A 72,089-nucleotide genomic window follows, 5' to 3' on the forward strand; every position below is an offset into this window, starting at 1 on the left:
CTCGAAGCTACCATCCATTTCTAGTATTTTCACTGCAAACTCTCTAGGAGAAGCATTTCCTGAAATAAATCACCAAAAGTTTAACACTCCTAAATTTCCTTCTGTCATGAAATCATGCTACAGATGTTACATCTCGAACTTATAACAGGTAATTATAAGTTAACATTTGATTTCTGATACAGAACATGAACAAGTGTCACAAAAACCTTTTCATAATACACATTTGGAATTGAACGAAAATTTGTAGGGAAACACCTTTTTATAATACACAATTTGCAAATAAATAAATACCAATGATTTTAAACCTAATCTAGTTACACCCAATCTACCCCAATTAAAACTCATATAAGCACTTTAGAACCTTAAAACTTGATGTTTGTTATTTAATCCCTAAAATATTAACAGGTAATGGCAAGATTAGTTTGGGAATTTTTCATACAAATAAGGTGAACTTTTCTAACTCGATACCATAAATGATTCATAAAACATCCCAATGTTGTTAATGTAACCCCAAATTGAGAACCCTAATACCAAAGCTGTATAAAATATCCCCAAATTAAAACCCTAAGTTCAAATTGAAAAGTGAAAATTATAACTGCAAATTATTGTATTCTTCATTGCAGAGAAAAGAAAATTAAACTTGTCAGAACAACCTTCACAGTAAAATAGTAAATAATGTAGTTTCCAGGTAATTTGTACTATGTAATATATTTTTACAATCAATCTAAGAACCTTTTCTTTCTCATAATCATCAGACTTTAAATCAATCAACAATAACATTAATTTCATACATTTCCCACCAAAAAACATACATTAAAATGTTACAAAAATTAACAAGAAATACTTACCAAACATGAAATTGAGTTGAGAAGAGCCAAGAATATGAAAAAGGGTGACAGTATCATTATCAGAAGCATCAACTAGATTATCGAGAATACAATTCAAGTTAATCATCTTGTTGATCATAGCATCTTTGAGCTCAAAGTTGATCAAACCAGAGGACTTGAACCAAAGATGTCCTACAACCTCGATTTCCGTGTTCCGAACCGTGATCTCCAAACCATTCTCTTTAACTTCGATCAACCCCAACCCATTTGGATTAAAACTGGCCTCGGTTAGAGATTCCAATGCCTGCTTCAGTTTACTTGCTGGGTTTACTTGGAAACAAAAACTCGAAATTGGCGTTTCTTGGAAAGTGTCAATTTGATCATCTTTTGTAGGTTCTTGAATTGGGGTTTCGACATTTACATTCATGGCGGGAAGAGTGAAGACAGAGGAAAGAGATGAACAGAATTTCAAAGGGTTTATGATTTCAGTTGTTAATGTCACTCTAGTTAAACTTTCTGGTATTGGTGATCTGCAAAAATGGGAAATTAAAGAGAAGAAATTGTTTTGAAAAAAAGAAATAATAAAGGGTTTGAATTAGGATGAAATGAAATTACTTTGGATAGTCTTGAGTATGTAGGATGTTGCAACAGATTCCCGCCATGTATTTCTACAGATTGTGTTTTAAATGACTTCCCAACTTTTGATTATTGGAGGTTTAGAGTTGTGTTTCGACCTTTGACCCATTTTTAATTTTCGTTGACTTCAGGGGTTCAAGCAAAATCCACGGAGGACTTTAGAGTCAATATAGCCTAATATTGAAAATTGCGATTTTAATTACTAATTCGTTTGACATCGTTGTGATATTCTGTTTTTATATTTTTAAAAATCACTAGTCGCCCTCTCGCGCGCGATAGTTCTGCCTTTTTTTGCTTTGGTTGTGTTATAAAACGAATAGTTATAGGTAATTATTGAACTATATTGTATAGTTTTTTAATTTTATAAATAAAGGTAATAAAAATTGGGATTACAAGCTAATAGATGCACGGAATTTGTGTGTGTGAATATAAACTATTTGTTTGTAATAAGCTTCATTTTTTTGTTTTTGGAATTTTTTGTAAAATTTTTTAAGACTTTTCTTTTTTAGAAAAATGGTTACAATGTTGGTGGTATTTTGGAAAATTTTAATTTTAAATTCAGATTTACTTTTGTTTTTATACATAAGGTATAAATTTTTTATTTTTAAGAAAATGCTTAAGTAATTGTATATTTTTTGTTTTTGTAAAATTTGTTTTTTTTTTTTTAATTGAGGTAAAATATTAAAGTAGTTGAATACATTGAAATAAACGGTATAATTTAATGAAGTAAAATTGTTACCCCTTGTTTTAATCAATATTGTAAGTTAGTTGTTTTGTTTACTTTATCCCATCTTTGTTTCACTCTGTTTGGGGGTTTTCTAATAGCCTAGGGTTTTGTTTTTTTTTTTTTAGGGTTAGCTATGGCTGATGAAAGTACTGATTTGACGATTAAGGATGATGGGGAGAATGCGTATCAGAGGTTGAAGAGCTACTGGTCGTGTGTGCGGCGTCAGTTGAAGGTGTTTGCAAGAGAGCTGGAGGCGAAAAGTAAGGAAGCTTTGAAAGAACTGGAGGAAGAAGATTCGGCGGCTATCAAAGGTCTGAAAAGGAAGGCGTGGCCTGGAATTTCTCCCATGTGTGCTGGAACTTCCAATGCGAAAAAGCCAAGGTTTGGAGCTTAGTAGGTTGCTTAGTACTTTGATTTTAATTGTTTTTATTGTGTTAATTTCTGACTATTTAAGTTTGTAATATAAAATTTATGGAAGAAGATGATTTGACTGGATCAGAATGTATGGTTAAGCTATGGATATTAGTAGATAATTTGTGTGTGTTTGTGTTATTTATAATTTATGGTTATTTAATTTGTGTTTTAGTATGATAATTGAATTGATTTTTTAGCAGATTGAGTAATATAATATGTGTTTTAGCATGGGAATATGAATTTCGGGACACAATAATTATCAAGTATGAAGGGTGGTTAATAATTGATTTGTTATAGTAACTTAGAGTAGTGTACAAATGTCATGGGAATCTTCAATAGTGTAAGGTTTTTGTTTGCTGGTAGAGATATTTTAAAGATGTGGTGCAATTTTTTCTGAGCAAGGTCTACATAGATCTTCTGGGGGATTCTATGTTTGGAATCTATGGGAGCATGCTTAAATTTAACTTTAGGTAAAGTGTTATGTAGTTAGAGGTGAAGTTGTCTGTGTGTACCATGGATTGTAAATGTTGGGTTAGTAATATGGTCAGGAATGGGAGGTAAATAAAAGGATGCATGTGTGATTATGCTTAAAAGTGGTATGTCTATACTCGTTGTGTTTGGGGTTGTAATATGTTTCTGTAGTTTTTGGATAAAAGTGTGGTAATGTTGAGTGAGATCTTATTTCTGTTTGATTAGAAAGTATGATTCTTAATGGAGTGATTTAAGTATATGTTGCTTTATTACTTTTCAAAATTATTATCATTAATTGTATATATGATATTTTGTATAGTAATGTGTGAATGGGAGGGATTTGATATTACTTAAGTAATTTGTGAATGGGAGTAATCTGTGTATGATCTGCTCTTTGTTCATATTACTCATTACTTGCAAAATTGTGAGGGTGCTCAACATGTCTAGATTAGTGAATAATATTGATCTTTCATTGATTATAGACTCATTTCACTATTCCTTTCATGTTGAACAACTTTTCTTTTTTTAAAGGGTGAGGTAATAGAAATATAATCCACCAGGGTATTGCACACTAAACCAGCCACTGTAACTGATGATATATCCCCTTAATGCCTAATCAAGCACTTAACCATTTCTAACCTCTACTAATTGTAAACTAAATTAACCAAACACTAATTAACAAAATGGGAATCAGTCACTAAACCAACCATCACAGAAGCACAATCAGATAAGTGTAGAATACATGTAATACTGAATTCTTCACTGTTTCTATGAATGAACAAAATTTGATGATATTACAGAAATAAAAGAAGGTATTGATACATTAGGATTTAAATTGTTTGAAATAATTGAAGTGTAGCAATTGATAAATATAAATGTATAAAACTTGATGACATTACAGAGATTACTTGTTTACTCCTTCAAAATAATTCTTTTTGCCTTCATTCTTCCCTAAAAGGCACTTCTATCTCCTTAGATATTTTTCTCAGTTTTTTCTCCCTTTTTTTCCCTCATATGTTTACAGAGATCAAGTAGCATAGTATTAATTTTAGGATTTTTAATCTTTTTGTGTCATCTCTTTTCTTGGTTTTAAGCTAATTCATTTATTCATGGATGATTCCAAAAAAAAAAAAATAGTTATCTCTTTCCTCTTGCTTAGTTGGTGGATAATTTGCACCTGCTATTTCATCCGCCACGGGCTGCATTACCTTGGCAGGTGTAGCTGGTGACTAATTGCCATCGGCAATTTCATCTGCCATGGGCTTAAGTCCTTGGCAGACAAAGCTGGTGAGTAACTGCCACCAGCGATTTCATCTGCCATGGGCTTAAGTCCTCTGACAGAGAGGACTTTTTCTAATTTTCCCAAGTTCTTTGGTGGAGTGCGGTGTTATTTGTAGAGGATGGCCATTTCTTTCATGTAAACACCGACTCTGCTGCATTGATTATTGAACTTGGGTGTTATTTAGGTGTATAAATGTCAACAATTATATTTTAATTTTAGTTGACATTGCACCTAATTTTAGGAATACGTTAGCAAAAACTTTACTATCGATTCCATGTATTATATTAGCAATAACTTTGCTACTGAATGTATAGGGTTTAATTGTTGGTAATGGAATATGGAAATAAGCAGGTATCGTTCGCTGGTTGATAAGAGGGAGGCAAGAAGTATTATTGGGTAGAGTTGATTTCTGTGACATGTTGGAAGTTAGGTAACGAGAAGGAGATGTGTGTGTGAATTTACTATATTTAGAGAGGTTTATTTTATTTTTTATTTTTTTTTTTTTTTCTGATTGGTTATGGTTAGTGCATAATTGAGACATGAGGTGGTGTATTTATAGCAAGGATGTGGTTACAATTATTGATTGAAAAAAGTAAAAATAATGTTGTTGATTTCCCCTTTTTTTTAATACTGTCAGTAATAGTGTATTTTTGATGGAGCAGGGCTGTGACATATGGCCATAGTGGGTCTGTGGGATTTTAAGTTTTTGGCTTGTAGTCTTTGTTCAACATATATATTGTAGATCAGTCTGAGTACCACTGTGAATATAAATTTTTTTTTGATTTTGTTGGGGAGTTTAAAATTGTGAGGAGTTTCAATTTTGCTAATCTAGTTATTAGTGTGTCCTAATCTGGTTTACTTGGGGAGTATAGATAATTGGGTTACTCGGGGAGTATAGATAAAATGTAGACTCATTTAAAATTCATTAAAGATGCTTTGATCTATTTTGAGTTCATTAAAGTTCTTTTCAGAGTAATGATCAAAGATCCATAGTCACTTGGGTAGATCTTATTAAGTTGTAGAAATTAGTTATAATGATATCAACACTTGGGTAGATCTTATTAAGCACAGAATTTAATTATAATGATATCAGTTAATTATCAATGATTGATGATTATTTAATGATTTTACTGATTAATTAATGACTATTTTAATTATAATTGTTATTACTATCTTAATTAATAATAATGATTATCAACCAATAGATAATCAATAAATGGTTATTACTATCTTAATTAATAATAATGATTATTATCTTAATTAATAGCATTATCATTAATAATTTATTATCTGCAGTGATTGACTTTATCTATTATTATCTTAATTTATAATTTATTATCTGTAGTGATTGACTTAATTTATTATTATCATTATTATTAAGATGATAGTTAATAATTGATAGTATGCATAGGAATTAATAAATTATTATTAATTATCTGCATTGACTCAATTAATATTAATAGATTGACTTAATAAATTATTGATTATTAGTAACAGCAGATAAATGCATAATACTCATTTGTTCAGGTTATCAGGTGTTTAGATTTTCAAAATTGATGCATAAAATAAAATAATTAAAGTAATGATCAAAGATCCATAGTCACTTGGGTAGATCAAATAATAATAATGCAAAGTAACAGAACAAGAGGCCGAAACATCAATAATCTATTTTGAATTCATAAAACTACTTTTAACAGTTGTCCCTTAATTTGAGTTAGAAGCGATCATAATGAATTTTTTAGAGGGAAAGAAAATTTTAAGGTTAAAGCATTCAACAATTATAAACTAAAACCTGTCTCTAGCACAGGTTAGTTATGTTACATCAAAAGATTTTTAAATTCCTTACAAATACTTAGGATAGGTTTGTTAGGTTTAGCAAAAGTTGTAAGGTATAATGTTCTCTATCCTGCATTATACTTAAGCTAGTAAATGGGTTGTGGCATAATGATCTTAGAGTAGTTTGCTTCTGTTTAATGTTGGCAGGTGTGATTTCCAATTAGGCTGCTGCTACATACAAACCAAACAAAAGGACTGGTGCATTTCATGGGACTAGCTGATTTCACAAAAGCAGAAGCATAAATATTGCTGGGTACTTAAGTCCAACTGACATCCTTGAGAACCCATGACAGAACTTGCTTCTTTGTCAACATGTATGACGAACCAACTGCAACATAAAAGTCATTCGAGCTGAGGTCTCGAGAAATAGAGCCAAAGTCAAGCGTTCCCTGTAGGTGATAACAAGAAATGGTAAGTATTCAGTTGCTTAAATTATTTTAAATTATAGAATTGGTTTGGCAATGCTTACTTTATTTGTTTGCTCAAATATTTCTATTATTGGTAGCTTAAATAATTTTTCACAATCCTCTACAAACGCTGTTAGACTTAGTATTCCAGTCTTATCTACTGCATCAAACTTGAATGTAGCTCAGGGAATCAAGCAATATATGTAGATTTAGTATAAGGCTTTTTAAAAATAAATCTAGCAATTGATTATGTAACAGTATGTGAAAGAGTATATTAACCTAGGAACACTCGTGCAATCTAGTTTAAAGCATTTTGGACAAGTCATTGATGTATTCAGTGGTAGATCAACCTTTTTGCCACATTTGTTACATCCTTCGTACGCAATCAGCCTAGTCTGGTCTGGCTCGAGGATTTTAACCTTGATCTAATGGATTTCTTGCTGAATTGTTTGGGAAGACTAATAATGTATAGAAATCCCAATGATTACTATTGTAAAAGCAGATTGAAATTACTAATGTAAAAGAAATAAGCAGAGTATAGGTTATATGACCTTTTTATCCAGAACTTGTTCAATTGTTAGAATGCTTTTCTCTGCAGCTGGATTTTTGGTATTTAGCAACTGTGTCATCTTGTTTGCAAGCTCAGTTTTATTTGCCATCACCCTTCAAACCATTATTATGTATAGAATATTAGTAGTAGTGTATGGCCAATTGAATAAGTATGTATATAGAAGTATATTGTTGTCTTCTAGAAATAATTTACCAGTCATCGAAAGCTACAAATTCTTCTCCAGTAGGGTTAGTATCAATAGTTGTGGAGAGGCTGCTTGAGAGAATGAATCCTGTATAATTTTAAAGTTATTTTGTTGCTGAGTGTAAGTGCATAGTAGTATATGATTAGGTATACCTCTGTTTGTTATCACTCTTAATCCTAGAAAGGCAGCTATAACTGGTTTAGTGTCCCATGAAAGCAGTCTAGGATCTTTAATATATGTGAGATCATCCCATATAGTGATAGTCATTGGCACAGTAGTACTGCAAAAGTAAATGAAGAATTGTTAGCTGAAAATGTTAGTGAAGTACTTGATATAGCATTAGAAATTGTACTTTGCTTATAGGAGGATTTGCACTGACCTGTGGTCTATCACGCTGACGTCTCGAATAGGATGTTCAATACCTAAATCAGTTGTTATTGTTCTTATATCACTGATGAAGAGCACCAGACCTAGGATATCTGTTTATCATGGTTATTTGTTTGATTATTAAGACATTTTATAAACTTATTATAGAAATCAAAGACTAAGTAGTGTATAGAATACCATAACGATCATCTGGGCCACTATCATATGAGATTGAGGCAGGAGGGATATATTGTACTTTGTTTGGGGTAACTTCAGTGGCAATAGGTTGGACCATTGTTTGTCCACCAAATCTAAGTGAGCAGTCACCATCCCGGTCTTTATATTTTGGGTGTACAGGTTCCAATGGTGCATTAGAAATCTGATAAACATTATCTTTCTAAAAGATGTCTCCATACTCGTTGATCTGATTCTCAAATAGAGTTCCTTTCATTTTGGTTCCCTAGTAGAGATAACATTAAGTCATATTTTAGCTATTTAGTGAGAATCATCTATAACATGTATTGTATATATATTTTTAAAAGCCAAGATCAGAGGATACCTCATCATCTTCGAATGTGACAACTACAAATTTGGTTTTTTTCTGTGGAGAAATAAGAACCCGAGATTTTTCAACAACTTGCACCTTAACTTTATAGTTTCTTGAATTAGGCTTGAGATCTTTTAAGAAAGCCTGATTAGATGATTGGCCTTTTTCCTGTTTCATAGTGTTTTCCTAGAGTATGTAAGTAGAAATAGGTTTAGTATCATGTAAAAGTTAAGGTAAGTGAGATTAGTACAAGTATGTATAAAACTCAAAGTTAAGCTTAAGTAATCAGTGGCATAGGAGTAAACCTTGACCAGTTAAGTGACTCTAACTAATTCGTATTGAGGTCAAAATATATATAGTTACACGTGATTCTAAGGAGATAATCATAGGTATATAGTTACAAAAGTTTAATTAGCAAGATCATAACATAGTACACTGTAATCTAGAATAATTATGAGTTATGTAAGAAAGTGATTATACTATTTTTTCATGATTATTATGAGTTATGAAAGTTAAGTAAGTTCATTACATATGGATATTATGAGTTAAGTAAGAAAGTGATTATGCATATCATGAGTTAAGTAAGTCAGAGATTATGCATATTATGAGTTAAGTAAGTTAATTATTATGAGTTATGTAAGAAAGTGATTATAATATTATTTTTTTAATGATTATTATACAAGGAAACAGAACTAATATTGCTGGATTTATAAATTTTATGTAAATATACATCATCTATATGTTGCATGATAGATGTTATGTAAGATCTTGTTTTCATTAATTGCATACAACAAAAGAGTAGATGTATAATGTTTTATGCTCTTATTAATGGCAACTAATAGGAAAAGTTCTCATTGAATGCAATAGCTGATGGTGTAGTATTCTTTTTCTTGATATTAATGAGGAATAATCTGTTGTGTATTAATGGTAATTATAATGCATGAAAATCAAGAACAATGAATGGAGAATAACTAACTTTAAATTATTTTGCAGGGAAGAATTATTTACCTTATGCACAGCAAATTGAATCAGAGTATGTCGTTTCCTATGAAAGTAGTTAGTGTGAGTTCTAGAAATGGGAGTTGATAATGAGAAGACTATTTATAAGCTGAAACAAGCTGTCTAGCTGCACTCATTAGAGTTAAGAGTGTAACAGTTGGTTTGATAAATAAGGCCACTCTCTGAATAGATTTGGTTTGAATTGGATAAACAATTGTTTTATTTCACAAGAAAAGATTTTGTCCTTGTCAATTAGATATGGTTTGAGAAACAACAGTGTTTTCATTAAATGCAAAGTTTAAAAGTTGGTATGTATTTTTAGGCTTCCTTTTTTTAAGGGAGGATGTGATATAAGATAAGAAGCTGTTCAGCATACTTGTTTTCATTTTTTTCGTTTTTTGTTATATCAGTAATTTCATAGGGAGTACTTTATACATGGCTATTATGATAGATTTGTAGTTTTTTTCGTTTAGTAATGATAAATGCTTATATATTCTTTTTTTTTAAAGTCTATATTAGATTAAAAGAACTTATAACTGAGTAAATGTTTAAGTTATATATCAAATTATCTTATACACAAGGAAATCTTATATATACAAATAATATATATCTTAGGATTTTAGTGTATATATGAAAATAAATCTTATATAACAAAGCAAATTTCACAAAAAAATATAACCAAAAGCAAAAAAATGTAGAATTAAAGATGTATATATTTTATTTAGTATATATGACAGAATAATAAGATTGAGTTATCAATAGCATAACTAAAGAGAAAGCGAACGTTAATTGTGTATACGTTAGTTACATAGGAATTAAATTGATTGCTTTATTTCTAGAATAATTAGGCTATGCAAAGATTATAATATTTAAGTGATTTAAAAATTAGAAATGAGTAGATGAAAGGATGTGAAAATACTGGTAATTAAGATTTGTATTGTGGAATTTCAGCTATTTTTTTGATCAATCACCAAATATCAATTCTATAATAGAGTTCATTCTTAATTGAATTCAGTATCATTTTAGGGAAGAAATCAAATTAAGGGTTCATTCCTCTTTCCCGGTCTAGGTTGCTTTGCCATGCCCCTGCCCCGCTCATTTTTCCTCCAACAAATGGCGGCAGCTTCAGGCCGGAGTTCTTGCGGCGGTGGTAGTTTTGACGGTTGTGGTGGTCCAGCTTTAGTATATAGTACGTCATTGATGATTTTCGGCAGAAATTTGAAAAGTATATGAAGATTAAATACCTATGTCCAAATTTATATTTGATAAACATTAAAAATTACATTATTTCTATACAATTGGTTCACATTAATATTTGTCCAATGTATTTATACTTAAAATTATATATTTATAATATGTGTGTAAATTTTAGTATCTAATTTCACTTACTAATTTGTTATTATACCAAGTTTAATAAGCATAATCTAATTTATAAATTTTAATTCTTAAAATTTACATTAAACAATAATGTCTAAAATGCATAGCATAAGCATTTAATGCAATGATGAAATCTTGTTTTTTATAGACTCATAACAATGCACTATTCTAATTGTAGAATTTACTTTCTTCAAATCCCCTTTTTATGAGGATTCTTGTTTATTGACCATGTATTTAAAGTAATTCAATTCTTTTTTTTCAAAAAAAAAAAAAAAAATTATCATTTTATGTAAAGGTCTAGATAATGGATAGATTTACCTAATATAATTTAGTTGTTCATTATGCATGGTTTATGATGGGTTGTTCTTTAATGTAATCTATTTACAAATGTGAATTCCAACGTGTTGCTTATATTGCAATTAATAATTTATTAGATATTAAATAATATATTAAATAATAATTGAGATATTTAAAATCTAAACTTGCAACTTAGGATTATAACACAAGTTTAATTTTATATGCTTTCCATCCATGGTACATAGTACAATGTTATAAGCTTTTAGGTCAAAAAATATGGTAGGATTGTATAGGACAAGCATTTAATGCAAAGTGAGTGCATGAATCTACAATGTTAGAATCCCCCTATTTTAAGGATATTTGTTTTTCCATATGTTTATGCATGGCTATTATGATATATTTCTTTTGGGGCTATTTTATATGAGTAAGAGGTTAAAATTGAATTCTAATCATTTTACTGACTCAATTTTATTACTTCAATACTCCAATAATCAAATATTCAAAAAATTTGCTATAATGTTCAATAATCAAATATTCAATACCATCGCGCGCAAATCATTATGCATGGCTATTGTGATAAATTTTTGTTAATCTGGTAGCAAGTCTGTAAATATATTTGTTTTTCTATATCTTTATGCATGGCTATTGTGATAAATTTATTTTTGTGCTAGTCTATATGAGTAAGAGGTTAAGATTGAATTGTAATCATTTTAATTATTCAATTTTAAATCATTGTCTAGGATTATAATATAGGTTAAATTTCAATGTTTCATATTCATGGTACATATAATGCTATATTCTTTGATATAGGAGTACAATAATAGGTTAAGCTTGTGTACTACAAGCATTAAATGCAAAGTGAGTAGGTTATATTTAAAATGTTTAAATCCCCCTATTATAAGGATTTTGTTTTTCCTTATGATTTATGTTTGTATGACTATTATCATACTTTTTCCTTGTGCTATTCTATATATATAAGTAAATGGTTGAGAATGAATTCTAATCAATTTTTTTTTTCATTTTTAAACCATACTTTAGTATATGTTACATTTTAATGTCCTATATTCATGTTACAAATGATGTTATAATATTTTATGTGAAAGAATAGTAAAATAAACTTAGATTGTGTAGTTCAAGCATTTAATGCAAAGTGAGAAAGTTACATCTACAATGTTAAAATCACCCTACTTTAAGGATTCTTGTTTCTTATATTATGTATGCATGTGAAAGGATCAATTTCAATGATTTTATATACATACCTATTGGTAGCACAAAAATAAGAGAAAAAAAAAACATACATATAAATTAGGGTTATTAAATTGGTCTTGTTGTGTGGGATTGGAATCATATTCTTGTGAATGTTAAGCGAGTTGGAAAATAATCCTAGCAATGAAGCAATGAAGATCGTGGGCCAAATAAGCGTATCGAAAATCCTTAAGCCAAATCAACGGTTTGAAAATCCTAAGGCCAAAATAACAGGTTGAAAATCCTTAAGCCTAATTCGTTTAAACGGATCAAATATCATAAACAGAACAAATGCGCATTTATATGATTGGGTTATGTGTGTTAATTTTGACAGGGAAATTTCAACCTAAATATGTCGTGTCTACTTTTTGGTTGTGCTCGTGTCAACTGAAGTTATAAATGAATCAAAAAATCTTAATTTTGACACGTACACTATAAAAAAATTGAGAATAGGCAACACTTAAGATTGCAACACTTACATAAATGTTACTCTTAATAATCTAACGCAACAATATTTATTTGTTACCTTGAACTAAAGTAACAGAAAAAAAAGGTATTGCTCTAGACTATATAAGGCAACAGTCGCTTAAAGTGTTACCTTTTTCTTGTCTGAGACAACAAACATAATAATTGTTGCATGAAAAGATAACAATAACAAAACTATTGTTTGAAAATGTAACATTAATATCTATGTTGCCATCTATGGCAACATTTATATTAAAAAGACAACATAATTTAAGATGTTGCTTTTATGGCGAGTGTGTTGTGTGTGTGTGTGTGTGTGTGTGTGTTTATATATGTGTGTGTGTGTTTATATATATATATATGTGTGTGTGTGTGCGCGCGTTTATATATATATATATATGTGTGTGTGTGTGTGTGTGTGTGTGTTTATATATATGTGTGTGTGTGTGTGTGTGTGCGCGCGTTTATATATATGTGTGTGTGTATGTGTGTGTGTGTTTATATACATATATATATATATATAAAACAAGCAAGTTTGGTGGAGTTGGTGGGGAACTTACCTTGTGACTTTGAGGTCACAAGTTCGAGCCCTACCGACTACTAAATGGTTAGGAGTGGCAATATTTAGAAACATTTTTTAATTGTCTCCTTAGATGGCAACATTTTTCATTTGTTGTCTTTGTAAAAGTGTTGCCTTATGTATCATTTTACCTTAGCTTACAAAATTGTTGCCTTTGAATAAAAATGTGTTGCCTTATGAATAGACAACGGGGGCATATACTACGCCTCATATGTGTTGCCTTAGCTACAAGGCAACACTTTTTTTATATTAGGCAATGGTTTTGCATTGTTACCTTTGCTTTATTTTGTTATAGTGGTATATTTTGTGTCGGGATTGTATCGGGTTATTGTGTTTTGCCAACTTTAGACAACCCTATTTGAAATGATCAAGTGCAATTGTCTATAGAATCAATTTTAATTATTAAAATGTGAGACTTTAATAAATATTATTTAGTAAGTACTGATAAGTATATTCTTGTTTCTTAAAACTATGGGTGATTTTACCTTCAGATTAATAAATTTTCATACGATATTTGTGTGAAAGGAAAAAATATTTACGTTTAACATTGGATTTTATTTTTGTTTTAAATTAATAATTAATTGTATGATAAAAAATCGTCCGTGATCTACATATTTCTTTATTTTAATAATTTAAATATATGCATGTACGTGTCGTGACTATTATATAGCCTATAGTCTGAACACGAAAATGCATGTTAGCTATTCGTGTTCTTTGCATTACTACAGTAGAAGTAGAATTTCAAGAGTTTTCTTCAGATTAGACTTATTTAAACTCCACTTTCCCTACATTTCTTCACATTCTTCATCACTATCTATGAACCCTTTATCATTCTAGAGATTTTATTTTTAACTCTTAAATAGATTCAATGGCAAAAGGTTTCTCATCTAATTGTAAAGAAGAAAGTGGAGATGATCGTAGGCTCAGGGCTGTAGTGAGCTTTCGTTTTCATATGATTAAGATACTTGTTTTGTGGCTAAAATCAGAAGATGGGTATAGGCAAATGGTCAAAAATTGCCTAGACATTAAGAAGAGGTTGCAAGACACCAAAAATGATAAAGCAAGGAGAAGGGAATTGCTGGAAGAATGTGAATGGTATATACAGTACCTTCACCAAGTGCGAATTGGAATGGAGCAAACGCTGAAGGAGCTCATGAGTCACAAGGATGACCTTGATCAAGTGCTCAGGGAAGAAGAGGCAAGGGAGAAGATGGTTGAAAGAGTAAGATAAAGGGAGGAAGAAGAAAGAAAGAGAAAGCAAAGAGCAAAGGAAAAGCAAATTTTAGAGAGGAGGAAGGAGAAAGCTAGGAGAATTAAGATATAGTATGAGCCCGACTCTCCAATTCAATACTGTGAAGAATCAAACTATGATTCTGACAATGATAACCACTCTACCGATCATTTAGAGAGAATTTATGATACTAATATATAGGTTTAATTATGTTTCAAGTTGATTTTGTACATGGTGGATGGCTTGTTTTGAATGTTGTGCATTTTACCCATCTTTAGAACATATAATAGCTTCTCTTTTATGTGGAATACAACTTTTGTAATATGTATAGTAAATGTATTCCATATACTATGTAATCATCGTACCTTCGGTACCGTTTAAGGTTTCTGTGTATGCTGATTTTGAAGTGGAATGAAATTGAAATTGACAACTAATTGAATTATATTAGTGTTTTACATGTATATATTGATATTTTAATAGCATATTGTGTCAAATTTTAGGTGCATATGCATTTCTAACAATTAGTATAGAATCATTAAATTTAGTACTATATTTAAAATGAATAGGCAATACAATACTCTTTTCCATTAATTCCATTGGAAATATTATAACAAAGAGTTTACATCAGTTGTTGTATCAAAAGATGATTGCTATAAATATACTAACTCTTCATTTGTAGAGAATGTGTTATGTTATAAATAGGCTACTCCATAATAAGGCATTATGAAATGTCTATTATTTTAACACAGGAGCTTGATATAGTCTTGTTATACAAAGTGATTCTATGTTTTATATGGAATCCAAATGCCCTGTGTTGCCAATTCTTGTTGTTTTAGTCATAGTCTTTGCGAGAATCTTACTCCAAGAAAAACCTTGGGAGAATTTGCTGCATGATGATGCATTAATAGCTCCATTTTGCTTTAGCACTAATTCGTGTTTGCAATGTGATTAAACTTTTATCTGCAAATAGTATAGTTCGATACATATATTAAACTCAGCAAGAATATATCACAGTTTGAACTATTAATAGTAATAGTATTGACAAATACCTGCTTACCAAATGGACAACCTTTATTTAGCAAAGATTTTCTTCAATTTGATTCAACAATTAAAAGTCTTCCAAATAACAAAACTATGTGATATTTTGATATTTGCATAGCATTCTGAACCTGCAAACAAAATGTGTATAGCTATTTAGCTTCAAAATTTTAATACTAATCATGTATAAGCCTTAATTTAAGGAATGAGCAAGTATTAGGGATGTCCTGTGCTGCTAATCAGTTAGGAATGAGCAAAATACTTAGAAATTAGAGGTTATACATAATTTCAAGAAGTATAATAGCAGAGTTGATAATGAAATGAAGCAAACTGTTAATCATTCATCATTTTTATCCCACACTATCCTTGGAATAATGCTGATGGCTTGGCTTCTAACAGAATTTTTATCACTAAGTCATTTTACTGTACTGTAGACATGTCTTAAAGACAAGTCTTACTTGGTAATCATCGTGTGCCGAAATTCAGATTTCACTTGAGGAACACATGATAAGGATAATATCCACTACAACATTAGCTGTAAATAGTATAGTTTGATAAATATGTTAAATTCATTAAGAAAATAATATAGTTTAGGCTATAAATAGTAGGAGCATTCATAAGTATATGCTTACCAACATGGATAAGGTATATGCAGGAAACATTTTGTTTTATCTGTGCCAAAAAATTCAAGCCAAAATACAGAATCTTTCAAAATATCCAAGCCAAAATTCTGAATCTTCCAAAATATCCAAGTCAAATTTCAGAATCTTCCAAAATATGCAGCCTAACATTTCTTTTTTATCAACCATTTTTTGCAACCTACCTAAAAAATTAAAGAATAGGGTCATTAGATCTGAAATTTGAATATCAACCAACATGGTCAAACAAGTGTAAAGGAGGAAGTGAGGGTATAATATGCCTGTGTGCAGGTTGTCCCTAGATGATGCCTGCATTTTTCAAGAATGCTAAATGCTACAACATTTCCGACCGTTGTTGTTGAAACCTGATCTGTTGTAGGCTTAGATAAAACTTTAAGTTGAGCTGATGTCCGAGCCCTGGATAGACCTACATAGAGCTGCCCATGTGAGAAACAAGGGTTGTTTAGATAGAGGCCAACTTGTGACGATAGAGTCTATCCTTGAGCCTTGTTGATGGTCATAGCAAAACTAAGCTTAATTGGAAGTTGTTTTCTTTGAAACTTGAATGGATATTGAAGTGTCTCAGATGGCCGTAGGTTTATTCGTGGAATGAAAACATGCTCTCCTGCATGATGGCCAGTTATTATGGCACACTCAATTATATTAGGGTAAAATTGCTTACATAGCATACGAGTGCCATTGTGGAGACATGATGCAGGAGCAAGGTTTCTTAGTAAAATAACAGGATAATTTTGCTTTAGCACTAATTCGTGTGGACTCATACCACCAGGAGAAAGAGTATTTAAGAACTCTGTTGGATAAATACTTCCTGTATCATCAAGCAATAAGTCGTAGCTTTTATAAGTAACATATTCTCCGAGGAACTGATCAATTAGGCTGGAGTTTATGTCATCTACAGCAGCATTGAGAGGAGTCAAGATTGCTCTATCAACAAACATGACTTCATTGCAGTTTTCCATTTTTGTTTCTAGGAAAACAAAATCAATAAGATCATCTACAGCATCCTTAGATTCATCGAAGGGCACTATTATATGCGTAGGCACCTGAATTTGTTCAATTTCTGCAGTTTGCAGCTGACCATTGCCCATGGCAAGCAAAAAATCAGCAAATTGGCCATCTGTTCTTGCTCTCATATTGTCAGTGAGCTCTGAAACTGGTTCCAAAGAGAGGAAGAAACTAAACTTGCTTCAATAGCCTCACTTTGTGATTTCCTTGGCACAACAGGCAATACTTGCCTAAAATCTCCTCCGAAAACAATAACTTTCCCACCAAAAGGTATAGACGGTGAACATAGATCACGCAAAAGAACATCCACAGCTTCAATATTTTCCTTCTTTGCCATTGAAGCTTTATCCCAAATTATTAAAGATGTTTCTTTTAGCAAAGCAGCTAAACTACTTTTCTTAGGAACAGAACAAGAGGCTAAATTAGCAAGATTGATTGGAATCTTAAATCGAGAATGTGTTGTTCTACCAGTGACTATGTTAGATGCTGTTATGCCTGATGTAGCAATAGGCAGCACAATTTTACCCATTCCCCTTGTGACTGCATAAAGTGCACAATATAGGTAAGTTTTTCCTGTCCCCCCAGGCCTGTCAACAAAAAATGCACCAGGTTGTCCTGTCGTAACATGTTCCATAATAGAGTCAAAAGCATCTTGTTGTTTTGGATTGAGGCTTAAGCATGCTTCCTTATACATATCAGGTATTGGTGCATCTAAGGCGTCAACAATATCTCGAGTCCTTCTGATTTCATCATCTGTCTCATGGATTAGAGAATCAAGCCCAAATTCAACCAAAGTTTTTCCCATTTCTTCTAAAAACTGCTTAACAGAACGGATTGTTAACTGCTGAACTTTACCAGCATGGCTTGAAGAATTACTTGCAAAATCTTCAGAAAGCTAAGGATAGAATTTGTTCCAAAGAGCAAGTGGATTGCAAGGATTGCAAAAAATGAGTATAGTTGCAAATAAACGTCTTAAAGCCCTAGGCATATGAGTTTCAGAAGCCTCTAACATACATTTGTCCACAGCGTCATCTTCAACTATAAGACCAAGCTTGACAACAGCTTCTTGGTAAGTTGCATGAATGTAACCATCAACAGTCCTAAGATCTTCAAAAGATTTAGGGCCACGAACATTTGCAAGCAAAAGGCGTAGATAATAGCGCTCACCTTCAGATGGGGATACAAATGTCATCCTACCAATGACCTTTTTTTTTAGTCTCGCGCCTAGTCCAAGTTTTTGCAGATGTTGTCCAAACAAAATGCTCTGAGTATTCTGAATACAAATATTGTGGTCCATTTGGATTTGTAGCATTCATTGCAAAGAATTCTGTCAGAGCAGTTTTATACCTCTTGCTATCATTTACAATAGAACCTAGACTTTCACTTGGCCTGAATTGGACAGTTTGCAAATTAGGAAGATGGACTTGAAGAGGCAACACTGGTGGTAACATTTCGAATAGTCCAAAACTGAATAGACGCCCGGCATCTTCACAAGGAGAAACCCAACGTCCTGATTGGAATTGTTCTATTTCATCTCTACAGAAGAAACATTGAAAGAAATACGATCATGCCCCTTGTAGACATACTTGTAGAGATATTTTACAGCCCGAATTGTAGAACACACTTCAACATTCACGTGGCAGTCAAAGAGTGCTAACAAATAGGGATTATATGGAATGACCCATCTGTTATCCATAGGTTTCTTCTGAATCATTACTGTTTCTCCAGTATCGCGCCTTCTATACATAGGATACCCATCCTCATGGCTAGTTGTCTCAGCTATACATGGTTTTGGATATCCATACTTACAGACACCCATTCAACCCTTATGTTTCATACAAGAGCATTCAGGATTTGCCTTCCCACAAGGGCCATTCATCATGTGAGAGAGCACAACTTGCCTTAAGTGAGGATTTTGTGTTGAAGGGATCTCTGCAGTTACAAACTTATCAAAAGTTGTTGCATCTTTAATTTTATAACCGGGAGCCAATATTAATAAAATATGAGCATGAGGAAGCCCGTGTTTTTGAAACTCAACAACATATATCAATGCAGCAACTTCTCTAAAAAAAATTTCCTCCATGATTTGTTTCTTAAGAGCAATTAGATTTGCATGGAAAACCCTAGCAATTAAATCTGGCCTATTTTGAGCAAGCTCTCCAGGAGCGAGTTCTTGTTTGATCTTTGGCCAGTTAGGATTACATTTAATAGTTATGAACAAATCTGGTTTTCCAAACCGCTACACCAAAGTTATTGCATTCAAGTATCTGCTCTGTAAATATCTAGGACCACCCAAAAAAGAAGGGGGCAGTGTGACATAATGACCCACATTTGCAGAATTGTTTTCTCCGCTTTCAAAACAATCAAGAATTCCTTGATAAAACTCAGCACGAATATCAGCCTGATTTCGACGGAAAAAATCCAGTCTTTTATTTTCTAGCTTTACATACATGTCAACTATATATTGCTGCAGCAATCGTGCAGAGAGCATTAAATAGTTTCCCTGCCTTATTTGCAACTTAAATGCACAATACTCTCTACAGGAAATCTTCTGCACTCTTTTGCTCTTGCCATTAGATGCACCTATATTATATACATAAAATATAAAATTCACAATCAAAATAGAATAAGCTTATTAACTAATAATCCCATGAATAAGAATTACATAAAAAGATGGTATAGCATAACACATAGCTATTTGTAATGGAATCGTCAGTAGTTGGCTGCAAAGAATATATGTACTTCATATAGTAGCATGAACGAACAAACATTGATAAGGTAAAAAAAGTAGTCCAAATAAGAAAAAAAGATGACTCACTTGCTTCTTCCTCAACCAATAAATCCTCGACACTGTCAATTGACTCTAGAGGGAAAACTTCTTGTTGCAAGTGTTTGCTACTATTAGCTGTATTTATTTTTTCTAGACCCTCGTGCCATCCACTGTCTCCATGTGGATACAAAAGAGGATATTGAAGTGGATCATAGCACCCATAGTAATGCATAATTCGATGAGGTTTATTTGTATCATTTTTACCATAAGCAACAATATGAGGAGTGTTATATTCACTGGACGATGTTTCTTCTGACCATGTCACAGCCACCTCATTTGCAGTTGGTGCATTGTAGACTCTCTGGTCAAGAACTAGACTCCGGTTTAAATGAATTTGAGTGCTTTCCACAACAGGTTTATCTCTTAGTGAACGGAAAAACTGAGCATATGGATTGCACTCCATTATCTGCATAAGGAGCTCAACTATTTCTTGTCGCACCTCTAGAAAGGTAGATGTACGATTCCTGATCTCGTGCTCTGCATCATAAAAATACATCTGCAGATACTTGGGGTGTATATCTTGAGGTAATAAGTCAGGAAGATAATGATATATCTGACCGTGCAACTTGAATACATATATTCCCTTTTCAGTATCAGCTTTAACGGATCCCCCCAATGAAGTAAATGCAAACAAATTATTATACATGCGATTGTATTTTCTAAAATGAGTACTTAATTCATACTGAGAAGTAAAAAGCCTAATCAACTGTGGTGGCCATGAATTCTCAGCCAGTTGGACACCACCATTCCGACAGCAAAAGAACAATGGCTCATAGGCGAATTTTTTTGCATATCATTTGGAATAGAATGTAGGAGCAGGCAGCTTAAGAGGTTCAGTAGGAACCTCTCTATCACATATCAAGGCAACAGCTTCAACTGATACATAAATACAATATATGAACAACAATAGTTTTAATAATTGAAACTAACCATGACTGTTAAAGGAAAGTAAAAATTATGTGAATACCTGCATTTTTCTGTTTTTCTCTTTGGCCATGTGTTTTAGGATCTTTCACAATCCTAGCAATGTTAGTCGTGGCACGGTCAAGGCCAGTCAAACTAATTTCGCCTCTTAAAGCCTTTAAAGGCTTGGTATTATACTGTGTAGAACTTGATCCAACAGAAGAAGTACCGGCATCAATAAAGGCCACAGAACGTTTTGATTTACATGTTGCTACTGGAGGCAAAGTTGGAAGGTATTGCACCACAGTTACAGATACCTTTGCAATAACAGGAGATTCTGCATCCTTGGCTTTACGCTTTACTAATTTGCGTGACTTAGTCATTGATTCTGCATTAAGTAATTTGGCATTACAAACCAAAACTATAAGGATTGATTTTCATATCTGTATGTAATGGAATATTAATATTTTTACCTATCCAAATGAACATATATTTTTCTTCAAATGTTTCTTTACTAATTGTAAACTAACACATACATATAAAGACATGAAATGCATCCATAAGCTGATTATAAAGAAGCAAGTGTAGAGGTTAGAACCCATGTTTTAGACTTGGCATTAAAGCATCTTTCAATTCATTCTCTTTGACATGTAGTATCTGATGAAATCCTGTATAAGCCCACGACTTTGTTGCATTATAATATGTAGTATCTGATGAAACCCTGTAAAAGCCCACAACCCAAAGGATTACAATTACAGTCTTAGTATGCTAATACAGGAATGGGAAATGTAAGATAACACCTTTTTCTCAGCAAAATAAAGAAACATATTCATTGATTAATTTAATAATCAGACGTTGTCATTCCAATCACAATGGCATTACAAAAGGTAGAGTTTAGCATTACATTAAAATATCCATACTACAAAATCTGAGCATAGATATACAGCACACATACTCATAATGCATAATTATACACTACAACACAAAATAGTCCTATTTTGGCTAATAAATTGAAAAGTCCTAAAAGAAATACACTGGTGCAGATAATATTCTTCAATGGTCACCATTTAGCACCAGAAGCTGGCCAAGACACATGGGACAGACTCCATCCAAAGCAAAGGTCAAAATAAAGATCCATAACCAAGTAGAGTTTGCTGAGAAAGATAAAACCACACTGCGTGCCCAAAAAGTGCTTAGATATTCAACATCCACCCATCTACCCGGTTTTCCTGCACTTGAACACAGTCTCCAGTTCCCCAAGGACACTCCGTATAACCGTTCCAGACCCAATAGCACAAGTGGAAGGAGCTTCAAATGATGGTTGTGCCCTACATTTCTTAGGAGGGCGTGGAACAGCAATTTGAGAAGGGATGCTTGCCTCTTTACCATTAAGAGTAACACACTGATCCTCAGTAACAACAGATAACACTTCACCCTGATCTGCAGTCTGTTGTTTGCACACCACCTCAGTCAATGTTTTCTCTTTTTCAAGCATGGAAAGGGCACATTTTATAGAATGGCGACCAGAGTTTGCATCAACAATATTGAAATTGTAGTTGTAAAAAAGAAAATAAGTCACTTTCTTAGCCACACTCTACTTTTCAGCATCAGGCTCAGGCTGTACATCACCAAATATGCATTCAGGTAAATCTTCACTTGGGTAGAAAGTCACCACAGTCCAAGCAAAGTGCTGCTCGCCACTAAATTCAACAGTTACAATTGGAGTCATAGCAGCACCGGTGCGCGCCAACACGATTTTTAAATATGCTTTGTAATCAATGGAAACAGTATACACAGGCAAGTGAGATCCGAAATCAGGGATAGACTCATTGCCAGCCGCAGTTCCATGTCCAGTTGTAACTCGTAGCTGGCGTCTCTTCATTCTGAATAAAGTGGCACATCTCCTGTAAGTTCGAATTCGATCAGCAGTGAAATCATCAACAGCTACATCATACAAATCCATCAGGCCATGGATTGCCTTTTCTACAGCCTTTTCAGATGATTTTTTTAAGCTTCTTGCTCCCCCACCATTGAAAACACAGGTCTGCTGACCATTTTTCAACTTAATCTTAACAGAAACCTTGTTCGAGGTAAAATCATCAATCACATAAACTGGTTTTTCAATTCCTATGCAATCAGTAATCTGTTCCAGCAATGGCTGAAGAGGAATGCCAATTATTGTTGGAGTCATTGTCGCCTCAACCTGCGTAACGCAATAAGCCATAGGCATTTGTTTATGATATTTTTTAATATCTAGTATGCACAACAATAACACTCTTTTTACCTCTACTTACTCAGTATTTCAAGACACAAACACCCTATATAAAGATGCTACAACCTCTCACAATACTGGTAATGCAGCATGTAAAACCTCCAAATTATGTTACTAAGAGTCTAGGACCATATTCTCTATCAATATCACAGACTCAATCAACTCTAATCCAATTTATTCCTATACTAATAAATATGTTCCAGAGATCATAAAAAATATTAACCCACACATGCTGCAAAGATATTCAGCATACTATAATTATCATGCCTTAAAAAATAATTCTATGTAGTAGCATACAATTGCAGAACAAAGCAAGTTCAACAAAATGAAGAGCATACTATAATCATTTCAACAACCAATATCAGCATACTATAATCATTTCAGCAACCAATATCACACTTTACTCATATATACTATAACATATAATAACAATGAATCTTAAGATAATGGCATACCAGCAGACTCATAACACGTTTGATCAGCCTGATTGCGCTCAACTATACCTTATCACAAAGCTACATGTACATAGAAAAAAAAGAATTAGAAGTTAGAAAATGGCAAAATCAAGGAACCAAGCGCTGATCATTACAATAATATATAAGATTAAACACACACGACACAACTGAAGTGAGAGACATCATGGTATTATAAGAAACGGATTCTCCAAGGAATTGGGAAAACAATAAATCAGATACGAAGGACATCACTCATATCATTATTCCTTTGATGTTGAAGAACTTTCCTCTTATAAAAGGGCTATGAATATTTGATCAGGTAAAAAAAACACACCTTACCAAATAAATCCTAACACTGATCTATGGAAAAAGCCAACACAACAATACAACCATGAAACTACTATTCCAGTGAAGCCCAAAACTTATTACTTCACAACAAAATGAAAGTATGAACAATGACCACCAGCATTTCAAGCAGATTATTATTGTCAGAGTATAATTTCAAGAGCAAGTCTAGTCTATGTAGCACATCAAATGCTATCCAGAATGGCTAGGTGAAGTCTTATTCAAGTTCAATAATCAAGTTCGTTTTTTGGAGCTGCATTACATAATAATGAACCAAAACTGACACTACTAATGAACTTTATCACCATACAACCCACCATAATCATGTTTACTAACTGGTAAATATAAATATTCTATGTGCTCTAATTTAAATCTAAAAGCTTAGAGCAGATTCATACCAAACGAAGCCAAGAACATAAAGAAAGAACAATATTATGCTTCTTAATAAAACCAAGGTATATATAGAAGAAGATGGCAAGGTACACTGCAAGGGGGTCTTCATAAAAAAATGTATTAAATCTGTACACAAACGTACTAAGGTAAGACAGGCTCGCACCAAACAAGGGAAGCCTCTCACTGTTCAGTGAACAATTGAGGTATGGGCAAGCCACCCTAGCATAAAGCAGCCACCTAAATGTGTACCCTTCACCATATGCTATAATTTAATACCCATTTTACCCACACAAATAAAATATAATCCACCAGGAAATTACACACTAAACCAGCCACTGTAACCGATGATATATCCCCTTAATGCCTAATCAAGCACTTAACCATTTCTAACCTCTACTAATTGTAAATTAAATTAGCCAAGCACTAATTAACAAAATGGGAATCAGTCACTAAACCAACCATCACAGAAGCACAATCAGATAAGTGCAAAATACATGTAATCTGTAAATTAAGAAATAATCAATCAGCCTACTTGTTTAATCAAGCACTCCCACTAATTATAAAATTTCCTAAAATTATTTATCTAATCAACAAAGAAATTCCTTAATAACCACAGGTAAAACAACTCAAACTAATTATCACAAATTGATCACTCTAAATACATGCAAGACTTTCAAACAATTGGTCATTCCAAATTTGAAGATTAATTAATCAACCCTAATTATCATCACAATATCTTAAACAACTAACAATCTAATGCAATGCATTTAATTTCTGTATTAAACTTGATCACTCCAAATTTATGTATAACGATAATGATAATGATTGATCAGTCCAAAGTCAAAATTAAATTGATCTTTCCAAATTTGAAGTTTAATTAATCAACCCTAATTATAACGAAATATAAAGCAATGCCTTAAACAAATGCGTTTAATTACTAGTATTGTAAATCCTTGATCACAATAACGTAAACAAATGCGTTTAATTTATGTATTAAACTTAAGCAATAAATAAATTACTAATAACTAATCATTGTTGTCCACATAAACAAAGAATATTCATTGCTAAACAAACAAACCAGGAAAATCGAATCCCTCAACTTGCTAGCTCAACAAGAATTTGCCAGGTCACTAAATATCACTAAATGAGAATGGAATGACACTGAAATGCAAGTTGGTCAAACTCTTGCAATTTTGCAACTTAGGAATAGTGAATTTCATTGACTTGAGACTCATATCACTATTCCTTTAATTTGGAGAAGTTCCCTCTTTTTAAAGGTTAGGGATATGATCTGATATATGTCATATAAAGAATTAAAAATTAGTCAAACTCATTAAAATGATGATAATTTTGAAAACTGAAAACAGATAAGTGAAAAACGCTTTTTTTATTGTTTCCTATTTTTGGTTTTTGGTTTTCAAAAAAACAGAAAACTGAAAACAAAAAACGATGTTAAAAGTCTAAGTGGGTTTTAATGTTTACCTTTTTTTTTTTTTTTTTGAAATTTACCCTCATTTATCTCCAACTCTTCAAAAACAAGATTATGTGTTTATTGTTCAAAGTAAGTGTGTTGACACCCAAAATTTGTATATAAGATATTATCTTTTGTTAATTACTCTACTACAGTCTATATAAAGAGGTCGTTTCTAGGGTTTAATTAGGCTCAAATGAAACAAGTCACAAAAACCCTATCTCCTCCCTACTACGAGAGTTGTAATCCACAAATTATAAATAAATCCTTATTTTGGTATATTTTTCTACCTCTTTATTTGTAGGGGTGTTCGCGGTACGATGCGATTTGATGAGATTTAGATCCCAAACCACAAAATTGTGGTTTGTATTTTTTTTCAAACTGCACCAAATCGCACTTCTAACCAAAACACACTGCAAAATGCGGTTTAGTACGGTGCGGTTTAACCATATTTCTTTTAAATTATAATTATTTTTTAAAAACAAAACTTTTATTTTATTTGAGATTATTAATTTATAGGATTTTTTAGAAAATAACACCACAAAATAACTAAAAATTTGATTATAACACCACAAAATTTCAAACTTTTATTGATTTCACCACCACTTACTAACGCCATCCAAAAAACCGTTAGTGGGCACCACACTTTACACATATCAGTTAACTATTTGATTAAAACAAAGAAAAAAAAAAAGAAAAAACCATAACTCCTAACCCCAGCCACCACCGGCGCCGGTTCTCCCAGCCTCCACCACTGTTACTCCATTCCCGGTTGTCGGCTCCCCCAGAGGACCACCCTGGACTGACGAAACCACCCCTACTCCTCTGCCGCAAGCTCAACCAGGCCTCTTCCGCCATCACCGGTGAAACATCCTCACCCGAGCCCAACCACCAAGCCCAACCAGCGCTTAAAACATCCCAGCCAGCTACGAACGAAAACGATCCACCTTGAAACACCCCGGCCTTGAAAGTTGAAATACGCCATCCCAACCACGATCGTAACGGCCGAAAGCCCGAAAACCACCCTTTTTTTCCCGTTTCAAGGGTGGGGAAAGGGGGTGGTTTTACGCAGTGGTGGCCGAGGTAGGTAGGGAAGGGAGCGCTGGCAGTTGGGCTAGGGTTGTGCGTAGTCGCATCTAGGCTAGGGTGGAGCGCCGGCGGCTGGGGTAGGAAAGGAAAGGAGTGCCGATGATTGGGGTTGGGATGCCAACAGTGGCAGTGGTGATGGTGGGGCTGGTTTTAATTTTTTATTTTTTTAACCAATAATATGGTGACATATGGTATGTGGACCCCACTTAACGATTCTATCCAAAAATCCGTTAAATGGTGTTGAAATCATTTTTTTTTGATTTTTTTGTGGTGTTATAATAAAAGTTTCAAATTTTGTGGTGTTATAATCAAAATTTTGGCTATTTTGTGGTGTTATTTTCTAAAAAATCCTAATTTATAATTCAAACAATAAATTACTTTTTTTTAACTTTTAATTAGCTAATAGTCAAAGATTAGCTCATACTTCGTATATTTTAGTTATGTTAGATTTTTTTTTTAATAAAAATATAATATAGAAACCACAAACTATATCAAAGTGCGATTAAGTCTTAATTTTTTAAAAACCGCACCAAACCGCAAAATTACGGTTTGGTACGGTCCAAACCGCACTACCAATTTATTTTTATGATTGTAGGTTGGAATTTTTATCCTTTACAAAATGTCATTCCGCATTTGCCCTCGCTAGTTGTTAATTGACATGAATACCCCTGTGTTTTTTTTTTATTTGACAAAATTTCCCAGCTTCTTTTCCTCCACCTCTCCCGAAGTCCCTCACAGCCAGTCAGCCACTCCTCTATTTCACTCTGTCGTAAGATTTTCCGACAGAGATGAAGTCTCCATTGAAGCGCCTTCTGAGCTTCCTCCTCCACAGAATAGAAGCAGCTTTTGAGGTCAGATCTCTTATTATGAATTATACAACAAAGACCCAAATATCATGATTTCACTATTTGTATTCAATTTTATGGTTGATTGTTTAATACTCAGAATACTCAAAATTAATTTCTTTTTGATTGATTTTTGTATAATTTTTTAATCATGAATTTGGATTAAAAAAATTGAGTTTGTGTTTCATATTGTTCAATTTTTATGAACTAAATTTCATGGGCCAGTTTATCATCTAAACTCTTCTGAATTATTTAGAAACAACCACAATCGAGAAAAATATATACACAAATTTGATAAATTATGTGATTAGGAATACGGCTTTGTATCTGTTGCATGCGAATTCATAGAGAGATTGTTATATACGCCTTGATACACCATACACCCATGACTATTTTGTTCTATTTTGATAATTGTTTTTCATTTAATCATATTGGTGCACCCGATTGTGTTGGAATAAAGAAAGGGAATTTAATGCGTTACTTCACACTCTTAATTTCTTGGATAATTCTCGTAACACTTTATTTAAGTGGAAGTTTAAGGTGATTAATCACCAGCGTTATACTCTTGTGTAACTCTTATAACCCCTTTTATGAGAATGTTTAAGGTGATTAATTACCACCATCATTCTGATTATTATTCACCTTTGCTGGGATTCTTCTTCTATGTTTTTCTATAAATAGAAGAAGTATTTATTATGTTTCATACACTTAAAAAAATACATATCAAACACAAGCTAAACACATACTCTATATTGGGCATAAGTTACTTGGTTCCAACCTTCCACCCAAAAGTGTCAATGAGTGAAAATGGTGTGTTAACCTTAGGGAACGTGCCGACGAATACAATTGAGCACCTCGGTTGCGTCGGAATTTCGTTTTCAAGTCAGTGAATTTGCTTACGACACACCTTACTCTTCCTACTTTTGTGAGATCAACTTTTCGATCTTGCTTGTTACATTTTATACTATTGCTTTAGATTTCTCTTTTATTTACAACATATTGTATATAACAAATTCCAGGATTCATAGGTTTGTGGTACAGTAGTAGAGTTTTGACCTGGTGTATCATCATTCATCAATTAGTACATTAGTAGCATCCTTTATTCCTTTGTCAAAATATCAGCAACTGCATTCTGAATTCTTCCTTCAAAGACCTGTGTAGTAATTCCCTGCATTATTGGGCTCCAAAAGTTAATTTAGCTGTATTGTGCTGATTATCTATTTCTGCTATTGCTCTCTTGGCTTCTTAAACTAGCATGCTTGATTTCTGGTCTTTTCCGTTAATCCAAGTAAGTGTCAAGTAGATGGCAAAGACCTCAGCTTGGAAGGGTAGATTGACCTTAATGTTGCTTAATCTGCAATGTTCCTGTTGGTAATTAACAGAGTAGCACTCTTATAAGCATTGTTCTCTAATTTTAATTGATAATTGCTTCAGTTTGGTTTTCTTCAAACTAATAATCTTAACTTGCTCAAAAATCTGAGTTGGTGTACATACTGAAAGGAAGATGTAAGAAGTGATATGCTGCTAATTAGTGATTGTTTTGGGCTGAAATTTGCAGGATGGACTTTGTTCATATGATCTATCCTGTGACCAAGTAATTGATCGATCCCCTTGCTATGTTGGCTCGACATACACCGGTTCTCTTTGGAAGCTCTTCATAGGTGGAGAGAGAGGTAAGTTGTTGGACTTGTTACCATCAGTATTTACAGCATTTTATATATCATGGAGTGTTCCAGAATTGCATATCTTGTCCTCTCTATTCAGCGATACCCTATTTGGTTCTTAAGTGCCTTTTCATATCTCAAGGTTAGTGATTTGTTTTGTGATTTATGCTAAACATAAGATGCTTCAATGGTTTGAAATCTTTGAAGTCACTTCTAAGGTCTACCATTTTTTACTTTCTCTCTTTGAATTTTTATCAATATTATTGGATTTTAGGTTGCACATTGTTCATTTTATTTTTAAAAAAAAATTCGCAGTTGTTTTAACGCGTGTATGGTTTTGAATTTATTTTTTTGCATTTTTTTTTTTGGGTTGTGGATTTTTGAACTTTTATTGTGGTTTATAATTGGAATTTGGATTATGTTATGCAATTAATTTGGTTCAATGATGTTCGCATGTTCGGCCTACTACACTACTCATCATTTTTTTTTTTTTTTTGTCAAATTTGCTTTTTCATATCTCGGACTACTACCAAGGCATGTTATCTTGTTAGACTTTTAGTCTATAGATATTTGAAGCCAAAGAATATACTCTTATACAATTAAACCTGAATTTAGAGCAATGGTCTTATAGCCTTGAAGGATTTGATCTTGATATTTACCCAGCTTTTGCCTTACTCTTATACAAATTTAAACCTGAATTTTTTTTTACTTATTACTGGTAGCTCATAGCTTAGATGGATCATTGACAAATCGTTTTACTTATTAGAATGCATATTTGATTGATTGAGGATCTTTTATGATATGGAAGTAGTGAAATTACTTATCAACTTGAATTTCCCTTTAAAAGGCCAACATGGCCGCTCCCCAGGCATATTTGTCGACGTTGTCCAAATCTTGGATAAATTGGACGTATAAAGTCGACCAATGTTGCCCGATCCTTGCGGAGCAATGAGACAAGATACAATCAATAGGCAAATAGCCTTGATTCTCGTCTCATCTTGTCTGTTAGAATCGGTGCAAATGGTTCTCAAGGTGTCTAAACTATTTTTTTTTTTTTTTCATTTCCAAAAAGAGAAAAAACACGCTGAAAGGCTGTTAGGTCTCTATTCTTCTCGGGGACAAGTGTTTTGCCCTTAATGGGCAAGTTGGTCAAAAACAGAACGTCATCGAGTGTAACATTCATGTTTTGACCGCAAATATGAAAACATAAAGAATCTAAGTAGGGTTTAACTAGAATATAGTAGCGCATAAATGTGTTTAGTAACGGGATGGGAAAATTGGTTGGTTCATTCTGGACAAGCTCTAACATCCTAAGTAAAGTGCTTCCCGCACCATTTGACCATATTATTTCGCTAATTTTTGTTTTAAAAAAAACATCGGTGTCGAAGGACCTTTTAAGTTGAAGCAATGTATCAAGTTTCGAAACTGCTTTTCCTTTAGGAGTTTCGTAGACACCAATGTTTCTCTTAAAACAAAAATTAGCGAAATAATAGGGTCAAATGGTGCGGGAAGCACTTTACTTAGGATGTTAGAGCTTGTCCCAAATGAACCAACCAATTTTCCCATCCCGTTACTGAACACATTTTTGCACTACTATATTCTAGTTAACCCCTACTTAGATTCCTTCTGTTTTCATGTTTGCGGTCAAAACATGAACGTCACACTCGAGGACGTTCTAAAGGGCAAAGCTCTTGTTCCTGAGAAGAGTAGAGACCTAACAGCCTTTCAGCGTGTTTTTTCTCTTTCTGGAAATGAAAAAAAAATTAGTTTAGACACGTTGAGAAGCATTTGCACCGATTCTAACAGACAAGATGCGACGAGAATCAAGGCTATTGATTGTATCTTGTCTCATTGCTCCGCAAGGATCAGGGCAACATTGCTTGACTTCATACGTCCAATTTATCGAATATTTGGATAACGTTGACAAATATGCTTGGGGAGCAGCCAAGTTGGCCTTTTTGTATCAAGGTTTGAAGCAGTGGAAGAAAGAAGATTTGTCAATGATCCATCTAAGCTATGAGTAGTCAAGATATATTTAAGAAAATAAAAATGTTTAAAGCATGAAGAAGAATTAGAGACTGAAGACATAAAATTAAGAGTAATAGATGTATTTTTAGAGGAAAACAAGGGCTTGTTTGGTTGCCTTTAGTTTCCATGGGCACTCAAAATTCACATGAATTTCCTTTTGGGTATGTTAATTGGTTGACATTAAAAAGCAAAAATGGGGGAAGTCACAATTCATGGGAATTTTCACTTCCCACAAAACATGGGAAGTTACTTACCCACCCCTCCCTTGGTCATTTACAATTCCCATGATTTATAAATTCCCACGTGACAACCAAATATATTTATGTAATTCCTAGGAATTTTAATAAAGGAAGTAATTTCCCACGAATTAGAATTTCCCATGGGAATTTACTTCCTACATCAACCAAACAAGCCCCAAGATGTTTAATTTTAAGAGTAATGTTCGAAAATACGCCATATATAGTTATTTTGCATTATGAAATTGGACTCATATTATAAAAATTTATTATGTCCTGACTGGTTGACTCATACATTATGATATGGAGGAACAGAGGGTAGTAGTGTGATATGTTATGTCAACATCCCCTTTATTGAGTTGTCAAAGAGGTATGCTACATTTTGTAAATATTTCTTAATCAATTGAACTCATGCAACTACTCTAATTTGTGTTCCTTTTATTTTTTTCTATTTTGTTTGCTTAGTTGTTACAAGTAATAAGTTGCTTTTTTAAATTACAATGGAAATCCCATAGTTAATTACAATAACAATATTGCTCAGCTCGCTTCTATTTCTTAGGGCCTTGCTATAATGTGTCTATGTTGCTTATCAAGTCTTTTTTATGTAAATGTATTTACTGTTATAACAAAATAAAGTAAATACCAAGAGTAACCTAAAGTACTAATAATTAATTACTTCTACTTTTTTTAAATAATGTGAATGCCTTCATCTTTTGTCCAAACCTTGGAAGTGGTACTCATGAATCAAATTTTGTCCTTTGTTCATCTTGTGCTTTAGGTTGAAGTTATGAGTCCTTTAGTTCATTACACTTTGACTAAAACGAGATTATGTGTTGATTTGCTTTATTGTTTAACCTGTACAATTAACGTGCTTTAAGATGTGTATAGTTTGAGGCAATTGGGTATTTAAAATTGCATCATAGCAATTCGTGTGTATATGAAGGATATTAGCTTAATTGGTAAAGCACTATGCTATCGCGTATAAGATGTGGGTTCAACTCCTACATAGCCTAGATAAAGATTGTTTATGATTGATGTGTCCTACAAGATAGTAATGGAGGAAGAGATGAAGAGAGCTTAGAGAATAGCGATGTAATAAAAGGAGAAGGTGAGAGGGGGATCAAGTAGGAATTGAGAAGGAAAAAAAAAAGGCATTTGAAACCGATTTTAAAGCATATTTGACAAGATATTTAGCATTTTTTTTTTGAAAAAAAAAAATAAAAAAAATTCAAAGAAAGACATTATCAGAGTATAGTTTGTTTCATGATAAAACAATGTCCCAAGCAAAAAAGCAATAGAATGTTTTATGAAATATGTAAAACTATAAAGGATGGGTGAAAAAGAGAGTGAGGGAAAGGAAAGGAATCAAATTTAAAATAGACTAATTAAAATTTGCAAAATCGGAGGAGAGGGAAAACAATATGCTAAGCAAGTAGATGAGAGATGATGCAGGGCAATAGTTAAAGGCTGAGAACAATTTTAAGAGTATCTTATAATTTAAGATATTTTAAGAATTGCACAAAAACCATCAGATACGAGTGAGTAGTCTCTGTCTCTCTGATAATGATTCAAAATATCGACCATGAACTTCAATCAATTTAAATTCCGTAAATTCTTGAACATTATCTGTACATGTAAAATCATTTAACATAAAATGATGTAACTGTATCAAATGTACGTACAATATGTATACCAGTATGCTATGGACAGACCTAGCAACAAATGTGCTACATTCATTTGTAACATTATATTCTGTAGCAAGCAGAAGCCATTTTCTGTTCAGGATTATGAACGTATATTCTAAACAATTTCAGGTTCTGAACTCGAAATATCACATTAGGGAACCGAAGCTACAACGCTAGATGTTAAAGTGAAATAGTCTGAAACAGTGGCGTCGAAACAAATATATCCTGCTTTGCTGATAAATGCCAAGTCTCCTAGCTCTCGCAGGTTGAATCGCAGCATGATATGTTCAGGTGGGTCAATAACAAGGCATAGAAGAAACCCTGTTGCTATGAACGATGCCTTCTTTAAAGACTCAAGGTGATGCATTCGGAACCAAGCACAATGCTGAGTATGTGGTAGCATTCCCCTAATTCCATTAACCTGCAATCAAAAGCCCCCAACAAAATAAGTACTGAAATTCCTTTCTTGGCTTATGTAGATATAATTGAGATCGACTGTCAGCTGTTTGAGTGTACCTCTTTGTACATCTTCCAAGTTAACTGTCCTATACAGACTGTCAAAATCTTGTCCGATATATTCATTGAAACTGGTACATGTGATTAAAAGAAAGAAAGAAACAAGTGAAGAGATCCGGCATATACTTAAATACTGAGTACTGAAGTAGTGACGACAAAAGATAGAAGATGAGAAGCTAGGCCGGACCTCTTTTAGTAGTTGACACATATGCTTGAATCATCTCCCTGAAGTGCTCGGGTTCTTTAGAAGATTGAATTGGGTTTTCGAGATCATTATTTTCGACATTTGCATTCGTGGCGGGAAGTGTGAAGACAGAGGAAAGAGATGAACAGAATTTCGAAGGTTTCTGATTTCAGTTGTTGATGTCACTCTAGTTAAATTTTCTGGTATATTGGTGACAGTGGATCAACAAATTCGTGCCATGTAATTCTACAGATTGTATTTAAATGACTTCCCATCTTCTTATTACTATGGTGCCGTACAATGTACAAATTTATAAAGTATTTACCCATCTATACTTATTTATTAAAAAGCGTTTATAAAATTGTTTATGTGCCTTGGGTTTTAAACACTAGACCTTGAGGGTACGAGGTTTAACTCTTTACCATCTTAGCTAATAAATAATTCATGTCATTTGTACAAATAAATATAACTATAAATAACACGCACCAATTAAAAAAAAACGAGATAAGCAGTTTGTAAAAAAATTAAGAGGAATAAAATCAGTATTTCTCAAACAATAGAGTATTAAAAATTGTTTTCTATACTCTTTGTTAATTAGTAACATTATGTTTAACATTTATGCATAACATACATAATAGATATAATATATTTCATAAAATAATAATTTGATCAAAGTGGTAACCCGGTGCAACGTTCGGGCCGCGTACTAGTTTATTAATAATTGTTGAAAATAAGCTAATAATCTAGAAAATTCTTGAAATATCTTGTGTAAGAAAAAATCTAGCATAAATATCTAGTAGTTAGAATTAGAAGGATCTAGATAAAAGTCTACCACCTAGTTTTATCTAGATAAAAATAGAAACATATAGAAGTAAATTGTTGAGGTAAGTCCGTGGAATTATAACCGACATTAGTGCAATAATACTCATCTTTGCAACCTATCACGTACTACTTCTACTCCCATTTCTAACATTTGGTATCAAGAGCCACAAATTCCCAAAGCCTTTGTATATTATCATACACATATTAGCCCAAACATAATATAATGGCCAATAAAAATATAAGTTTTCCTATTCCAAATTTTGGGGGAGAAAATTATGATTTTTGGAAAATCAAAATGAAGACAATGCTAACATTGTATGGATTATGGAGTTATGCCGACAAAGGCTATAACGAACCTGAAGTTGAAAGCAGCCTAAGTGATGCTCAAAGGAAGCGACTTGAGGAAGAAAGGATGAAGGGTGCAAAGGCATTATATCTCATACAAAATGCGGTGAAGGATACAATTTTTTCAAGAATTATGAGAGCTAATACAACAAAAGAGGCATGGGAGATTCTACAACAAGAGTTTCAGGGAAATAGCAAGGTGAGAAGTATTAAACTTCAATCTTTAAGAAGAGATTTTGAAAATTTAAAGATGAAAGATAATAAGTTGGTTAAAGATTATTTTTCAAAAATTATTGAGATTGTTTAATCAAATGAAATCATATGGAGAAGAAATTTCGGATGAAAAAATTGTGAAGAAAATTTTAGTATCATTAAATGACAAATTTGATAATATAGTTACAATAATTGAACAAACAAAAGATTTATCCAACATAGCTGTTGAACAACTTATGGGATCTCTGGAGTCCCATGAACAAAGAAAAAATCGTCAAAATAATGATGAAGATATGATGGAGACCGCGTTGGCAGCAAAGTTTTCCCTTAAACCGGGAGAAATCAAAAGAAATGGGTCTATGACAAAAGGCCGAGGGTGAAGATGAAGAAGATTCACCAAAATACAAAGGTATGGAGAATAAATTATTTTGTAAAATTTGTAAGAGGACTAACCATGATAGTGCAGATTGTTACTTCAAAGGGAAAGTAGAATGTTGGATATGCAAAAATTTCGGCCATGTTGAAAAGAATTACAGGTTCAAGAAAACTGATGTGGAAATTGCCAATTTTGGCAAGGAAGATAATGAAGAAAGCTTGTTCTAAAGACGAAAATAAGGAGGTTGCTAATGACAAGTGCATTAGCAGAAATATTTGGTGACATGAGCACCAAAATTAGAAGGAAAAAAAAAGGAGATCAATAGATTCGAGAAGAAAATTTTGGGAGATACCTGGTGACACGAGCATCAGTTGAAAAGATGGTAACACGGGTACCAAAATAGAACAACAAATAAAGGTTGGTAACATGAGTACCAACGCAAAGACAAGAAGAAAAGTCAAGATTAGAAGTTGTCTGTGACAAGAAGAAAAAAACAACATCAGAGGTCGTTGGTGACAAGAGCATCAACAAAAACTGAAAGAACATTTTGAGAAGACAACTTGAAGTTCAAGATTTTTCTGATTAAGGGGGAGTGTTGAAAATAAGCTAAATATCTAGTAGTTAGAACTAGAAGGATCTAGATAAAAGTCTACCACCTAGTTTTATCTAGATAAAAATAGAAACATATAGAAGTAAATTGTTGAGGTAAGTCCGTGGAATTATAACCGACATTAGTTAGTATAAATAGGAGCATACTTGCATGTATTCACTTCACTCAAGCCATGCAATAATAATCATCTTTGCAACCCATCACGTACTACTTCTACTCCCATTTCTAACAATAATACCCCGTAATAGTAAATTGAAATAGAGTTAGGGCCTCGTCTAATTGACTAAACTGAGCCGAAATAAACTAAACTGAACTGAATATTTTATGAGAGAAGGAAATCAAGATAAGAAGTGAAACTGAACTGAACTGAACTTATTGTAGCTGAACTAAAGTGAAGTTATTGGAGCTGAAATAAACTGAACTAAAGTGAAATAAACTGAACTAAACTTAAATGACTTATGTAACATTTTTTTAAAAAAATTTAAATTTATTAATATATATCCTTTAAATTCTTATGTGTTACAAATATATATAAATTAAAATTATTAAAAGAGTTTTAATTTTTTTTAATAGAATTCTTTTTTTAAAAAAAAAAAAAAAAACATTTTGGAGCGAAAAATTTTCACAAAATTATGACAAGTGTCCCTCCGGTGATTAATTTAGTATATAATATAGATAGATAGATGGTTTAGACCCATTTTAATTTTTGTTGACTTTAGGGGTACAAGCTCAATCAACGATTGGACTTTAGAGTCAATCAGTCAATGAAGCCCGATATGAGAATTGTGCGACACAAACCAAAGAAACCACAGAAGATCCCGTTATAAAAAAAATAAATAAATAAATAAAAAATAAAAATAAAAAAATACTCCCTCCGTTTTATAATGTTAGTCTCATATACAATTAATCATATAAAATAAGAAAATAAATATATTTGGAATCTAACATTAAAATATAACATAATTCATAATTAGTTTACCTTATTTAACTCTTTTTTTTATTAGGAAAGCACAAGTCATAATTGCATAATTTAAGGTAAAAATTTCTTTACTTAGAGTCATGTCATCAATTCACAATCAATTAATTCCAAAAAAAAATCAAGTTATAAATGAAATATATTCAATATAGATAAATCTTGTTAAAACGCCCAAAATAGTATATGGGACTAACATTATGAAATAGAAAGGAAGAGATTGATGAAGTCAGGCCAACGAGACAACTATTAGTATACAAGTTAGCTCTTTAAAACCTTTTAATCGCAAAAAGGAAAAAGTAAGGGTCTGTTCTGATTTACTTAACTGAAGTGAAATGGTTGGATTTGAAGTGAAATGAATTGAAACTAAGCTGCAAAGAACATGCCCTAAGTAGTAGCCGTCATTAGGGAGTGGGAAATAACTGCAATGCATAACCACCATCTAAAAATTCTATATAAGCAGTAAGAGGCATCAGTATTAAGGACATTAAACCAAACAATCATCATCGCACTTTACATGTTCCGTAGGTTTAATAGTTCTTAGTTCATTAGCATTCTAGCTTAGGCTTAGTTTAGCAATAGCGATAAAATTAGAATGAAAATGAGCATTAAATTATAGAAGGGACTTTGTCCTACCCGAGATAATTTAGAAAGGGATTGTAATCTTAAATGAACATTTTTTTTTTTTTTCAATTATTGAAGAGTGTAATTTTTATTACTAAATGGTCAGTTTTTAATGTGTTCAATTTTTATCAATAAATGTTCATATTTTTTTACCTAAATGTTCATTTTATAGATTGTGTTCCAGCTATACTAGCTACAAGGGTGCAGCATAAGCTATTTGTCATATACTTAGGAGACTTTGAGCAATATGATGGGAAAATTTGATGATTTGGCAAATAAAGGGGGGTAAAATTAAATTTTTTTAAAAAAATAAGATTATAAAGGGTAATACTCCTAGCTTTGTAATTTCCGAACCTACATGAACACTACTTTGAGAAATATTTTTTAAGTGAACACTATTTTAATAATTTATTTATTTATTAACACCAATTTGGCAAATCGTTCAATACTTACAACGAACTACTGTCAATTTTTTTTTATTTAATTTTTTTTTAAACATTAATTACTTTAATTGACATGTAAAATATTTCACCAATAATAGTGAGTACTACTGATGAACTTGAAAAGAATTGAATGACATCAATAATAAGACAATAACAACAATTACAAAATGGTATAGTAGTATCTTTAATGTATACTTCTTCAGTTACACAATTTATATTGTGTGTACATTCTCAGTGTTGTTATGTGGTTTTCATTATACTGTGTATGTGATGGTATTTGTGTAATACGATATAGACTCCAATAATGATTCGAAATAAATATTATGTGTACATTCTCTGTGTTTTTATGTGGCTTTCATTATATTGTGTATGTGATGGATGTTAGTATGGTACAGTGTTTGTGTAATACGATACAGTTACAGCCTCCAATAATGATTTGAAATAAATATCAGTACATGAAATTCAATTTTAAGCTTTTCTGAGTATTGAACATTATCTGTACAAGTAAAATCAATGAAATAATATAATTGTATCTGTACGTATAATATGCTAAGTCAGACCTAGCAGCAAATATGCCACATTCATCTGTAACATTATATTCTGTAACAAGAAGCCATTTTCTGCTTAGGATTATACACGTATATGCCAAACAATTTCAGGTTATGAACTCGTAATATCACCCATAGCTTGGGGAGCAAACAAAATCTAAAATACTTTGTTGAGCAGCTCTATACTCTGATTCAGTGGCGTTGAAACCGATATATCCTGCTTTGCTGATAAATGCCAAGTCTCCTAGCTCCCGGAGGTTGAATCGCAGCATGATCTCTTCAGGTGGGTCAGTAACAAGGCACAAAAGAAGCCCTGCTGCTATGAATGATGCCTTCTTTAAAGACTCATAATGATGCATTTGGAACCAACCACAATGCGTCGTGTTTGGAAACATTCCCCTAATTCCTCTTCCATTAACCTGCAATCAAAAGCCCCCAACAAATAAGTACTGAAATTCTTTTTTTTTTTTTTGGCTTTTGTAGATATAATTGGAATCAACTATAAGCTGTTTGAGTGTACCTTTTCGTACATCTCCCACTTCACATTGTATATTTGAAAGCGTAAAATCTTGTCTGATATAGTCACTATAACTGATGCATAATGTGAATAAAAGAAAGAAAGAAACAAGTTAAGAGATCCGGCATATACTTAACTACTGAGTACATACTGAAGTAGTGATGACAAAGATAGAAAATGAGATGCTAGCCCGGACCTACTCTTGGTTCTCTGGATTTCTCATACGCTTGAATTATATCCCTGAAGTGTTCACTTAGTATGACAGCCTCACAGGCGAAAGTAATGTTGGGAAATTTCTCGAAGCTACCATCCAGTTCGAGTAAATCCACAGCAAACTCTCTAGGAGAAGCATTTCCTGAAATATATAAATCATCAAAAGTTTGACCTACTTAAGCAAATGAACTACCAATTTCCACTTACAAGGCTTGTCACAGCATAATTTTTGTTTGTTCATATTCCAATCAAGTGTTCGACTTCAGGCAACGACCTTGTATAACTTTGAGTCCATCACAACTTCAATCGAAATTTAAGGAAAATTTGTAGGAAAACACCTTTCATAATACACATTTGCAAATAAAGGTCTTGTACAAACTAGTTTTTTTTGTAGAAAAATGGATTTCTTCAACATTTCTGTTTGTAGGCACGTCCAACAATTTACTCCCAAAACAAAACTCATTATAAGTACTCTAAGAACCTTGCTTAAACTTATTAGTTATTATTGATTATTTGTTAATTAATCCCGAAAAATACCCTGATTTGAAATTGAAGAGTAATTGCAAGAGTAGTTTGGGAAATTTTTCATACAAATAAGGTGAAATTTTCTAAATCAAAACCATGAATGATTCATAAAACATCACAATTTTGTAAATTCACACCCAAATTGAGAACCCTAATATCAAATTAAAGCTTGCTAAATTATCCCCAAATTAAAACCCTAAGTTCAAATTGAAGAGTATGAAAAAAGTTTTGCAGTAAATTATATGTAATTAATGTTTAAACTAAGCAAATTAAAACTGAAAATAATTACATTCTTCATTAAAGAAGAAAAGAAAATTAAAATACTTCGTATGTCAGAACAACCTTCACAACAAATAATGTGAATGGCACTGATAATTTCTATTTTCTCCTATATAATACATTTTCACAATCAATTTAAGAACCCTTTCTTTGTCATAATAATCAGACTTTAAATCAATCAACAATAACAATAATTTCATACATTCCCACCAAAAAACATGTATTAAATGTTACAGAAATTATAATAAAAACAGGACAATGAAATTAACAAGAAATACTTACCAAACATGAAATTGAGTTGAGAAGAGCCAAGAAAATGAAAAAGGGAGACAGTATCATTATCAGAAGCGTTAACAAGATTATCGAGAATGCATTTCAAGTTAATCATCTTGTTGATCATAGCATTTTTTAGCTCAAAGTTGATCAAACCAGAGGACTTGAACCAAAGATGTCCTACAACCTCGATTTCCGTGTTCCGAACCGTGATCTCCAAACCATTCTCTTTAACTTCGATCAACCCCAAACCATTTGGATTAAAAATGGTATCGGTTAGAGATTCCAATGCCAGTTTCAGTTTACTTGCTGGGTTTACTTCAAAGCGAAAACTCAAAATTGGCGTTTCTTGGAAAGTGTTAATTTGATCATCTTTTATAGGTTCTTGAATTGGGGTTTTGGGTTCATTAGAAGATTGAATTGGATTTTCGACATTGATGGTTTCGAGATCTTCGAGAGATTGAATTGGGTTTTGGAGATCCTTTTTTTCTGATTTCATGGCGGGAAGAATGAAGACAGAGGAAAGAGATAAACAGAATTTCAAAGGTTTCTAATTTTAGTTATTACTATCACTCTAGTTGAATTTTCTGGTATTGGAGATCTGGAAAAATGAGAAATTAAAGAGCAGAAACTTATTTAATAGTAAGCAATAATTTGTATTTATTGTTTTTAATAAAGGGTTCGAATTATGATGAAATGAAATTACTATGGATAGCAACAAATTCCCGCCATGTAATTCTACAGATTGTGTTTACTAGTAAATGACTTCCCAACTTTTTTGATTACTAGACTAGAGTAGAGCAGTGTTAGACCCATTTTGTATTGGTTGACTTTAGAGGTTCAAGTAATGTTCAATCCACTTTGGATCTTAGAGTCGATGAAGCCCAATATGAGATTGAGAATTGTGTAGCCCAAACTAAAGCCAATTGTTAACGAACATCAATTTTTAGCTTTACAGTTCTCAATCTCAATTCTGTAGCATTCTAGGCTTAGCAGTCTAGATTAGTTTAGCGATAGCCACAGCATTAGTATGATAACGAACATCAATTTTTTAAAAAAGATTATCCGACTCCAGATAATTTAAAAAGGGTTTGTAATATAAATTAAAACTGAAAATTTCATCATACACCCAGGTGTACCATGCTCATGGTACACCTGGTCAAAATACATGAGTAATAAAAATGTGGAAAGAACATTGTATACAAATACAAAGTACACGAGCAAAAAAAAAAATCAAAACGATTCTCCTCTTGATTTAAAAGATTGATTTGTTATTTTTATTCCTTGATACATTATTTACATTCCATATTACTTTTGATAAACAAAATCACATTTTTTTTTGTTAAGAGAAAGAAATTGGGTTTATAGAGAGATAAACTATGGTAAATTTTGAATTTCAAAGTGATTTAATGTTATTTCGGAGTTGATTTTATCATTTTGATGAATCATTAAATTGGAAGATTGATGTAATTGACAAATTCGTTGTTGAGAGAAAAGGTATTTTCAAATATTTTTTGTTATCAATTTTTATGTTTTGGTGTTATTTTCTAAGGTTGAAGATGGTGTTCTTCCTATTTTGATGAATGTTCTTTTTATCATTTTTTTAATTGCAATGAAATATGTTTATTAAGTCTGATCAATATGTTCTTTGAGTCTAAACTATATGTTCTTTACAATACAAACAATGTTCTTTAAGGTAATATATATTAATCATGTTCTTTGGTTATAATAATACAAAATATGGTCTTTGGGTATAATAATACAAATTATGTTCTTTTTACTTATATAATATTTTCTTATATTTTGAATTTCGAATTTTTTAAATTTAAGAAAGAAATTTTGAATTATATTTGTGTAAAATTAATTTTAGATAAAGAAATTTTTTATATCTGAATATTTTCTAATTCAAATGTAATATTTTGAAATTACTTGACATTAAATTATTGGTAAAACTCAATTCATAATTATGTTTTACCTTTTTGATAATTAGTATCTCATAATATATTGTGTTCTTTATATTTCAGTGATATGTTCTTTTATAAATTCATGATACACTTTATAATTATTTGCTATGTTCTTTCCGCTTTAATTTGGGTGTACCATGTGCATGGTACACCCGGGTGTACAAACCACAAATTGGTTGTGGGCAACCATTGTGGTTATTACTTATTTTATTAATTTCTCCATCTTCCACCTTACTTATAACCACACTTATACCCATTTAATAATCAATGTATCTCAATAGTTAACCACAACTTTTTAGTTATATATATTTTCTCTCTCATACTTTTACCCAACCCCACCACACAATCTCTCTCTTAGATCCTAGCATATACATTTGCCACATCACCAAAGACATCCATTAAAGACAAAATGTGATTATTATTTTAATCAATAATCAAAACTTGTAACTAGTTATTTTCATAACCTGGTTAGTACTTTTTTCAACAAAATTTTTTCTCTCTTCATTTTTTTACTTGTAATACTTTTTCACTTTCTCTCTCCCCTTAACCAAGTCAATTGGTTAATGGCTGGCTTTACGAAATAGAGGTTAGTGTAAGGCCGTAAGGGTCTTTCCACTCCATTACCTAGCAAATAGTAATCGCCATCCTCATTTGATTATATTTCGTTAGGGTCCATGCTCAAATGATCTTCCTAACTTAAATCTTTCCTTTCTTCATCCTCTACCTCGACATCACCATAAGAATCCTAACACACTCTCATTTTTCTATTGAAGGGCAGATTTTCATGGTTTATCATAAAAATCTTTTTTTTTTTTTTTTTTTTTTTTTTGGTGTTTAGGGAGCCATAAGGGCAAGAGGTGAGAATCGATCTTTAACTGATTCGCAAGAATGAACAACACATCTTTCAGAAAAGGTGACCAACAGTAAGGTATTCATGATGGCACTTGTGTGATTGTGTTATCCCTGTTATGTACAATATAGTGTCTAATGATGAATGAGATGGGTGCCAAGTATTGAACTATTGATCACTTAAATTTCATTTTTTTTATGCAGAACACCATGAAAACAATGACATAAAACGACTAAAAACTGTATTTGTAGGGTACGTACAAATGTACAATATGCTAGTATGAATATGCTACATTCTTCTGTAACATTCTGTAACAAGAAGCTATGTTCTGTTTAGGATTATATGTATATACGTATGCCAAGCAATTTCAGCTTCTCAACTCGAAATACTACATTAGTGAGGCAGCAGAAGCTAAAAGGTGAAGTCCAGGTGAATCATTAACGTCAAAAATGATACATTCAGCTCTGCTGATGAATACCAAATCTCCTAGCTCTCGGAGGTTGAATCGCAGCATGATCTGCTCGGATGGGTCAGTAACAAGGCACAGAAGAAGCCCTGCTGCTATGAACGATGCCTTCTTTAAAGACTCACGATGATGCAATCGTAACCAAGCCTGATGCACCATATTTGGTGCCATTCCCCTAATTCCATTAACCTGCAATCAAAATCCCCTAACAAATTAGTACTGAAATTCTTTTCTAGGCTTCTGCAGACATAATCGGAATCCACTTTTAGCTGTTTGAGTGCACCTTTCCATACATCATCTGCCAATCTCTTTTTCCTACTGAGACGGTAAAAACCTTGTCCGATATTTCCAGTGAACCTGGTACATGTGTTAAGAAAGAAAGAAACAAACAAGTTAAGAGTTCCGGCCTGTACTTAACTACTGAAGTAGTGATTCAGTAGTGATTGAGGACAAAGGAAATAAAATGAGAAGCAAGCTCGTACCTATTCTAGGTTTTTCGATATCCTGAAATGCTTGAATTATGTCCCTGAAGTGTTCACTTAGTATGACAGCCTCACAGGCGAAAGTAATGTTGGGAAATTTCTCGAAGCTAGCATCCATTTCGAGTAAATCCACAGCAAAGTGTCTAGGAGAAGCATTTCCTAAAATAAATCATCAAAAGTTCAACATACATATCTGAACTTGCTGATAGAAAAACTAACATTTGATTACTGACTTAGGGAATGAAGAGCATGAACAAATGTCAGGATATGTGTACCACAAAAGATTAGTTGTTTTTGAGTGACAATCTGCTACTAACCAAACTCCGTTTAGCTAATGAACTATCAATCTCGATTACCCCAAGCCTATCAATATCCGCCTACAATAATTTTCGCAACATCTTGTATAAATTTGAGTCTGTCACAAACTTCAATCGAAATTTAAGGAAAATTTGTAGGGAAATATCTTTCATAATTCATTTTGCAAATAAATGCCTTGTATGAACATTTTTTTTAACTCCGTATTTTTTTGGGGGGTTGCACTATAAAATGGATTTCGTCAACATTTTGTTTGTGGCCCACGTCCAACAATTTCAATTTTCAAACCTAATCAGTTACACCCAACTTACCCCAAATAAAACACAATTTAAGAACCCTAAATCAATGTTTGTTAATTTATCCCCAAATTAAACCCTAATTTGGAATTGGAGGGTAATTGCAAAATTAGTTAGTGAAAATTTCATACAAATCAGGTGAAATTTTCTAAATTGAAACCACAAATGATTCATAAAATATTCCAACTTCTTAATTTACCCCCAAATTGAGAACCCTAATACTCCGTATCAAGCTTGATTAATTATCCCCAAAGTAATACCCTAATTTCAAATTAAAGAGTAAGTGAATTTTTGCAGTAAATTACATGTAATTAGGATTTAAACTAGGCATATTAAAACGGCAAATAATTATATTCTTCATTAAAACTAAAGGATCATTAATAAACATTCAGTTTCTGATACAGATTATAGAAATTCAATAATGAAATTTTTACTGTTTTTTTTTTTAATAGCATGTAATTTTTACTGTATAATCTATTTTCACAACCATTTAAAACCCTTTTTTTCTCCTAATAATCAGACTTTAAATCAATGACCAAAAACATTAATGTCATACAATACCCACCAATAAACTTCCATTAAAATCTTACAGAAATATTAAAAAAAAAAAAAAAAAAAAAAAAGGACATCTCAATTAACAAGAACTACTTACCAAACATGAAATTGAGATGAGAACAGCCATGAAGATAAAGAAGGGTGACAATATCATTAGCAGAAGCATCAACAAGATTATGGAGAATACAATTCAAGTCAATCATCTTGTTGATCACAGCCTTTTTGAATTCAAAGTTGATCAAACCAGAGGACTTGAACCAAAGATGTCCTGCAACCCCAGTTTTCGTGTTTCGAACCGTGATCTCCAAACCATTCTCCACAACTTCAATCAATCCCAATCCCTTTGGATTAAAATTGGCATCGGTTAGAGACTCTAACGCCTGTTTCAGTTTACTTGCTGGCCGAACACCAAAGCGAAAACTCGTAACTGGTGTTTCTTGGGAAGATTGAGTTTGATCATCATGTATTGCAGGTTCTTGAATTGGGGTTGTGGGTTCTTTAGATGATTGAATTGGGTTTTCGACGTTGGCGGTTTCGAGATCATTGAGAGATTTAATGGTGGTGGAGAGGGAAAGGTTTTTGATTGAGGTTTGGTTTTTATCTAGAGTTACGGTCATGGCGGGAAGAGTGTAGAGAGAGGAAAGAGATCAACAGAATTTCAAAGGTTTCTGATTTCTGTAATTACTGTCACTGTAGTTTTACAGAGTTGTTTAAGCTTTTATAAGAAAGGTTCTTTAGCATAGAACAGCCGCAAGTTAGTCGTAAATTAGAGTATTAGGGATATATTAGGGGCACACATGATAGTTGAGTCGTAAAATTGAGGTATAAATCTTCTTTAAATGATACTCGCTCTGTCTCTAAATTAAAAGTCTATTTCTCTTTTTTATTATGTGAATAATAAATGCCAAAAGAGGCTTTGTATTAAGAGACGGAGGGAGTACGGAGTATAAATTTATTTAGAATAATTGCTTCTATAAGAATATATAGTATGAGATGAATTTGTCAAAAATCTGTTCAAAGCCTTTAAACAAAAGAAATTAAGACGAATGCTAAGATAGAATGAAAATAAGGACAATTATGTTATGTTTTGTTTTGTTTTCACTTATTTCAAAAAGGCCATTCAAATTTAATTTACATATAAAATAAGATAAGCATTCCATAGAATTTTTTATTTTTGACAAATGACACAAAGACAATGATATAGCTCATCATCCTAATATTGTACTCCATATTCCGTATTCCGTATCTATCTACAAATATACTTTATCATCGTAAATTGTGATTATGACATGAAAATTTTATGTAGCGCTTACTCCGTATTTAAGATGATCGTGTATGGAGCTCTTAATACCTTTCCTAAACAAACTCCTTCAAATGTACTCATACAATCATACTCCTCTAATCTTTTAACTGCTACACTTTTAATGAACCATTAATTTCTCTAATCCATAATAGGGGCAGAAAATCTTGCGTGAACCTGATCCACAATAATATTATTGTAGGCCTAAGTTTTATATACACATAACTGACATTATATAGAATATAGTGACCCTTAATTTTAATATAGTAACTTTATTTTTAACATAGTAATCTTTTTCTTAAAAATTGTGTAACCTTTAATGTTATTGTGTAACCTCTATTTTAATATAGTGACTTTTTTTATTAATAAAATAATCATATTGTATCTAATGTTGGTGGTCCACAATAAATTAGTGTGAACCAAATCCATTTAAAAATTTGTAGCACGCCACTATGTGTTTATATTTAACTTAACATTAGAGGAATAGAGGTGTTAAAAACTAATTTAATCGACCCCATCCTCGACCCCCAAAAAACTTTGATTCACATCTAGAAAGCAAACGGAAAAACACGTCATTTCTAAATCCAAACTCCAACCCACACTCTCCCACAAATTTCCAGCTTCCACTCATAATCTCACACTCTCACTCCATTGACTTCATCAATCTGTAAGTCTCCCACCATGGCCGATCAACCCACCACCACCCAACCTCTCAAATTCGTCACCGGCGCCGATCCCAACGGCTGCACCCTCAAAGACGCCCTCGTCTCCCACCTCCGCTCCCTCAACTACCAAGTCGAAGACCTAGGCGTCGGCCCATACTACTCCATCGGCGAGCAAATCGGCCGGAAAGTCGCCGCCGGCGGCGACACCACCCGTGGCCTCGTCGCTTGCGGCACCGGCGTTGGTGTCCAGATCTTCGCCAACAAAATCCCCGGAGTTTACGCCGCCGCTTGTCTCACCGCCGACGAAGCCAAGAACACCCGCTCCATCAACAACGCTAATGTCCTCGCTGTATCCGGCATGTCAACTCCACCCGATACCGCCATCGAAATCGTTGACACCTTCATTAACACCCCTTTTAAGTCCCCCTGCCCTGCTTCCGGCAACAAGGAATGGGACCCTGAAGTGGAGGACTTCCTCAATAAATCTGTTCAAGAGATGGCGAAGATTGGAAAGTCGGAACCCGAATCAGAAGGGGAGTGTGCCATTTGCTGCCTGGCGAAGAACGGGGAGTTTGTGCCAGTGGAGATAATGCCTGGTGGGATGATGAAGATAGTGAGGGAAAGTCCGACTGCCGCGATTATTCGGTTTAAGGCGGGGAGTGTGGAGCCTGCTCATCATCATAGCTTCGGGCATGATTTGTTTGTGATGAAAGGGAAGAAGATTGTGTGGAATTTGAGTAAGAAGGAGAAGTATGATCTGAGTGATGGAGATTATTTGTATACACCTGCTGGGGATATTCATAGGGTTAAGTATTTGGAGGATACAGAGTTTTTTCTTAAGTGGGATGGTCCTTGGGATATTGTTTTGGATGAGGATCTTGAGTCTGCTAAAGCTGCTATTGCTAAGGAGGATTCCTGATGTCGAAATTGGAAAGCGAGTAGCTGAGTAATGTGCCTGGTTGTGAGTTTGTAACACTGCATTTTCATGTATGTTGAGTTGCTGATGTTGTGGTTATGATTCTGTATCATCTTATACTTTTTTTTAAATAGAACATAGGCTTGTTATATTGTTGTTATATGTTACATTCTGGATGTTTTATGTGTCATAATGTTATGCTTGTGATATGATGATCTCCGGGATGGGGGTATCAAATTATCAATGCTCTGAACTATGCAGATGATTTGAAAGTTAACAACTAGTAGATTTACTTGAAGCAATTTCCAGATTATATTACACATTTTGAGCATACATGACTACATGTTCATCGTATAAATACATATACATGAGGGACTACCGCCAGAGTATTACAAGTATTACAATTCATGAAGGTGATAAAAAATTAAGGAGCTAAGAACTATGTGCATTAATCATACGAGACTTAACTGAGAGGGGGAAGTTATAGTAGGTTCTAGAGATTCTGTGGCAGGGAGTTTCTCCCTTAATGCAAACAGATCTTCTCCAGCGTCACATATGTAAGCAGCTGCCTGCCTGCCTGACAGAGTTGCGCCCTCCATACTATCTATGTAATCCTGTCAAAAGGGCCAGTTCCGAAGTTAAGTATTCTATCGTTTCAGGAATTTTTTTAACAGGTAATTCATGGTAGGATTTTTTGAAACAGGTAATTCCAAAGTAAAGTATTATATCCTGTCAAAATTGTTGCAACAAGTAGAAAACAGTACTCATGCATTTATGAATAAAATCAGAAAATCAACATCAATTACCTGCTTTGTGTATGACCCAGCAAGGAAGAAGTTGTTAACAGGAGTCTTTTGATCAGGTCTAAACGGATCTTTTCCGGGACCCTCGCGGTATAAAGACTGCCCAATTTTGACAACAGATGACCAAGTGACATCCAAGCCTCGAGAAGATGGAAATAATTTCAAAACCTGGCATGGCAAGCAAACAGAAGACTCTCAGGTCATGTGTTTCCATGCGTAACAAATATCAATCACTATGTAAGCAAAAAGGTCAAGTCCCGTTAAAAAAAAAAGGTCAAGTCACTAGTCAGCAGCTTAAATTTTACACTGATAGCCTCTGAAGAGTAATTACAGGCTTGTAGCTAAATAAAACAAACTTATAAGCCGGGTGTACAATAAATTTGTACATAAGTTGTGAAGTTACCCTAAAATGATTAAAAGCTACTACGTATTACCTATTATCTTTATTGATAAAGACGCTTTCTTTAAAAGTTTAGAACCAAATCCATAAAACTTATCCTTGTAAAACTTATCCCATGACTATTTACATTTAATTATATTAGGTTTGAAGCTAACCCTCAAAGCAGGTTAAAAGTTATCTAAAATTGGTTAGAAGTTACCCTAAAACTATTCAATGTACATTAATATTACACAAAAGTTACCCACAAGAATTTGCAAATGACAAAGATCATACAACTGATAGTACACTGAATTTAATTTCCCACAGCAGTCGTGATAAAGCTTATGACAAGGCAAAGATAACAGTACATTGCTGGAGTTTACTCACCTGCTCTGAAACTCTTCTTATAATTTCTTCATTTAATAATGGCATGTAAGGATCTCCTGGTGTAAGAACACACCTGCCCCCAAAACATAATTTGTGAGTATAAAGGTGCAGATCAGATCATATTTCCACAGCTATAGATAGTGTATAGCATTATTTCAAAAGAGAAGTTTCCTTGCTGGAGGAGTGACCCTTGCCCTGCAATATAGTAATCTTCTGGTGATGTCAAAGCCAGGTCTGCAAAACATGAAAAATCTGCATCCGGTGTGTACAGGAGATTGTCCAGTCCTGTTGCTTGCTTCAGTTGCCTGAAATGTCCATCATAGAAATTTTGATAATGAAATGAATCACCAATGTCATAAAGTCACGACTTTATATGAAGTATTAAACTAATTCAGAATCTGAATTTGATGTTCATTTCTCTAGTATATGTAAGGAAAGATTCTAGCATGAGATAGTTTTATTTTATTAGATGGAATACGTTACTTCTTTTCAAAACAATAACCGCCCATAACTCTCACATATATCAAATAGGTCACTTGTGTCTTATAGTACATGGGTTTCATACAAAAACCACTCATATGTGTCACGAACTCACAAGTCACATGTGATGGTTGTTGAGGTGAAGACATTACTTGTTTATTCCAGAAAAGCTCGAGTATGATTTTATGAGATTCTGGTTTCATTTATATTCTTACTGTGATTTATAAAAACTCCCCTATATTTCCAGACCCAGTTAGACCATCACCTAGATTGTTGTAGATCCCGCAATTCTGTGACCCATCCATTGTATCTAAGTTGCACAGTGACAACAGGCACTCCAACAAGCTCATAGATATTGTTGAATAATTCCATATCTCTCCACTCTGCTGGCAACAATTTTTTTATTCCAGGAACGTCACAAGCTGCCACGCAAATACAGGATTTGCATCAAAATCTAAGTCAAATCTCAAATGTAAAGCACAATGCACAGTAAAAGGGTGCAAGGGATTACCTGCAACATAAGCGTCAGCCCTCACTGTTTTCTTATTTGTGGCCTGAGATTGATGAACATGACAATTACACCTAATATTAAACAAAGGTGCAAGCAACTCTTCAAAAAGAAACAGTAATAAATTACTAGACAAAAGAACCGGTTGATTTTAAGAAGCAATAGTTTAATGCTCCCCAACAGCTAACAACATATGATACAGAACACTTTCCTCAAAACCCCATTGGAGTCAAGAATTGGAAGCTCACCTGCAGTCTGAGACAGTGAGACCCACTATCCCATCCACACCTTTCCCTTTCTCTCTCCACCCTAATACCTTTCTCTTCCCCTCCCAAGTCTCCAGGCCACAATTGAGGTCTTAATAATGACACATCTGCGTTCTAGCTAGCCTCAGTACATAGAGGATGATTCGTATATGGTGGTTAAGTAGCCAAAATTTATATGATCATGACAGTATGACACATTGACTTGCAGAGAGGACAGCATTAAATGCATAATTCAGAGCACAAGGCCGCACCTAATTGGATGCAGGAAAACAGAGTAACAGACCCAACCTACACGAGGATCCAAAACTGATGACATAATAATTATTTTTTATACGAGGAAACTAACCTTGGACATGGCCAATCCTGTCACATATGTCTCTCCATTTGGGGATCGATCATAAAGAATTTTTCTGCATCCCCACCTTAAATGAAACCTGTCATGGTGGCGATGGGAATTCAAATATGTAGTTGTTAGCAAATTCATCAAAAGACCAGAAATCAACTAATGAAATGGAACTTCACGGATACACACCTTCCTCCTTTCTCTTCAATATACTTTCTAATCGGTCCGCTCAGATAAACATCAGGAGAGCCCTTGAGCATGCGTAGCAATGAAGCCTCTGTCTTTGTGGCAAACAATGAGAATATAGTGAGCATACAACGCGCACTGATATTATCACAATCAATAAACCCTAGAGCATAGGCAACAGGATCCCACATTCTCTGAATGCTTGCACGTGTTCCACCTTTTGATAAAAACCATTCTGAGAAGCTTATCTGCATATTGGAATATAGATTGATGTTTAGATATTAAAATAACAATCAAAAGAATTTGCATTTGAGCAAAGGATAACAGACAAAAGAATTTGCTAATGGGCAAGGCACAACACCAAATAATAGGAAAAAGTATAACATCAAAATAATCTGGTATGAAAAGCTGATACGGGTCTTTGATGAAAAAAATTTGCAGCAGAAGATAACACTACATGCTTACAGAATCTAAATTCCGTATATCCTGCATTGCACCATCTGGATCCACAAGGGCACGTACAACTGGACTCAGTGCAAGAGCCAATGCATTTCTGGCTTTGTCATAAGTCTGTAAATATTTCAAGTGCATGATTAAGTCATACTCAAAACTTAGAAAGGATACAATCTGGGTGAATCGAATTATTGACCCCATCCCATAATGTTAACCATTAAGAGAACAAGGCTCTTGTAGAAAGTGAAATAGAACTAGAATTATCGTTATTGCAGTAGTTACCTGAAGCTGATTTGTTGCCAAAAATGCTCGTATTCCATGTATTGGAGCTCCAACAGGAAACCGGAAGTCAAGCTCTGTCAAATTAATCAAGTCAAACATCAAAACTTATATTGTATTTACATCTTGCTGTATCATTCTACTATTATATCCAAAGAGACCTCGGCTCCATCTGAGCCATAGGATATAATCGTGGTTGCAATCCAATAATAGTTGCAGTATGTTGCAGAAGCAGCATCTCAGGGAGTAGTATGTCACATTTCACAGGCATCATTACGTGAATAGACAAATTGGAAGATTTTCCACAATGTCTTAAGAGCAAATACTATGTATCTAAATACCATATATACATAAAGATTTAGCTTTTCACAAGTACTCATAACGTGACCCAATAGACATTTATATTATGGTTTCCCTTTAAATTCTTCATAAAATTAATGGTTACTGATTAGTAAAACCATGTGTCAAACTTGAGACGTCTCACATAAGATTTACTGATCTCATCACCAAGATAGCTGACAGTTTGTTACCATATTGAACATTACAGTATCATTTTAAAGCATGTAATTGAACTAAATTTTGATTATCTACATGTTGAAAAAGCTATAGATAAAGGCCTCTACATACAGGATCATTCTTGATTTGATTTCATTAACCTGAGCAAAATAATCTTAGAGATATGTTTATTGAATTTAAAGGGACAGAAAACAAAGTATAAAGAACACATACCACCAATTTCACCTCCTTTGTTCACAAAGGTATGAGTATGATCCTTGACCAGAAGATTTTTTTCTGCGCCTACCTAGTAGGAAATAAAAAATGAAAAACACTAAGTCAATGCTAGCAAAAGCAGCAAAGTTATAGACAACCAATTACATTTATTTCTTAGTTTTAAAGGGTGCAAGGTGAAGGCGCGCCTTTTGTAGGTGAGGCGCACTTTATTTATATAATAAGAAATTTTAATTTCGATTAAATAGGTAACAAAAATTATGAATTCTAAGAAAAAGGTGAAAGGGCCATGTGATCAATTGCTAGGGTTCTTCAAATATAATTGGGTAATATGGGGTTTGGGGTTTCTCTCTCATCTAGTATTAAAGTAAATCTGACTTATGTAAAGTCATGTGGTATTTATTTTAAATATGATCTTACACATCGACTATTGACACCTTACAACATAAGGCGCAAGCGGCCTAGAAAAAAGTGTATAGGCACACCCCTTTTGTAGGTCTTTGCGCCTCGCAGAGCTAAGGTGCTAGCTCTTGCGACTGATTGAGCCTTGCACTTAGGCACACCTTTAAAACTAAGAATTATTTTCATTTTCTGTTGGGGTTTTCGTCTCAGACATCATAAAACAGTGTCATAATGTAGCGATAACTAAATGAACCCAGTCAAGACCAAATTGTAGAAAGTTATTACTACCAAAGATAGATTTTTGTCTAGAACAAAGTGTTCTCGAAGGAGAACATTAGCCATAAAATCAGAAAGCATCTTATGTTTATTGTCATATAGAGGAATGTTTATGATTTCCAAAGGAAGAAATGTACGAACAGCTGACCAGCTATGCCAGCTCAGCAACAAGTACTCCGTAAAAAAGAATAAACAGACAAAATCAAGTATGACGATATTATAACATCAGAACAAGATGTTCACCTTTTTCAGCAATCTGAACAGGTTGTTATAGCACCCAAAGAAGACATGCAGTCCCATTTCGATGTGGTTTCCCTTTTTGTCAACAAAAGAGCCCACCTTTCCACCAATAAAAGGCCTTGATTCATATATATCCACCTATGAAGAACAAATGTACATTAAATTAAATGAGAATTGTTGAAGAGTCCACAAAGATTTCTTCACTTCCTATAGAATCTTTTGATGATAACCCTCATATAAAAGGCGCTGCTCAAGTTAATTGACTTATCTTCTTACAAATAGCCCCATATGTTCCTCATAATATAGAAGGATATGCTGATGAGAGGTATGAGTAGAGATATAAAAAGATGATCTTAGGCTCCCAATCATTAAATGTGACAAACTCCCAGTTATTAAATGATCTAAAGATCCCAATTATATAAAGGACAATGTTAAATGCAGACATAGCATTAATCACCATATTCAGTTAATAGGTGAATCTTCAAACTTTTTGTCCCCCGGAACTGGTTGGGAACTCTAGCATACAAGAAAAAAGTTGGTGCTGAATACCTCATGCCCTTGATCCAAAAGCTCAACTGCAGTGGACATGCCAGCAAGTCCTGATCCAATAATTGCCACCTTAAGCTTTGGGCCCTTGTATCGTTCAGGTTCTGGGGGAAACAACCCCTTTGGAGCTGCCAATAAGATCATTCCAAGGTAGATTTAAAAAACAATCAACTACAAAAAGTAAATAACTTTCAAACTAGCTAATCAATTCTCAATATCTAGCAAATTTTACAGAGTTGGTGATGTTTTATTGGAGTAACATGGAGGAATAGATAGTTACATACACAAACACAATAAGAATACTGAAAGGGGCATGATGATGACATGCCTGAAATATAGAGGTGGATTTAGCTTGGAGTCTAGGTATCACTCTCGATATTGTTATATTTGAAATCAGCATCTATCTCTACTTAACAGTCTAAACCACAAACCATAATTTCAAAAATCCAACATCTTCGAGCTCATGACAATCAGGTTCATTGTAAAACTACATCTAGATCACATCTTTTACTTAATTCATGTATTATTAAATTGAGAGCACAATCGATCTCATTAATGTGCTCAGAGTTTATACATCTAAAGATTATTCAAATGTCTCCCACTCAACTAAGAAAAACCAGGAAAACTTCTCCTTACGTACGATACACCTCAGACAGGAACCTAAATGAATACACAAAGCAAAAAAGTACTGCTACTCGCCTACTCCCAGTTTAGTTTTGAGACACTACATTAGAACAAGATAACCTAAATCTAAAATACATCAGATACTGTTCATTGATACAAGATAGTCTCATGAAGTTACCAAAGCTCAATCACATAATCCTTAAATCAAGTGTGTAGGTGTGCACGCGCAATACTAATTACTCGAGTAGTTGAATTTGACATCTCTTGATAAACTTAGCAAAACATTAATTTTAAAATTAAAAAATTATACTTCTAGATAACAGCATAGCCAGCTTCGACCATCTTTCTGCCTAAAATAATCTAGGAAGTAACAAAAATTCTGATACAAGGATAATTTTGGTTTTTCCAGATTTCGGTTTTTTCCAAATGCATGCTAATATCCAGAATGAAATTATAATACAGCATTCATTAAATATATCAGCTCCAAATCATTATAATACAGCATTCATTACATAAATCAAAAACTAGGCAAAGCAGATGAAATTCACTCAATCTATATCAAAATAAAACACAATTTGAAGCTAAATTCATTGAATAAATAGCACGCTAACATATCAATCATGCAAAAGATTTAACCAAATAATTCAAACAATTCGCAGTAAATAAAATACGAAATCATTTTACAAACACACAAACAACTAAGCTCAGAAATACGCAATTCGTCAATACTTGAGATAAAAGTAATCAAATCAGACCATTAGTACTCATATCGGAAACATCGGAGTCCAAGGAGCAGCGAATGCGCCAACACTGGCGAAGATTAAGCTGAGGAACCGAATTCCGTTTGCGAATTACGGCGGAATTCGCCGGAAAACAGAGAGTAGACGCCATTAGAGAAGATAGAGGAGAGAGAAATTAGTGTAAAATGGAGGTTTGTTAGGCGGAGGAATCAGCCATGAAAGAGAGTGTGTTGGGGAGGAGAGAGAAAATTAGAGTTTGGGTGTAATGGGTTTGGTTATCTCTTGAGTGGGGGAGGCGAAGTGGAGAGGAGGAATTACCTGAAATGGAAGTTTTGTCATGGTGTATCTAAATTCAATGTCATTCAGTTTAACTGAGTATGTATTTTATTACTTCTTCCGTTTTTATTTACTTGCAACACGCCAAGACAATCTTGTGACAAGTGCTTAAAATAATTTTTATACATGATACATAACCCTACTCTAATCCTTATGTTAAATTTTATTTTGATGAATCCGCTCGTTTACCTTCAATGATCATCTTCTTAAATTACGTGTCTAGAAGGTGTGTTGTAAGTAAGAAGAAGTAATGCAGTATATTAAGACAAGAGATAAAGGAAAATTAATTAAATGAACTCCATGAGATTTGATTCATATATTGAAAGAATCTAAGGTGGTGAACAAATGAACAATATTACTATTCTACTAAAGATGGGCACGGGCCGTGCCGGTACACGGGCGGCACGAGCCCGGCACGACTCCGGCACGGCACGGCGGCCTACTTGTGGGCCGTGGGCCGTGCCATGAACAAAAAATTGAAATCCGGCACGGGCACGGCGGGCGGCACGCCGTCACAACCCATGCCCAAATAAAACTTATTTAATTAAGTTTATTTATATAAACTTATTTAATTAATAAATTAAATAAGTTTATTTATATAAACTTATTAAATTAAGTTTATTTATATTAACTTATTTAATTAAGTTTATAAATAAACTTAATTAAATAAGTTACAAATTACGGGTTGGCCCGCAGCCCGGCACGGCACGGCACGATGCCCACCTTTATATTCTACACTTTAACTTACAAATTATAAGCTGAATTGAATTGGTTCATAATACTCCATTCATATTTAAATAAATGAAGTGTTTTCCTTGTGTACGTATGTTAATGCAATACTTTTATTGACAATATATGTAATTATCAATAAGTAAAATTTATAACAATTGAATTTTGATAAACTATTTATTGGGATAATTCCAACGAGTACCCACAAAATTATATATATTCTTATATATAAATTACAAATATTAGTCAAAATGAATTAGATAAATAGTGCAAAAGGTTAAAACGTTTCACTTATTTAAACACGTTGAGAGTAATTACTAACTAAGCATTTAAAAATAACGGGAAAGGATAAATGATTCACACCCTCTAATACTATAATTATGAGGATTTAGCCTTGTGACCTTAACGTTATAAGATAAATTTCTCTACAAGTAAACCAACTAATAAGAGGTGTATTATTGTTTCCACAAAAATTAATGGAGGACTTACGTGGTGGGTATAAACACAACCAACGTATGGTGGCATTGGTGCGACGGTGCGAGTGGTTATCCCACTAACAACAAGGCCAATAACTCACTAACTTAAAGCTGATAAACTGGACTGCTCTTGTAATCACACGTTTCTTTTCTTTACCAATGCTGAGATCATTCTAAAACTTTTCCCACCTTTGTTTATTGTTTCTGATTTCTGACTTGTTTGGGCCTGAGCCCATCTTATTCCTTCAACCCAAACCTTATAAAGGCCCAATTTTAAAAGAATTCTATGGGCAGGTCCAGCAATACTAGAAGTCTAGAACCCAGACCTTATTTCTAAATGGAAGAGCACCCATAACCAACTATAAACGACTGGTTCAGGAAAATATTATCATTACTGTTATAAAAATAAGAGAAAGAGAAGAAAGTAGGAGAGAGAATAGATCGATATTCTTATTCAATAATATGTGGGAGTATACATATATTTATACATGAGATATAACTAGGGTTTTGGGGAATAATAGTATCTAGAATATTCCTGAATAATCCTAGGGATATAATGGGCATCCACTAATACATATATTATATAACACTCCCACTTGGATGACCATTATCGAATAGTGTGCCTTGTTAAAACCTTACTAGGGAAAACCCGATGGGATAAAAACCTAGTGAAGGAAAAAGAGTACAACACTTTCGTAATACGCCTTGACATGCTGCCTCGTTAAAAACCTTACCAGGAAAACCCAATGTGGGACAAAACCATGGTTAAGGGAAAAAGAGTGCAGCGCGTATTTTTCTCCCCCTGATTAATGCATAACTTGAGATCTTCCAATGTAATGTATCCAATGCCTTAGTGACTTCACATTTGTAGCTGAATAACATTCTTTGATAGCCGATCCTCCCTGATCAAACTTGAATCTTCAAATCTTCACTGTTAGGCATCTTCATTTATCCATGCATACTTGTGAGAACAATACCTATGTTGTGTTTACCACTATCTTATATCACAATTTTGTTTCAAGTTGCCTGACCACAAAATTTTGCCTACTTCTGGAGGTCGTAAAGTAGCTATTGATAATCAAATATTGATAATATTTTATGGCAACTTGTGATATCTTGATATCATTATCTAAGCTTATATGAATTAGTAATAATATAACATAAGTAATTATTATATACTTTACTCATGGTTCTTCTGGACCATAAGAAGATTATTCTTACTGTAATATATCTCATTACTATTCTTCTTTAGACATTTTCATTTTAGACGAGAGTTTTCCAATGAATACAAAAATCGATTAACTCTCACTTGGTTAAATTTCAGGTTGAAAACTCAATAACTTAATCACCAATACTCTCCATGAGTTTGATAACAATATCAACATTGTCATTTTTCAAAATATAGAATTTGAAGGGCTAGATATTTGAATACATTGTATGTAAGTTCTTCGGGAACTTTTATGCATGATTCATAACATGCTATTGAATCGTCATCGTATAAACTTTCATCACAATTAATTATAAGCCCATCGAAATATATATAAATTTCTTCTTGTAAGCCTTCATCATAATTATAAACTCGTCATACCACAAACATTCACATATAACACAATTGTTGTATATAACTAAGGCGTGCAATATGAGATGTAGAATTTATGATAAAATCATGAACAAAATACATATGTGATGAGTAATGCATCAAACTACATCCTATACATACAATGAGTAATGCATAAATCTAAAACTCAAACATAAAGGACTCAAAATGTAAACACTGCACAGTGTGGATTTCAGAAATCCATTTTCAAATTGGACTACTAGTCCATGATAAACTTTTGATTTATTATCTTAGTTTCATGTCGACATCAAAATGGACATATATTTCTTATCCCTTATTCACAAGTCCATTCATTTTGCATATGCATATTATGTATCGGTTCCATCATATACCGGTATCATATAATTCCTCAAGATACAATTTAATTTGCATGCTATTTTGCAATGATATCTGAATACATTTCTCATTGGTACCATCATAACTTTCTTACATCATAGGCCATCTATTGTAATAATTCAGATATCTATACCACTTTTAGGGTATTTCATACACCAGAGTATTTATATACTATTACACTATTAGTGTTAACTGCACTATCTTGCCATATATCATATATATTAGACTTATCTTTATTTTGGAACCGATCATACAACCTACACTTCAGGTGTAGTGATTCAAGTATAATTGGCAAGATTTTATCTCAATGTATACACATAATTAATATGACCAAAATATATCTTCAACGTTATGCAACATGAGTCATAACTAAATACAAATCAAATCATAAATGTGCAACATATCTTGATAATATGTAGACAATAGTTGGCATATAACTTTTCAAACTTACATTACAGGGATCATCAAGTTTTTGATTTTGCCAACTTATGCTAACCCTTCTCCCCCTAAGTTGGTAAAATAACTCATATATAGGGGCATTAAAATTCTTGACCAACTTAGTACATAAATTTGCAAAATAATTCATTTCATTGGGAAGATTATATATAATAAAATTTATCTCTTCTGGAGAATATTATCCATTGGGGGAGAGTATATTGTGCAGTTATTCATCATTTCTTATCTTTATTCTTGTGCTGACTGATAATAGCCCCAATAATCAAGAGATTGTTATATAAGTATAAGTCACTTGTATATAATTCACTAGACAGTGATCTTCTGATCATCAAAAGACTTTAATAATGAGATATTAGTTACTCAAAAATTTAACATACAAGTAGCCTTAGTGAGCTTTCAGTCACCTAATACGGTGAGCTTCTACTCACCTGAAACTGTACAAAACATAAACTATCCTGGTGAACTTCTGGCCACCCATTACATATGCCCATACAAAGTTGTTAGAAACTTATATATATATATATTTATATATATACAATCTCTTGAAATTTTTTTTCGTCAAAATAAACTATTAAATTCACAATTTAAATGTATCTCAATCTCAATGTTATGTCTTGCCATTCAATTCATTTCATATATCTAACATTGAGAGAGCGTCAGCACATAATTTCTTTCATATCAAATGAAACTTCAGGTTCTCATAACGAGTATTTATTGAACCCGGATGGCCTATTTAATTTTCACATTCAATCACTTTTTATTTAAACTATATATGGTCAGTTTTCCAATTCTGTGATCACCTTATCAAATGTATTTTATGCATGGCCATGAATATAATGTGATATAAGAACAATAATATGCATATCTTTATTCACTTGGCAAGACAACCAACTAATACATGATCGATAATAATAACTTAATTACGCTCTGCTGGAGCATTAAGTATAATCTTGATACATGCTAATCTTGTTGGACATTTCCTACTCTTCTGGAGTCTTTTGTATGAATATGGTAAAATTTAATTTTACTAAACATGATGCTTCTAGTGATCTAATAAAGTTTATCACTTCATCATCAAATTTGTCATTGTCAACAGTTGCTCCTTTCTTTTTTTTTTTCGAAAATTCATATTATCTATAGGTATCCATTAATCTACCACGCTTCAGGCGTCTCCTTGGTTGATTAACAACTGATATTGTCCTTTCTGGGACATAAATTTTAATGGGAGCCTTTACAACTAGTATATAGTCAATGACAGTACAATTGTTCATATATATCTCCAGGATGGTATCATACTAAAGATTTAATTATCGTGTGGCCACCTCTGTCAAATAAATGTTGATATGTAAGTTAATGTATGTATCAAACTGACCATCAAAGCATTTTAGTGTTTTTGTGCAAGGATTGCCTAAATTAACGGAATGAATAATATCTCCCCCTAATCCTTGCATATGGGGGCATAATATTAATCGTCCAACAACCTTTAATTAATTATATTGCGTCTTTTAAGCCAGAATTTATTTTTGGCAATGTCATGTATCAAGTCAAATGTTCCTCTTGCATTCATTTTAAATTGGAATATCTCATAAGTATGGGCATAAACATATTTATCAAGTGAGTTGCTCACAATGTCATGCATGTTCAATCTCTTGCTCATAAAGATAATATCTATTCATGTTTGCAATTCTATCTTATGAACTTTTCCATGAAGAATTATATACAATCAAAAGAACATCATGCAAGCATGCTAATCTCTATTAAGTATGCAAAATCTCATTCACTTCTGGGAATGAATATATCTAGTTATTTATCAATATTCAGCTAGAATTTGGTATCTTGGATATCCAAACAAAAGACAATAGTATATAAACTATATAAATTCTTTATATTTTCACATGACATTGTGTATATAGGAACACATTAATTATGTAAACGGTGGATTATCCAAGCAACATACATTAGAAACAATTAGAAATTTATTGGTCATTTATAAGTCTTCATATTATTCCTGGGGATTTCTGGCCCTTCATAAATATTTAAGGAACTTCAGGTCCATATGGTATAATTATTTAATATATAAATGACACATCAATCATTCAAAATACATTCGCATATTTTTCATATGCAATTGAAATAAATCACAAATCTATCTATCATCCATCTACATTTATTAAGGAATATGATATCATATAGTAAACATTGTCATTATTACCACTATTGCTCATAATCCCAAAATCAATTATTTTCACATAAAATAAAATATTACCCTCATATACACATTTAAATTCAAAATACGATCAGACTACATACAAGTATATATATATATATTTCTTTATAAAGTTTGGGGAATTTTAAATCCATATAAATGAAAAAATTCATTATTTCTAATCATAACTCTTTTCAATATTATTATATTATAGTACTATTTGATACTTCACTACATAACTTGACTATTTCACTATGAAACAATCTTCAACCAAGAACTGTATGAGCATGGTACAATCACTTGATTCAATCAAGATAGACCCAAAGTAAAATCTGTAACAAAAATAATATATACATACTTCTGACAAATTCAATGTTTAGTTCTAGTGGAATAGAAGATTGGCATATATGCTTTAGTAGACTTTACAGAGAGAACAACGTAACCAAGCTAAAGATATTACAAATAAAACAACTTAAAGTGATAAGTATGCTAGGAGATAAGAATGCTAACTATAGTTGACTGTACAAGAATTATCATATGTAAATAATTATGAGGATAATAGTTTACCGTTGTTTTACTTCAATAAATATAGTTTTGACTTGTAATTATTGATCAAACAAAAATAACACATATAATATGATTTTAAACACATACTTACAATTGAACAAAATAAATTAGTCCTAATCTAACGTCATGCTTCTAGTGAAACACAAGTTTCACTTGCAATCCTCTCATTATAGATCAGACAACTTGGTCTGTACTAGTATAATACTTTAACTCTTTATTACTAGTAAGATTGAATCGAAAAAAAAATATATATATATAATTATATATAAGATTGAAAACCAAAAATTATACTCCGTACTTATTTTAAATCTTCAAAACTAATGCTCCTTAGAATATCATTGAATCTATAAAAGGGCATAATGATGGATACTCTACATCAATAGTCCATATATACTCAACTAGGCAACAGATACCACTAACATCAAGTTGAAATAATAGTACACAAATAATAATATCAATCATCATATGAATGTTTCAAGCTGCGTCGTGTCTCATTACTACGAGTAGAAGAAAAGCACAACTTTAACATCCTATCATAATTTAACAAAGCAACCTCCAAAATGAGTTCATGTAACTATCTACTAATAGGCTTACCAGAGATACTTGCTATGTATGTAGTAGTTGTACGAACGATTGACAATGATCATGACACAATTTATTTATGGATTTTTTGTGAAAAACTACCTTTTAAATTTCGAATTTTGCGAAAAACTACCCTAAAAACAAAATGTTGTAATTAACTACCTTATAAAGTACAAAATGTTGTAGTTGACTACCTTCCACCGGAATAACGCATTTGACTTTTATTTTCCGGCGTTGACCATGTCACGTGACGGTCATGTGACCCTATAATGACTTAATTCCCCCCCTTTTCCCCAAATTTTCCCGCTTTACACCAACTATTTTCCTTAACAATACGATTAATCATATTTTATACGGCTTATTTGCAACCCCTTTGATAATTATATGGGTTGAATTGGTGTAAGGTGGGAAAATTTGGGGGGAAAAGGGGGTATTAAGTCATTAAAGGGTCACATGACCCTCATGTGACATGGTCAACGTCGGAAAATAAAAGTTAAATGTGTCATTCCGGTGGAAGGTAGTCAATTACAACATTTTATCTTTTATAAGGTACTTAATTACAACATTTTTTTTTAGGGTAGTTTTTCGCAAAATCTGGAATTTAAAAGGTAGTTTTTCACAAAATATTCTTTATTTATTATTTACCAAAGTTTATCAGAGAGAAAATAAAATAATACGAGACGTAAAAAAAACTTCCACCAATTCAATAAATCCACCATCATCCAATAATGCTTATATAATAAGCCATAATTCATTATAATAAGGTAGCAATGATAATCCTAAATCAATAGCATACAAATAAACATAATAATCATGGAATCATAGAGAATAAAGTAATACTCCGTAATTCTTAGTATTGGGCAGTTGGCATTTTGCAACACCTTCAATGCAGGGTTATCAAATTGCATTCCTCAAGCATATAAGGAGATTATGCAATAATAAATAAATAATTGATTTTAATAAATTGAAGCATCTATCAAACTCCATACAACAAATATAATCAGTGTCGCATACCGATATATAAATATATATATATATATATATACACTTTGCATTAATCGAAAGAGTACATGTTTATAAAATCGAAATATTGTTCAATCGTAACACAAAAATAGTGATGAATTCATGATAAATTTCATACTAATTAATCCAATAAATACAAAAGACTAACCTCGATGATGATTGATTTCCCTCATATTTTTGGATGATTGATTTCCCTCATATTTTCGTCGAGTTAATCGGCATAGTATTGGTTTTCTGTCTCCCTTTACTCAACCAATTATGATTGATTTTCCTTAGCGATGGTGCTGATAACGTGTTATAAAAATAAGAGAAAGAGAAGAAAGTAGGAGAGAGAATAGATCGATATTCTTATTTAATAATATGTGGGAGTATACATATATTTATACATGAGATATAACTAGGGTTTTGGGGAATAATAGTATCTAGAATATTCCTGAATAATCCTAGGGATATAATGGGCATCCACTAATACATATATTATATAACAATTACTCAAATTTATCAGATTTTTCTAGTTTAAAGCCAAATTTAGGTCACAAACTTCTGATGTTGTAACCTTCGCATTTTATGATGTATACATGATTTGATTTCATGTTTTGAGTTATCACCTCCAAGGCTCTAAACGTTTACTAGGTCAAAAACTGTATTCCACAAAAGCATGTGTAGGTTATTAATTGTTGTACAAGTTATATATATATACTCGAATTCTAAAAAAGTCTAGAGTGTCTTGTGTTAATATTAAGATATATCAAAAGTATTTACAAAAGTTATTGAAAAGAATTTAGACTTTAAAGGGTTATGTGAAAACTGAAAGCCATATGATTATTGACTTCTCTATTATTGAAGTTATATTCGATTAAACTAGTACATTTTAGATATCTTAAAATTTCAAGCATATAACTATTACATCAAACTATTAGATTAGCACAACTTCTTTTTATCCCCAAAAGCCATATATGCCTCCAAAGTTACTTAACTTTTCGAAACACTACAACCATTAAAAGTTACTTTCACAAACGATACTACTTTTCAAAAAAAAAAAAAAAAATTAAAAAAAAAAAAAAGTTACCTTTTGAGTTGTTATTGAACATATGGTCATGGTATTGCAAAATTAAGCAAGAAGCATATTTCCTTCAGTTTTACACCTTTATTTCTCAATGATTTATGATTTATATGTAAAACACAACTAAACTTAGAAATCTTAAACCCCATTACATAGCTTCCGAATATAAAACTTAAGGATATGGCTGAATTTAGGTCTTAAAACAGTTAGATATTTATCTAGACTAGACACAATTTGTAAACATCAGATCTAAATTTGCTCTTGATTCATTAGATACGTCCCAAAACTCACTACGTTAGAACTAAGTAGTACATCGATTTCAAATTTTTGGTACCCAAGCAAGACCATCCATTTAAAGTTTCAAACCAATTCATCTTAGAACATAATTTATTACAATAATTGAACTGTGTCTCCAAATACTCCATCTTAATCAATTTCTATATTCTTCTAAGAATCTCAGCAGCCAATCAAACGTGAGTCTGAAACTATTTCGTACACTCCACTTTAGCCAATAAATTTATAAACTGCTTAAACAACAAGTAGTGTAATTTTATGAGACCAAGGGACAAGATTTGAAGTTCATAATCTAGAAAAAGCGTGACAAATTCATCATCAATAATAGTAAATCGTCCTAACATAATTGGACACAAAGTTTGGCATGGGCCTAAAAGAGAAGGAATATTGGACCGACCCTATAATTCTATGATCTTGACCTTAACCCTAAATGATAGCTAATACTTCTATGCTGGAAATTCTGATTATAAAGCTGAACAAATTATTGACTTTTTTAGGTCCAACTTTTTGTCATAAAAAGATAACTGCAAGTTTATGAAGTTATGATATACGTAGTACAGGTAAACAATAGTACTTTGTATTAACTAAGCAAGCTTCGCGGAGTTAATTAAGACTTCAACTTATAATTTGTGACTTTGAGGTCACACATTGGAGCCCTATCAATTACATTTGTTTGGGAGTAGGAAAATTTTATTACCTCTCCCTCTACCTTTAAGTATGTGTTGCTTGTGTTGAAACTAGAGGTGTCAATTCAGATGATCGGATCGGGTATGATATAGTCGGGTCGGGTCGGGTAAATTTTAAAAGTTAAGTCATACTAAATTGTTTTGTCCACGCGTGTCCAAATCTGAATCGGATATTTTTCAGATCGGGTCGGGTCGGATGTGCTATTGACACCTCTAGTTGAAACCCATTGTAACCCACTTGTGAGTGTCCCACATTGGAGAAAGAGGAGAGGTGGTTCCACTTTATAAGATAGAGGAGTATCTCCTACCAGTACCAATTGGTTTTAGTATGGAAGCTCTAAAGCCTTGTTTGTGGACCTAACTCTCCTCCTCCTTGTTCGGGTTGCCCAGACCCATTTCATATTATTTCGAAATTTAACATGGTATCAAAGCCAGGTTTGTTAGCCGTTCATAACTGGGTATTTGTCAAGCCACTGGTTAAGGGGCCTCTATTGGATGTTCATTCCCAAAGAGTATATGCTTCATACTGATACTCGTATATATATATGTCAAAGTCTAAATCTAAATTTGATAAGTCGAGAAATTCAAAAACATATACTTCGTATAAAGATTTAATAACTTATACTTTCTCTGTTTTTTATACTTGCAACACACATTTTATCACGTTTTTTGAGGAGGTGATTAAACTAGTTAAAGGAATGAATTAAGCTATGAAATTTAAACTGTAGCAACTTATCCCTTTCTTCTTATAGGTGGTAAAATTTTGTGAATTAATTTATCCGTTTACCTAGTCTAATATTTTCCTTAAAATGCGTGCCAAAAAGGTGTGTTACAACTAAACAAAAACGGAGGAAGTATGAGTTATATCCATCTCATCTTGAGTCCAAATTCATATAATATTTTCTCATTTATAATCTTATCCATTCTATTTGACACTTTTTTTACTTTTTACACTTTGTTTTAGCTTATTTCCATTTGAATTACACTCACTCCACCTTTCACCTCATCTCTTATTGTTGAGTTCATAATCAAACTCACATGTGAATTCAAGTGTTGTCCCACATTAAAAGAGGGTAATAATGTTAGATCGATGTGTATCCTACATTATATTGAAGCATCAAGAATGTTATGCCTACTTTATAAGCTTAAGGGACTACTCCTCTTATTGCCATATAATTTTAAAGCGAAACCTCTTTAAACTTGTAAAGTGGACAATCGTGACATATGCGATGGAGGTCTATTTAACAGTTACGGAGTATTTTCTTTTTTTACACCCATTCACAATCCAGTTAATTTCCATGCATCTCTAGAAACAAGATCAAAGTTTATAGCTTGTGAGTTGAACTTTCTGAAAGGAAAGAATTTTTTTTCATTTATTTTAATTTTAGTTATTTTTTTTTTCCGAAAAAGGGAGAATATCTAAGAAATTATAGACAATCATGAAAGCTATAACCTAATAACTAACAGGACAAAAAGTTCACTAATTAAAGCTGGAAAAATTATAAAATTTCCACTGTCATCATGGTTGTTTTGTCCATCTTTCATCATGTTTCTTTGCCGCGTGAATCCCTTGATAATTATGCTCCAATGTTGCAATTTGCTCTTTTTAGAGTTTAATCGCCAAACCTTGTAAATTTTTATCAATATCTAAAGCCACTTTTATAAGTATATGAGTTATCCATTAAATGCTAATTTTTGGATTGGTTTCCATAACAAATATTGATAATTTATGATGGTGGATGTTGATATTTTAAAGCAAATTGACTGGTTTATGTACTTCGTTTTGTTTTTATCTTACACCATATGATTTTGTATACATATATAGAAAAACATAATTATGTTGTTAATTGTTAAATTTGACTAAATATTACTCACTTTTTTCATAATACTCTATATTAACTTTTTATACGAATATTGTTTAGCTTGGCTAGCCAATAATATAAGTTACTCTTATGAAAAAATGAGAAGAAAATCCTTATTAAAAGTTGGTCAATAATTGGTAAGGGTTGAATATTCTCAATTTGAAAGGAAACACAAAATAAACAAAGTATATATCATTATTAAAGCAAATTAAATGAGTTGCACTTTCTCTTGCAATCTAATGAGCCCTGTAAACTCGTTATTTTTTTGGTAATATTTCAAAAGTTAACGAGTACAGTAGTACCCAAATGATATGTTACATTTATTTGTTGCTTTCATGTTAATTTTTGGGTCTATACTCTTTCTATTCTATCTATGTACTCAGTATTCCATTTTCTTCCACTCACAAGGGTATTGTATGTTCAATATTTTGCAATAAGTTATTAGAACACATTTAAAATTTATCCATGTTATATATACATATACATATCGGGTATATATTAATACTCCCTTCTACTTAACTAGCTAATGCCTCTTCCCTTGCTAATTACTCCGTATCTGTCACTCAGCTACATTAATGCGTGAAATAATATGTGTTTCTGCCTGATCCTGACTTCCCCAAGAATTCGGACCTGAGATCCTGATACTCCTATCGGCAAGCTGAGAACCTACACAATGAGAAGAAGTTAGCTAACCCCGGGGTGGTCCGGGGATAACCACTCCGATGATAAAGTCAGAAGGTGTTTAAGAGAGAAGAAGATAAGTAAGAGAGAGAAAGTAGAGAGAGAGAAAGTGTAATTAATGTCCTCATTAATGAGGTCTTACCTACTATTTATAATAGTTTACCTTGACAGGTGGCTCTCATCCATGCAGAGCCTTTTGTGCCAAGTGTCGAGCTTCTGTTGCCACGTGTTGAATTCCGGCAAGCCGACATGTCTTCTTTCTGGAACATATCAGCATCCTCTTATAATTATTGGAACCTGGTCACGTGTTTTCACAAGATATCGGTCATACTCAGATATCATCCCATACAATTAGCCCCCCAAGTGAGGACGCATGATCATTCGTCATCGTTCTCAGTTAACATGGGTAACAAGCTGAACCTAACTAAACAAACTTTGGGTTCCACATCTTACTCTTCAGATTTTTCCTTGTGCTGGAAATTTTATTGTGACAACGTTTCTTGTACTCTGTCAAGCATTGTTTACTAACAAAACCTTATTACTGACTTTGCCGTTGTAGCAATTCGTTTCACTTGCTCGGCTTTCGAGTTTCATACTCCCCACTAAATTGACTTGATACCAGCTGAGAATCAGTTGTCAAAACTAGCCGTTTTGCTTCTGCTGCTATTGACAATTGCATTCCGGCCACCGCGGCTTCGTATTCGGCTTCATTATTTGTTGCCTTGAACTTAAACTTCATGGCATATTCAAACATTCTCCCATCTGGAGCCGTTATCACAATTCCTGCCCCTGCCCCCGTTGCCGTTGCCGATCCATCAACTGATACCTGCCATGTTCCCAATTCTTCCTCTTCATCGGTGTATGTGGTTTCAACAATAAAATCAGACAACGCTTGAGCCTTAATTGATGTTCTTGGCTTGTAGCCTATCTCATATTCCGACAACTCGACTGCCCATGCCAGTAATCTGCCAGATGTATCCATTTTACGCAACGATTTCTCTAAGGGATGATTAGTGAGCACCTCTATTGGATGTGCATCAAAGTAAGGCCTCAACTTCCTGGCTGCCACTATTACCGCTAACGCCATTTTTTCTATCACTGGATATCTACGCTCTGCCGCATTCAAAACATGACTGACAAAGTATATCAGCTGTTGTTGTTTCTTCCTTTCTACTAACAAAACGGCTGCTACCGTTTTTGGCGACGCCGAAATGTATAATTGCAACACTTCTCCCCTCTCGGGCCTGGCAATCGTGGGAAGAGACCTAAGATGATTCCTTACTACTTCTAGGGCATCACTTTGTTCTTTTCCCCACTCGAATGCCTTGTTCTTTCTTAGTACCATAAAGAACGGAAGTGCCTTATCAGCTGACTTGCTGATAAACCTGATTAACCCTGCCATCCTGCCAGTCAACCTCTGTATATCACGAATGGTTTTTGGTTGTTTCATTTGAAGTACCGCATTCACCTTATCTGGATTCGCATCTATCCCCCGTTCACTGACCATGAAGCCTAGAAACTTCCCTGATCTAACTCCAAAAACACACTTCTCCGGATTTAACTTCATCTGATATTTCCTTAAAGTCTCAAATGTTTCTCTCAAATCTGCTATATGGTTTCCTTTTTCCTTGCTCTTCACTATCGTATCATCCACATACACCTCAACATTCCGTCCCTTCTGCTTCTCAAAAATCTTGTCTACCAATTTCTGGTAGGTTGCCCCTGCATTTTTCAACCCAAACGGCATTGCCTTATAACAATATACACCAACATCTGTTATAAAAGCCGTTTTATTCCTGTCAGCCTTATGCATGCTGACTTGATGATATCCTGAAAATGCATCCAGAAAACTAAGCATGGCATGACCAGAGGTTGAGTCTACTAATCTGTCTATCCGGGGTAGTGGGTAGCAATCCTTAGGGCAAGCCTTATTCAGATCTGTGAAATCCACGCACATTCGCCACTTCCCTATTGGCTTTCTCACCATTACTACATTCGCCAGCCACTCTGGATATGTGCAAGGCTCAATGAACCCTGCTGCTAAGAGTTTATTTACTTCAGCCTGTATTGCTTCTATCTTCTCAGTTGAGAAATTGCGCTTCTTTTGCCTTACCGGCCTGAACTTTCTGTCAACGTTCAACTTATGCTCCATTACTTCTGGATGTATTCCCGGCATCTCACTGGCCGAGAACGCAAAGACATCGGCATTTTCACGCAGCAAGCTTATCAGGTTACACCTAGTGTCCACATCCATATCAACCCCAACCTTCACTGTCCTACTCGGGTCGCCTGGTTGCAGTTCAACTTGGATGGTTTCTCCCCCCGGTAACGGCCTTGGTGTTTCCTCAGGTCTTGCATCAAAGTTTTTCATGGTTAAATCCTGAACTGTCGGCTCACCTTCCCTTATTGGGTTACATGGTATCGTAACACTACCAACTGGGTTCTTCAAAGCTGTAACATAACAGGCTTTTGACATAACCTGTCCCCCATACACCTTCTCCACAGCACCTAAATTCGACACATAGGCTATTGCTAGATGGTAAGTTGACACAACGGCCTGCATGTCGTGAATTATCGGTCTGCCGATAATTACGTTGTAAGCCGACTTGACATCCACCACCAGAAACTCTACCATCACATCTCTTGCCTGTGGTCCATCACCCATCCTTACGGGCAGCACAATGCTCCCTTCTGGCCTTACAGTCGACCCATTAAACCCAATCACTGGATACGATACCGGCTTCAAATATTGCCTTCCTATATTCATCTCATTAAAAGCTTGCACAAACAACACATTTGCTGAACTACCCCCATCTACCAGTACTCTTTTGATGTCAGCCCCATTTATCTTGGTTATCAGGACTAACGGATCGTCATGCGGGA

At 33.2% G+C, this 72,089-nt stretch overlaps 6 protein-coding genes, 1 long non-coding RNA gene and 1 pseudogene across 8 annotated transcripts in view; 2 read left to right on the forward strand and 6 right to left on the reverse strand.

Moving 5' to 3' along the window:
- Nucleotides 1–16,632: 16,632 nt before the first annotated feature.
- On the reverse strand, nucleotides 16,633–17,292 carry LOC145575206 (uncharacterized). Its single transcript, XM_081633105.1, has one exon. The coding sequence runs from the start codon at nucleotides 17,290–17,292 to the stop codon at nucleotides 16,633–16,635; it is 660 nt and encodes a 219-aa protein (XP_081489231.1).
- LOC145575207 (uncharacterized) lies at nucleotides 17,289–18,356 on the reverse strand. The gene is made up of 2 exons (XM_081633106.1): nucleotides 18,134–18,356; nucleotides 17,289–18,049 (listed from the first exon to the last, which is right to left on the reverse strand). The coding sequence occupies exons 1-2, from the start codon at nucleotides 18,354–18,356 to the stop codon at nucleotides 17,289–17,291; spliced, it is 984 nt and encodes a 327-aa protein (XP_081489232.1).
- Nucleotide 18,357: 1 nt separating this feature from the next.
- LOC145575208 (uncharacterized) lies at nucleotides 18,358–20,640 on the reverse strand. Its single transcript, XM_081633107.1, has 5 exons — nucleotides 19,983–20,640; nucleotides 19,494–19,747; nucleotides 19,004–19,403; nucleotides 18,823–18,943; nucleotides 18,358–18,700 (listed from the first exon to the last, which is right to left on the reverse strand). Exons 1-5 carry the CDS (start codon nucleotides 20,638–20,640, stop codon nucleotides 18,358–18,360), a joined length of 1,776 nt encoding a protein of 591 aa, XP_081489233.1.
- Nucleotides 20,641–27,537: 6,897 nt separating this feature from the next.
- On the forward strand, nucleotides 27,538–34,426 carry LOC145576293 (uncharacterized). 2 transcript variants are annotated; one of them, XR_014098351.1, is made up of 4 exons: nucleotides 27,538–27,773; nucleotides 29,326–29,440; nucleotides 33,510–33,769; nucleotides 33,860–34,426. It is a non-coding gene; the product is annotated as an uncharacterized LOC145576293 (long non-coding RNA). The 2 variants fall into 2 exon arrangements; XR_014098350.1 differs by lacking the exon at nucleotides 33,860–34,426 and having other exon boundaries at nucleotides 27,543–27,773; nucleotides 33,510–33,817.
- A 9,464-nt stretch (nucleotides 34,427–43,890) lies between these two features.
- On the reverse strand, nucleotides 43,891–46,437 carry LOC145576294 (uncharacterized). Its single transcript, XM_081634073.1, has 4 exons — nucleotides 45,867–46,437; nucleotides 44,604–44,762; nucleotides 44,405–44,478; nucleotides 43,891–44,310 (listed from the first exon to the last, which is right to left on the reverse strand). The coding sequence occupies exons 1-4, from the start codon at nucleotides 46,384–46,386 to the stop codon at nucleotides 44,044–44,046; spliced, it is 1,020 nt and encodes a 339-aa protein (XP_081490199.1). The 5' UTR covers nucleotides 46,387–46,437; the 3' UTR covers nucleotides 43,891–44,043.
- Nucleotides 46,438–47,599: 1,162 nt separating this feature from the next.
- On the forward strand, nucleotides 47,600–48,859 carry LOC145574584 (DNA damage-repair/toleration protein DRT102 pseudogene; annotated as a pseudogene).
- A 53-nt stretch (nucleotides 48,860–48,912) lies between these two features.
- Nucleotides 48,913–56,601, reverse strand: LOC145574583 (zeta-carotene desaturase, chloroplastic/chromoplastic-like). The gene is made up of 14 exons (XM_081632412.1): nucleotides 56,307–56,601; nucleotides 54,931–55,055; nucleotides 54,385–54,519; nucleotides 53,464–53,536; nucleotides 52,738–52,811; nucleotides 52,468–52,572; nucleotides 52,006–52,250; nucleotides 51,820–51,907; nucleotides 51,211–51,253; nucleotides 50,965–51,121; nucleotides 50,396–50,524; nucleotides 50,220–50,292; nucleotides 49,457–49,621; nucleotides 48,913–49,264 (listed from the first exon to the last, which is right to left on the reverse strand). The coding sequence occupies exons 1-14, from the start codon at nucleotides 56,440–56,442 to the stop codon at nucleotides 49,103–49,105; spliced, it is 1,710 nt and encodes a 569-aa protein (XP_081488538.1). The 5' UTR covers nucleotides 56,443–56,601; the 3' UTR covers nucleotides 48,913–49,102.
- A 13,173-nt stretch (nucleotides 56,602–69,774) lies between these two features.
- The window catches only part of LOC145575209 (uncharacterized), a 3,499-nt gene continuing 1,184 nt past the window's right edge, over nucleotides 69,775–72,089 (reverse strand). The window contains exons 4-7 of the mRNA XM_081633108.1: nucleotides 70,974–72,089; nucleotides 70,666–70,928; nucleotides 70,081–70,623; nucleotides 69,775–70,032 (exon numbers count right to left, since the gene is read on the reverse strand). The exon at nucleotides 70,974–72,089 is cut by the window's right edge and continues 284 nt beyond it. Of these exons, the coding sequence (XP_081489234.1) occupies nucleotides 69,775–70,032; nucleotides 70,081–70,623; nucleotides 70,666–70,928; nucleotides 70,974–72,089 (2,180 nt within the window). The remainder of the gene's footprint in view (nucleotides 70,033–70,080; nucleotides 70,624–70,665; nucleotides 70,929–70,973) is intronic.

Source organism: Chenopodium album, chromosome 13 (genome assembly GCF_948465745.1).
Source record: "Chenopodium album chromosome 13, dcCheAlbu1.1, whole genome shotgun sequence".
In the NCBI taxonomy this organism is placed as follows: Eukaryota; Viridiplantae; Streptophyta; class Magnoliopsida; order Caryophyllales; family Amaranthaceae; genus Chenopodium; species Chenopodium album.

Coding starts and splice junctions, on each gene's coding strand:
- LOC145575206 (XM_081633105.1), bottom strand. CDS start 17,292: ATGAGAGCAAGAACAGATGGCCAATTTGCTGATTTTTTGCTTGCCATG.
- LOC145575207 (XM_081633106.1), bottom strand. CDS start 18,356: ATGACATTTGTATCCCCATCTGAAGGTGAGCGCTATTATCTACGCCTT. Junction 18,050..18,133: donor TATGCCTAGGGCTTTAAGAC/GTTTATTTGCAA, acceptor AGCTTTCTGAAG/ATTTTGCAAGTAATTCTTCA.
- LOC145575208 (XM_081633107.1), bottom strand. CDS start 20,640: ATGTATAATAATTTGTTTGCATTTACTTCATTGGGGGGATCCGTTAAA. Junction 19,404..19,493: donor GAGAAAACAATTCTGCAAAT/GTGGGTCATTAT, acceptor ACTTTGGTGTAG/CGGTTTGGAAAACCAGATTT. Junction 18,701..18,822: donor ATTCCATATAATCCCTATTT/GTTAGCACTCTT, acceptor TTTCTTCTGTAG/AGATGAAATAGAACAATTCC.
- LOC145576294 (XM_081634073.1), bottom strand. CDS start 46,386: ATGACCGTAACTCTAGATAAAAACCAAACCTCAATCAAAAACCTTTCC. Junction 44,763..45,866: donor TCATCTCAATTTCATGTTTG/GTAAGTAGTTCT, acceptor GATTTATTTTAG/GAAATGCTTCTCCTAGACAC. Junction 44,311..44,404: donor GGCAGATGATGTATGGAAAG/GTGCACTCAAAC, acceptor TTTTGATTGCAG/GTTAATGGAATTAGGGGAAT.
- LOC145574583 (XM_081632412.1), bottom strand. CDS start 56,442: ATGGCGTCTACTCTCTGTTTTCCGGCGAATTCCGCCGTAATTCGCAAA. Junction 52,573..52,737: donor TGGCAACAAATCAGCTTCAG/GTAACTACTGCA, acceptor AAATATTTACAG/ACTTATGACAAAGCCAGAAA. Junction 49,622..50,219: donor TAAGAAGAGTTTCAGAGCAG/GTGAGTAAACTC, acceptor TTGCCATGCCAG/GTTTTGAAATTATTTCCATC.